Source organism: Amphibalanus amphitrite, unplaced genomic scaffold (genome assembly GCF_019059575.1).
Source record: "Amphibalanus amphitrite isolate SeventyFive unplaced genomic scaffold, NRLGWU_Aamphi_draft 000683F_arrow, whole genome shotgun sequence".
Classification (NCBI taxonomy): domain Eukaryota; kingdom Metazoa; phylum Arthropoda; class Thecostraca; order Balanomorpha; family Balanidae; genus Amphibalanus; species Amphibalanus amphitrite.
In genome coordinates, this window is record NW_024882177.1 from 1 (window position 1) to 72,089 (window position 72,089).

The following is a 72,089-nucleotide window of genomic DNA, read 5'->3' on the forward strand; positions in this document are numbered from 1 at the left end:
CTCTGTCCTGTCTCTCTTCTCTCTCTCTCTCTCTCTCTCTCTCTCTGTGTGTGTCTCTCATATCTCTCTCTCCTCTCTCTCTCTCTCTCTCTCTCTCTCTCTCTCTTCTCTCTCTCTCTCTCTCTCTCTCCATTTCTTCCCTCTCTTTTCTTTTCGTTTGTATGCATCTTGAACAGCGGACCTGTGAAATTTGTATGTAATAATTCACCATTTTCTAGAGAGGCAGCCAAATAAATGCTGAAGCTAATTGCAACATTTTCATCATTTCGATCACTCTCAATTACAATACCCGTGTATAGCTGCACAGTGCACATGAGCGTGAGAGCTGAATGATGGGGCGTGGTGTATATCACTTGCATCTTTACACTTTGCGTAGTTTCGCCTGCTCTAGCGCTGACGGTCAGATAGCGTGGGAGCTAAGCAACACGAAAATGTCGTCTCATTCTGACTTACATATAGTACCCTTTACCTAGCTTCGATTCCGTTACACTTGAATGACGCATGAGTGCCTTAAGGCGCTGCTTGTGCAACTATAAGCTCTATTGACGTCACCGGACAGATTATTCTTGAGGACAGCACATGCCACGATCCACCCATCATCTTTAGCGATGGGGTATCAGCGAAAGTGATGAGGCCGCTTTGCCGGAGGGAGGAAAAATGGTCTAGATGAAGAGGTAAGAGTCTGAAGAAAGGCGGTATTAGCGTCGATGGCAGGGATAAGTGAAGATATGCGCGCCAGCTTTGCAGACAAAAATGCATGGATACAGCCACTGACTGGAAAAAAGACACTCTTGTATTGAAGTATGAGCTGATTGCATCGATTGCTGTCTTACATTCAGTTAGAAAATGCAAGTAGCATAAGCATGAACATTATTAGCATTATTCGGCATTAGGTACAGCAAGCATTTTTCGGCTATTGTCAGTACGAGGTAGTTCATGAGATGCCTTTTGTCCCGCCTTTTGTCCGAAATGCAGCCATTTTGAATAGTTCTGCATTTCAAAACGCAAATTTGTACTTTTGTCATTTTTTATTTACGAAAAGTGCGAGGCATACAGGACATCTCGGACACTGGCCGTCACTTTCCCACCGTCACTAGTGCAGAAAGCGTGCAAAAGCGATTAGCAAACAAACGTTCACAGTGTATCGTAGTCCAATACACGAGCTAATGCCCATCCTCAGTCCATTCTATCAGCCACTTAGCTAATAACACCGTCAATGCCACAAATCCCAGTACATATGAACCCGGCCGTCTTGCCAGATTGGTAGCTTATTGATATGTATTTCTTGGAAAGTTGCCGAAAGCAATGATAAACTACTCATCCCAAAGACGAGAAACTTAACCTGAAAAGCGGGTGACACTTCGCAAAACAAGCAATGCGGGGTGCGCGTTAAAAGATAACTCCGTACAGACTACCCGGGGTACCAAGCCTGGCCAGTGGGAGCGGGGACGGCGACTCTGTTCCCCTGGGCGCTGAGTCCCGAGTCGGGTCCCCACTCCCACCGGGGAAATGACGCCTGCTTCATTGGCAACCCCTTGTAACGGTGGACAGTGACGGCCGGACCGGCGGCAATGGACGCGTGCCGTATCCGTAAATAATAGAGGGCGAAGAGAGGGATTCCTTGTCGGTAGCTCTACAGCTTTGATTATTACAAATCGGACAAATTTCCATAACAAAACGAAATTTGTTCTTACTTCATATTATGTTGCCTTGCGCACACTTATCACTAACTTAGACACCTTTAGGATTCTAGCAGGAACCGGATCACGCGAGCGTTTCATCACAGGGCACCACCGACGGTCAAATGTCTCTGTGGAGTTACACAGCGCGGTGGGTAATGCGTATGAACCTCTAACCTAGCGCGACAGCACGGTGCAGCCGTTTCACTATACAGCGGCCAACACACTCACAGGATGATTTGATTTATCCATCATGCCACATCAATATAGCACTCATGAACTTACTGACTAGGCAATGTCAATGGAATGGCATGCACGAAGAGCATGTTCAGTCAATGTTTCTGCTCTGTCTGCTGTCTCTTTCTGTTCCTCTAGCTCACTCGCCGCATTCTTTACACTCTCTCTTCTCCCAAGCACTGTCTTTCCTCTCCACCATCTCCAATCAAGTACCACCTCGCGGCAGTGGCACGGGGAAGTCATGCTTCGTCGCTCGACCGAAGCGACTGTAGCCTCTGCCGAGGCCCATCTCGCTGGCGCTGTAGCCTTTGCCGATGCCAAGTTCCTGCGGCGTGGCGTAGATAACGTCCTCGGCCGGAGGCTGAACGCTGTTGGGTCGGAGGGCGGCCTGCCAGCGGCGCCGCCTGAGCCGGTAGAACACGATGCCGCCCAGCATAAGACCCAGCTGCGCCAGCGCCAGGGTTACGCAGGCGGCGATCACGGTGGAGCGAGGCGTGCACACCTCGTCCGCCCACGAACGGCCTGAGGGGAAAGGAGAGGTGAGATGTTGCGCGAGGACGACATGGCGAAGAGATGGTAAATGACTCAAGTAGTCAACGACGCTCCATATAGAAACAATTTCTGGGTGCCAGACAAATCAGTGACAGCCGTCTATGGGAACCGACGGTATTCCATGATTCATCATTTCCTAAAATCAGGGAAGCTTGTCATGTGTTTCTTGAAGAGACTTTCCAAAAGGTTCAACTTCCTAATCAAACACCCTGATTATGCCAAGCTCCTGCACCATTTTCATGCAGTCGGTAGTGTACAGTCTGTCTTGAAAGTACCGCAGCATGGGCTGCGGCCGCCCGGCGAACTAAAGGTCGGGAGCTCGGTGGTTTGAGAGCCCCAGATCACGTGACGGCAGTGAGCCAGGAGAGAGTGACCGGGCAGGTCGCGTGGGGTGCCGCTCTCCCTTACTCTTTCCACCCCGCTGCGGCGCCTGTCGCCCGGGGGCACGGGCCGTCCGCGAGCACGAGTGGAGAACTTGACCGGCCCGGCCGATCCCTCGGTGACCGGATCACCCTTGGAACCGTTTTATTCTAGACGAAGTCACGAAAAGACAGACGTAGCCAATCTAAAGGATGAGCGCGACTGCTTGCATTGTTATCAGAACATGACACATATTGAACAATAATTTACGGTCATGGAACGGAACAGAATAAATGTAAAAAACTAAATAATAATGTGAATAACAACATAGAACAATGTCAACGCAGTAGTTTTGTCGAAAATCTCGATGGGTTTAGATCTGATCGATTGATCCATAACTTAGGATAAAGTAATTTGTTGCGTATTTATTTATGCGAGATAAAAAAGAACTCCCATTCTCACCACCCTTGTTGAGATTGAAGCACAATAGTATTTAAGAGAAAGCTAATGGAAGTAAGATGGAATGGTAACCTTTTGCTCATAAACTAAAGGAAGCCAAAGCAAATCCTACACTTGGGTGTTTTTTGTCTTTATTTATGTGCCAAAGATTCCACCTTATTACAAGTATAATCATTATCATGCCAAAAGAAAAGAAAAAACGTTTCAAACCATTCATACTATAGAAGGTCAATGGCTGCTACATAAAAACATCACAAAATAACTAACACATTATACTCCGTTGTTTCCTATCCATATAACTTATAGGCAAATATTTGCATTTTACGATCGACTGGCCAAGCAAATGTTCGTAGCGCCTACTTCCAGGTAGAGGATACGATGACTTTGATAATCGTATACCAAACACGAAGCATGCAAATTTATGCGGAAGGTCACTGAGATTATGGGTATTAACATGTAGCGACATATTAATCTTTCAGTTCCTGAGCGCTCACTGTTCATTGTTCAGTTCAAGATGATAGTTGAGATCATACGAGGCTGTTTGGTGTGAATTTTATTCGTTTAACGATCTATCAAAACTCCTCTCTCTCTCCTCTCTCTCTCTCTCTCTCTCTCTCTCTCTCTCTCTCTCTCTCTCTCTCTCTCTCTCTCTCTCTCTCTCTCTCTCTCTCTCTCTCTCTCTCTCTCTCTCTCTCTCTCTCTCTCTCTCTCTCTCTCTCTCTCTCTCTCTCTCTCTCTCTCTCTCTCTCCCTCCCCCTCCATGATGCTGAAAATGTTAGCAGACTCCAACAAATGTTGCAGAGTCTACTATAATAGCTACCAAAGCAGTCCGGAGGAGTTGCGTCAATCCCCGTGCCTGCAAGTGATACGTTTATGCTTATGGCAGTGCACTGGTCCGGAGCCAGAGTCGGAGTCGGAGCCGATCAGCAGGCCGAAGTCAGATTTGGAGTTGCGGTGGGAACAGCGCCGTGGCGACTCAGAACCCTTTTTCTTTATAGGTACTTTCAGCTTCAAAGTAGATGGCTAGATTTATTACTAAACAAAGCAGGCTCTCTGCACACTGCTGCATTGGGGGGGGGGGGCTGCAACATCCCTCCACCCATACCTGATATTGCATCTTTTTTAAACACTTGTGATGGCGGAATGAATCAGACCCAGATCTTCAAGGTCGGGTCACTTAGGTTACGTTATAGTGTCCTAGCCTCAGGAAAAGTTATAATGCTCGCCGGCACTGAAGAATGCTCGAGAGGTCACCGGTTGACCTGAGCTCTTAACCTTCACACTTACAGGAGGAGGTCGAACCGATGCGTCCCTCACAGCTTTTTCACGAATAACTCGCGTAAAAAGCGACCGACCGACCGACCGACCGACCACGGCAAAACTTTCAACATCCCGGAATTGATCAATGCTTTATCTTTCCTAAAAATATAATGACCCTGAACCCAATAGCCTTTGACCTGTAACCTCTTTCTCGATACCATGTCAGGCCAATATGCCGATTCCATGCATGTCAGCGCATATTATCTACGCGTTTCCAGGCATTTTGTGATTGGCACTATCAGGTCCCTGCAGGCGAAATGATCAGGGCCGACCTGATCATTTCACATGTCCGATCAGGAGCCGCCGACCTGATCATTTCATATGTCAGATCAGGAGCCGAACGGCTGTAAGGCGGGTTGCTACGGAGTACGGACCATTTCCATCAGTAGACGCTACAAAGCGGCCAATACTGGCAATATTAAAATTAGTTACCAGTCAATGTGTTTCGTAACCACGCACACAACTTTCTGGAAGCCCTAGCTTAATCTGAGCGAAACGACGGAGACCGCACACGCTGCCCTCTGGCCGGATTACATGTGAAACACATGTGAGGCTCGAAAGGGAAGCTTCACTTCCCACTTATCAAAACTTCATGTCAGGAAGAGAATTACTACGCTTAGCTGGTGTCTCTGTATAACGTATTCATAAAAGAGCGCCTTGTCTGCCGCACTGGTAGCACCGAGAGCCCGCTTACTCGCGCCCACCCCTCTCCTCCCTCCCTCCCTCCCTTCCCCAAGGGTCAGGCGATTCAGTGGCCCTCAAACCTGACCGCCCTCCGCCGCGCCGGATCACCAGCGCCACCCCGCCATGCTGCGGTACTTTCAAGACAGACTGTACATCCCCACCGTGACTCACCAGTGAAGTAGTCGTGGCGGCCAGTCCAGTTGTGTCCGAACACTGGGTCGTACTCGCGGTGCCTCTCGGCCGCCTCCTGGACCGCCTGGTCTGCGGCCTCCAGTCCGTCCTCCAGCAGCACCCGCACCTTCTCCGAGGAGATGTCCGGGCCCACCATCAGCTGAGGGCAAAAGATTCATCGGTCATGCGATGACACAGGTGACAACTGATAAGTTGGCGGCCCGAATGACTCCCGATGTTCGAACGAATGATTGATTGGGAGAATAACATCAAATTGTCTCAAGTATCCCTAAAAAAATGTTCCACTATAATTGTTCTGCAATTACTTTGTTAAGACATTTACTCGTTAAATGAACATGGGTATTCATCAAGTTGAGCTATTTCATTTCAAGCATTCACAAAATATGGACACAATCCGTGTTTAAGAACTCATTTTCAGAAATTGGTCACGTTATAATCACCACTGTGTACGAGAAGGGATGTCTCACCGAGGCAGTCAGCGGCAGTGCCTGCGGCAGCAGAGGATCGGGCTCCTTCCGTGCGACATCAGACACCTCATTCTCCTGCGGGTCCTCCTCCGGAGCGGGCCGGCGGCGGGTCTTGGAGAGGACCGCCGCCACCCGCGGGCCCACGGGAACCTCCTCATCCTCTTCCTCCGGGAGCTCCTCCCACAGGTTATCTGAGATTTCGTTCTGGTTTTCATCGAGGTCTAGCGAGTTTATCGGACGATCTGCAGGGTTATTGTCCGGCTGTTGCTCGTATGGTTCATCTGCAGGATGGTCAGATGGCTCAGTGTCCGTCTCCTCGGAGCTAGTCCAAACTGGCTCCTCTTCGAAGTTTGATGGATGCTCTGAAGGCGCTTGGGAAGCCATGCTTGTCGAAGAGCCCGCTGAAAAAGTCACGGAAGATTGTAAGTGTGTAAGAAAATTAAAAAAAAAAAAACATATAAAAAGCAGAGGGAACTCTTTCGCTTCCAAAGCAATATCATCATTACGAGATCTGAAAGCCGATATAGACTGCGAAATGGCGCCTGTTCCGTACCTACACACCTAGCTGTAAAAGCTCACCTTCCGAGACCACATCAGCTGCTGGTGATGGAACAGCGGTGGTACTAGTCGATGGGACGGGGGAGAGCGTTAGTGGCAGGTCAGCGGTCAGTCCGATTCTCAGGTCCATGGGTACTTCAGCGGTGGCAGTCATCACTACGCCCTCCTCCGTGTCTGGCTCGGCAGTGTCGTTCAGCGATCGGCGCCGACGACGGCCGTACGAGTTGCCTCCAGGGCAGCGCGCCTGTGCAAACAAAGACACCAGTCAGTAGTAGAAGCTTTGACAGTACACATTTATAGAACACTATGCATCAAAACCACCAGCCAAGTGAGTGAAATTGTAGTCCAAGTGACTGACGCAACAAAAGCAGGGCCCTTCTTTCTCAGACGGCCTAAAAACAGGCCTGCCTCAACGATGTGAGTTTGCGACTGATACCTACCGGAGGACACTCGTCCTGGCAGAACTGCACAGTCGCGAAGAAGTTGACGCGCGCCGTGCTGGGGAAGCGGAAGGCCTTGAAGTTGGCCATCAGGTTCTTTGTCTGCCGATCGAGCTGAAGCGCCGGGAAGATGCTGCTGTCGCGCGGACATCTGAAGAACACAAACATGGATTGTGAGAGTGACAGCAAGACTGTGGTACACAGATGGTAAAATCTTCACGTGACCTTTGTTGCCGTACTAGAGATAGTTTTGTGTCTGGTATGACACGGCTGTCTCGTTTTATGTAATGTGTCGGCTTTTATAATTATTTTACGATCGTTCGCTAATAAGCATCTAGTTTGGCTGCAAACGCGTAAGACTTGCATCTTCATTACACATCTTGACACAACATACGAACTTACACAAGCAGTACCCGGCATCCAGGACTTACCCCTGTTCGTCGATGAGCGGCAGCAGTTCGCCGTTGTCGGTGCGCGCCTCGACGCTCTTTCCGAGGATGCCGAACGCGCTGCCCGGGTCGGCGACGATCATGAAGGTCAGGTCCTCGCCCAGGCTGACCTCGTCCGTGTCGCGTCCAGCGCGGCCGACGATTCGGAGACTAACACTAGGGGTCGGCGCAGTGTTCGTAACCACTGAAGTACCCGCCGGCCGAAAGGGCGCGCTGAAACAAAGAAGAAACATGCAGTGAGATTCATGAAACGTCTAAAGCACAAGTTCAGGTGTGACAGGCTGCAGCAAAGAAGCAGGAAACAAGACATGTAAACTTTTACACGCTACTCAGTGAAATGTACACGTCGAACGAGCTCAGTAACCAACTCCTGACGCATTTCCTGAGTTCTTGGAAGAAATGCCTACTCATCATCTCCGAAAGTCCCCTTTCTTACTTGACGTCGACGCCGCCTCCCTCGGTGAAGCGGTTCCCGGTGGGAGCCAGGGTCACCGTCTGGTCGTTGGCGTCGAAGGTACACTCGACTCGCACCGTCTTATCCGACTCCTGCATGATGGTTGGGTGCTGCTGGATCACCACGTGGTTCACGTACCGGCCGCGACCCTGCACAGAGGTCAAACAAAGGTCAAAGGTCAAAGAGAAGTCATGGAGAGGTCACAAAGACATCATACATAGGTTAAACAGAAGGCATGCGCTATGCAGATGTTACATATTATCGAGGATGCACAGGAGGGCAAATGACAAGTTTTTCCTTCACAGATTGCACGCTGCACAAGTAGTCGTCAATCCAAAACATCTGAAGGTTTACACTAAATAGACAATTGATCAAGGGAGCCACAAAGCACACAGGGCACAAAAGAAGCGCTGTGCCACTAAAAAAAAAGAAAAAAACGGGATCCACGACTCACGGCGCGGCCAAGTCAGAGTAAGCATGTGTTCTCACCTCCTCGACGGTGCCACAGCGGGATCCGAGCGGGATGGACAGCTGGACCACCTGTCTGCCGTTGCCCATGTCGAAGCAGGCCTGGGCGTTACCAGTCGCGTACACCCGGCCCTCGAAGCTCCGGCCGAAACTGAAGGTCACCTGCATGTCGTTCTTCGTGCATTCGACGGTCACTGGAGTGGAGGGGAGGGGTGGAAGGGAGGCGTTAGAATGGGAGGCTGGAAGAAGCGTTAGGTTGTGTGACGTGGTGAGTAGGTTTGGTCTCAGTTGAGCTATGCTACAGCAGAGAAAAGATGTCCACATAAGATGGCTCAAGACTGAGCTCTATGCTCGCAGCTTCTAGAGCACTAGAATCGGTAAGTATTTAAAGTATTTTACAAAAGATTTTAGATAGCTCATCTAACTAGAGAGAAGGAACATAAATAAAAAAGTTCAAGCTAGCATTTACAGCGCAGCACTAATTAAGACAATGGGCGGTAATAGGTACAACGACCCCTTAGACATGCATGCGAAGTACAACCAGGTGCACACGAGATCCCAGCCAGAGGGGAATCAGTCGGCGGAGTACATCATGCGAGAGAGTTACCACTATCAGACCAGTTCACTACAGACGACAGGCTTCTAAGTGTCTCGATAGAAGGCTACCAGGATCAGTCTCATGGAGTCGTCTAGACTACCGGAAATACCGCTTCTGAAGACTGAAGAGCCTCGGAGAGCTTCTCCATCGAGGCAGTTTCTCTACAACTGCTAATGAAAGGCTGGTCAGTTGGTCTACCGAGCCAACCGCACCCGACGAGCGGGGAAAAGAAAGACTGCAACTAATAGGCGCTTAGAAGTCGATGTCAGTGGTATATTCACTGTTCAAGCTCGCGATCATAATCTGTCTTTAGTAGACCACTAGAGCGATTTTCAACATAAAATAATACGATTCATCAACATCAGCTTCAATATTAATTAAACAATTAAAAATGAAACGATGCAATGGTGCCGTCAGACTTATAAAATATAAATGTCAAAACATATAAACGTAAATATGAAAAAATAAATGTCATTGACTTTTAACGATAATTTATTCTTTGGCATTGAAACTGCCCAGTGAGAAAATTGGCATTTCTGCTCCGTATGTCAATTACTCAGTGTCCGTGCCTGTTGAGCCTGGTCCAATGGTGGCTCCCTCTCCGCCGAAGTACTCCGCCTCCGGATGCTCCTCCAGCCGGGAACTGTCGCCTCCAGCTCCAGCGGAGGACTCCAGCGCCGGCGACTGGAGTCCAGAGTCCGCCGGTGACTGTCCGTGAGTCCCGAAGGCTGGGACAGCCCCCTGACCGTGCTCGAAACTGGGAGGAAGGGGAGAAGGGAGCCCTCCCCGCTGCCAAGGGGAGTCAGCGTCTGCAGAGCCACCAGCTAGGCTCCGATGGAGGTCACTCCACTGCAGGAAGCCGTCCTCTATTCTTTCCCCGAACTGATGTTCCTGAGGCGCCAGACCAGGCTGGTCCTGATTGGAATCCGCGTACAGTGACACACCAGATCCCTCGGACAAATCCGGCGGGATCCCTCCGTCACTCCACGGAGTGGGATCGAACCGGTCCCCGCGGCCCAGCGCGGCGAATAAGCCCAGCACGTGACCGGTGACCAAACCAGGCCCCAGCAGGTCCTCAGACGAGTCTATCTCGTCCTCCACCGGCGATCCCAACGGAAGACCATTGGTCGGGTCTAGGTCAAGCTCAGGGCGACCGGCTGTTTCCCATTTAGTCCCAGTCCCGACTTGTCCACCACCGGGTACAGACGGAGCTCCTATTGGAACTCCCGCCGCACCCCTTGACGGCCAGAAGAGACTGGTGAACGGGCGCGGGTCGGCTGCCGGGTCATAGACGCCACCTGACCCGGTGACCTGACCGTGACCTGCCGCCGGTGAATTACCGGTGCGACAGACGCCTCTCTCGCTGAACACGCTATCTGTGTCGGCCACCAGAGCTGACTCCCCCAGACTGGTCGAGTCGTCACTGCTGATGGTGCACTCGCGCTGACGCTCGTTGAAGTTGTAGCTGCGGCACCTGAACGGGAACGGGACAGGAGTTAGATTCTCAAAACTTGTGCAGTGTATGTGAGTTTGTTGGATATATAATATCACAAAGGCAGCTGAATATTCACACAGTAGCATAAATTGACAGTGAATAAATACATAACGAGCATCGACGGAAGTCGCGGTTGTAATGCGCTTTCAATATTTTTATTAACCCGCGCCCCACTGGGGGGGGGACTATTTATAGCCCCCCCTCCCGTTTTTCTGCAATAACTTCCAAACCGCTTGACGTATCGACGTCAAACTTTCAGTACCTTCGGCTGCATCAATTTGACACCTTGTGTTAAAATTTGAACTTCGTAGCTACCATAGGTCGGCCGGAAATGACGTCAGAGTGACGTCATGTTCGTCCGATTTCGACGCAAAACATTGAACCACGGCAATCGCTCCCAAGAGCTCAGTTTTTAAGCTAGATCCAATTTCTTTGCATGAAAGGACTCAGAATTGACCGCGCTATCAAACTGTTATCTCGGATTTTCAAAATTTTGAAAATTTCGAAAATTGTATATAATAATATTCAAAATTTATATTTTTATATTTTTTCGAAAAGTTTTTGACTTTTCGAAAAAAAACCGGAATATATGTGACAGAACGCATGATTATGACTAACTCTAGCAAGTTTTAGCTAAATATCTTAAAAAATGGCCAAGTTATACGCATTATTGCAAAAAAAATTCACAATTATTAATTTTTCAAATCACGTTTTCAGTACGTATTTGACATCGTACACCAATATGAATGGCACCATCGTGTTCCTGAGCTCAAACTGCATCCAATAGACACCTTTTTTGTTGAAAAATTTTAACTTCAAAATTTGACCTTTTTTGACCTGAAAGTGACCTGACCTAAGCTAAATTCGACTCAAAATGACCTCGAATGACACAGACGACATCAAATTCGAAATCTATGGCCTAAATGGACCATAAAACATGTGCCACGTGACCGACGCATGATATAATATTTTCGTGACCTGTGATGACCTGACCCTGACCTGAAAATCAAAGTACAAGTTTGGTACCCTCAAGGTATCTAGAGCATCTGTTCACGAGTGTGGAAACCAAAAATGAGCCTGATCTGACTAGTAAGACGGCGGCCAGAGCCCAAAATGTGAACAAGCCAAAGTGCTAATAATTTTTACTTTGACCTGACCTGTGACGTCATCAGTGACCTCGAGGTCAATGAAATTAGGTTTCGCTCGACAGTTTTTCCGGGGCTATCAGACGCCGTTTGAATTTTGACGATCGGCCCAGTAGTTTCGGAGTTAGAAGGGGGGCTATGAAGAGCCAGCCCCCCCCCCCCCCCATTAGGGCGTGTTATACGCAGACCCCAGTGGGGCGCGGGTTAACTTTTCTTACTTATTTTGTTTATGATTATCTACGCAACGATGCTCAATGTGTGCTAGGCAAAGGGTTACGAGAAATCCACCAATAGATGGCGGGAGTGAATTACCTGAAGTGGTAGGTTGACCCGCAGTGGTAAAGTGTATTGCGGGACAGCCTACCAGCGCAATAGTGAGTTGCTAGCATATCAAAGGAGACTGCAAGGCATTTTCTCACATTATTGTATGTACAGCTTAGGCATCAGGGTGCCAATAACAGTACCTATTGCGACGACTACTCTGGTTTTCACCAAACTTGTGCGTGACCTAAAAACAGTTTACTCACTTGAAGTCGCGCTCGACGTCACAGTTTCTCATGCACTCTTGCTTATTGCGGACTCGGGCAAACATGCGGTCCACGTAAGGCAGGAAACGGCCTTCCACGTCCCGGTACTCGCAGTTTGGTGGATCTGGGGTAGAAAGCAGTGTCAATATACTGAAACTCTGCTGAGCTTTACTCTGCCATTGCTTTTGTTGCTCTCGGGAAGTTTTTTTTTCGGGCTCTACGATTACATAACTTTCGATTACCGAGAACGCTTCTCGAGAATAAGCTTATGCGAATAATAGTTTATCGTAGCCTAAGCCTTATTAAGTATGAGTTGTTTTCATATCTGGACATGAAATAATACCTTTCCTGACATCCTTTACAAGTTACAGTTCACGTATCTGATCTCCTCCAGTATCATCCTTTCCTCACCGGGAGCACACTGGTTCTCGAGATAGTCGACGTCCTCGGCGTAGACAAAGTCACGCGGCTGCATCCTCCGTGTCTGGGTGGACATGGTGCACGTCTGATCCCGGTAGTTGTACTCGGCAGACCTGTGAATGTTGAATTACAGTGTGGTAAGCGTCAAATTTAAGACACACGAATTCATAATGTTTTCTCGGATGTCATTGACAAATCAAAAATATGGGCTATTTCTAACCTGCAAGGCATGCGAATGTTCTGCAGGCAGAGCATCTGACATATCTCCTTGCTGGGTACCCGCCGCTGCACCAGGTCGTCGTGGCCCTCAAGCATGTAGTTGGGGACACGCTCGAACGTCCACCCCTTGCCGCACGTGCGATCTACGGAAAAGGGAATTATATACTCAGGGAGGAGGCAAGCTCCGCGCAATACATATTGGGATTGGACAGGCAAAGAGCGTCGGCCTATATGCGACTCATGTTCCTCAGTTGCAGCAATGTTCATTGTTACGGCATTTAGGTACGCGTGAAGAGATGAAAATCTTTATAAAACATTCCTATTTCCTACTGAAAAATATGAAAGCCTTAAGAAAAGCAGCAGACATACAAAATTCAAACAGTAGGAGCAAATAACTAATAAGTCAACCAAAGCGATGTTGGCACGGTCTCAGCTCAGTTCCATTGATGAATGTTGTCAGCCATCATGATCTAAGCTGTTCCACTCACGTTCGATGCAGACTTTTTCGAAGTAGGCCACGCCGTCGGCGTTGCTGAGGGAGCCGCCGTCCTGGCCGGCCGAGTTCTCCAGGCCGTAGCAGCGCTCTCCCCGCTCTCCGTACTCCAGACTGACGCCGAGACAGCGCGGGTTGCGCTCACACTGCGGGAGGAGGTCAGCGGAGGTCAGATGATGGCGGGAAAATGAAAAGCGGACAAAGTTCAAAACTTCGCAGGAAATGTACGGAAATATTAATAATTAAATAGCATTGGTCATCAACACTTGGAATAATTTATAGGCACAAGATTCAGTTCAATTGGAAGATGTTGCAGACAAAAAAAAAACTAAGCTTTATGCATCGTAATTTATTATCCGGTCTAATCTGCCGCGTCAGAAAAATGGTCGTATAGTGCTAGGCTGAAAATAGTCCTACAAAAATAATTGAGCCCTAATCTGGTCCCATGCCTGCCGGGCTTGGTATCCCATTGACCCGGTACTCAGCTGACCTGTAGGAGGCAGGGCACGGTGACACCTCGTCCACGCGTTCGGCTCTCGATGTCGAACCTCCTGGCTCGCCTGTATTCGACGTTCAGCACCTTCTCGTAAGTGGGCGTCACCCGGCAGCGGCGGATGTCCGGCGACCGACGACCGTCCGTGTCCACCTCGTTCGACCCTGGCGAGTCCGTGGTGGGCTCTTAGAGAGGGGCGAGACGCGGCCGGGTAGGTCAGATGGGTGGTAGGAGAGAAGGGGAACCAGCGGGGTAAAGCGCCGGTGCTGAGTGGTGGTGATGTTCCACCATATCGCTGCTACCATCACCATTCACCACTGTGGTGCCTTCTGGGTTAGATATGCACTGGATCGGCAGCGTCCCAACTGCAATGACCTGCGTAGGATGCTCAGTGTGGGATACTTACAATATCGTGTGAGTAGGGGAGAGTGGGGCAAAGCGGCCACCCGGGGCAAAGCGGCCACCCATCGTTTTAGCCCTTCATGACTGGCGTCAGTTCCAATTTATGGTTTCCAATTATACTTCTCTTCACGGTCGTTCGAATGAGCCAGACCGGGGTTTCAGGCCCATCACCATTGTTCTGTGAAACACGGAAAAGCATTTCTTGCCAGGTTACCAACTATGTTTACAATTTTTAAATGTTATGTTATTCCATAACCGTTTGGAATTTTTATAAGCGTTCTTGTCCCAATGTCCATGCATTGCATGGTTATCGTACATGTATTCTACCAATTTTAATGTTTTTTACCCCACTAATAGCTAAGCTGGAATATTTTTGTCTCGGACGGTATGCGCGGGGCAAAGTGGCCGGGGCAAAGTGGCCACCCCCCTGTAGATTTGGTGAGCGTTTCAAGATTCCATGTTTTTTGCTCATTTTTGCTCGAACATGACCTCAGTTTGACCTCAATAACTCCTGACCTAAGGTGACCTAAGACTTGAAATTTGGTGTGAAGGTGTCAAATTGATGCCCGGAAAGGTACTGAAAATTTGGCGGCGCTGCGCGCCGCCGTTTTCTTGCTATTCAGGAAAAACCACAGGGGGGGGCCAAAATGGCCCCCCCAACGGGGCGAGGGTTAATAGGGATCACATTGGTATAGAAAGAATCTTTCCAAGTTTAAAAATCAAGCGTTGGCATCGTGAGAAGCGTTAGGGTGGCCGCTTTGCCCCACTCTCCCCTACTGTATCAACATGGTACAGTGTATCGTAAAATGCTTAAGTACGTAAGAATACAAACTGCGAGTGTTCATTGTCAGCTGACGCCGCCCACCCAAGCTGTGCATTGAACCAGGCCTCACTTCATTCGGCTTCTTTATACCCATCACTCATCTCACCTCATCTCACACTCATTTCATTTTTTATTCCCCGTTCACCGCACATTCTCTTGTGTGACATAGCCATGATAAGCAATCTCAGCTCCACGGCCCACACCGAAGCGGGGAGTGACCTACCTATGACGTTGGCATTTACACTCGGTGAAATATACAAAATAAGCACACGATGTTTCGAAAATGCTCACTTTGCGAACAATCAAATGTAATTGCAAAAAAAGGTTTGCCATATTCATTAGCAGGCTAAACCTTTTGCAGATAAGCCATGCATTAGGCAACACAGGTTATATAACATGGATATATGAAGATATATTTCACTTCATTAACGCCACGCATTTCTGAATAAATGAGTGCTAATATGCTGCATGAATAAGATTTGGACTTAATTTAAAAAAGTCTCACATTTCATAGTGAATTTAACCCTAGAACGCCTAGGGGGGGTTGTATCAACCCCCCCCCCCCTGAGGTTTTTTCGAAGTGCACGCTAAACGGCTTGTCGTAGCGGGCTGAAATTTTCAATACCCTATGGGGCAACCTTTGCGCATCTTTTGCCGAAAAAAAAAATTGATCGGGTCATGTCAGGTCACGGAGTTATGACGTCATAAGAGGTACAGCCTCCGGCCGGATTTTCACAAACTGAGTGCCAACGCCCGAGGTTTCCTGCCGGTGGTACGGACATCGGTTGATGGATCGTGATGAAACTTCCCATGCATGTTGGGGCAAGTATTGGCTATCATATGGTATAAGACATTTGACCGGGTCAGGTCAGGTCACGGAGCTATGACGTCACAAGAGGAACAGCGTCCGGTACTATTTTTGAAAAGCGCCCGAACCACTATTTTGCTAATTCTTGTCACCTCAATGGGAATATGCAGCAATATTAGCTTCTATAGGGAGCAAATGGACCTCCCAAATCCAAAAATACAATCAGATTTCAAAAATTTAAATTTTGATTTTTCGAATTTCTGCCGCCGACTGTGACCTTGCCGACTTCCGGCGCTCCCAACGCGCCATTTTTAGAGCTAGGGAAACGAAATACATACCAAACGATAGAGAATTGATCAAGGAACACGATAGTGAATGTTTCGAGTCGATATCTCCCACCGTTTTGCCGCAATCGCCGCCGAAAGTTGAAAAAAGTCTATTTTTCCGAAAATTTGACCTTTGACCGGTCAAAAGTAGGTCAAATGTTGACCTAGGACCAAAAAATATACCACCAATCGCGAGATCTCGTTGAGAGCAATCCGTTGGTTTTTTCCGCTAAGCTCTACGACCTTCCGTTTCGAAACGCCAGGGGGGGTCGTAACAACCCCCCCCCCCCCCCTGGTCGTTCGTGTTATGAGAAATGGCCTGGTCGTGCGAGGGTTAACACAAAGGGGAAAAACTAGCCTTTGCAGCACGGAGAGATTTGTCTCCATTCGCAGCCTTACCTGGTCTGTCTGGCCTATCAGGTCTATCCGGTCTGATAGGCTGGTCAGGTCTGTCAGGTCTGTCGGGTCTGTCAGGTCTGCCGGACGCGCGGTCCTGACAGACCCTCTCGGCGTACAGACTGCCCTCCAGGAAACGCACCCCGCTGCGGTCCAGGTCTGCGGCCCGCACTCCCGACAGGAGGCAGGTCATGTCGCGAGCGCGGCTCTGTCCGAGAGAACACCACGAGGCCGTCAGAGTGGTCAGATCAGAACATCCTCATACAAACTTATGAAAGTAGCCCACTAGATTTAGAAAGTAGATCTAAGCTCACTCACAAAATTACTACGAAAGTACGAATTCTGATCATTGAAACATCGATAAAAATTATTCATTCTTCAGCAGTTTCTGTTACAGAGGTGCAGAAAGACAGAGGTAAAAGCAATGGACGTTTCGCTGCACTCTTATCAAATGATTCGTCTTTCTTTAGTGTCCTCTGCTACTGACCGGAGGCAGGAAGGAGTAGGAGGCGCAGTTGAAGTCCCGCTCCCTGTCGCACGCCTCTCGGCAGCGGCCGTCACTGAACGCTGACACCGCTTTGTGCGTATACAACAGGAACGCGTCGCGTGCCTCGTTGCGGTACGAACAGTCCTCGAACTCTGTCGGGTGAGAGAAATGCGTTACATGGAGCAATACAAGCTGGGGAATGGGGCTGGAATGGTATACGTCATATGATATTGGAATTTCGGTGGTTAATGTTTCAACGTGAAATGTGATTCATCTACGGTACACACCACAATATTCCTAACTCAATTGGAACGCAAGACCTTCGGAAAAGGACCTACTGAAAGAGCATATTCGGATCAAAACTAGAAAACTTTTATCAATCTTTCTCCAATACTTTGCATTCAACCAGCCGAGTTACTGAGAAACATTTCAGGGGTGAGCAGGATGTGTGTTTTTAAAATCGCTTCACCAACCATGCGTTTCTGTTCACCCACCTCTGGCGCACTGGTTCTCGAAGTAGTCCTTGCCGTTGGTGCGGCGCAGGGCGCGTGGCGCACTCTGCCGAGTCTCCCGGCTCAGCAGACACAGTCGGTCGCGGTAGTCGTACGTGGCAGAGCGGCACTCAAAGCTGCGCTCACTCAGACACGCGTCCTGACACTCGGTCTTGGAGACGCCGCGCAGGGCCCTGTCTTCTCGCACAGAGAGCTCCGCGTTCACTAGCCGCTCGAACGTGTACAGCTTGGAACAGCCTCGGCCTGGAACGAGGGCACGAAGAACGGGGCTAGACTCATCGGAAACATCAGACTTGCGGGACTGGATATTAAATCACTATTCACTTGCGTTATGTGTCAAGAAGAGATATTGCTCATGTGTCGCGCCTCCATCCCCCTCCGTTAGCCAAGTAACTGCCGATCTCCCTGCTATTTGAGGAGTGCTCAAACTGAACTTACTTCTGAGGCAGATTTTCTGCATGAAGCTGACGCCCGGAGTGTCGGTGAGGTCGCGGGAGTCGACCTCGACGTTCTCTCGGAGTTCGAGCGCCGAGCAGCGCGGCGGCTGGCGAGTGCCCCCTCCGTGCTCGAGGTTAAAGGCGGAACAGCGCCGGTCACGGTCACACCTACCGGGTCACAGAACAAGAAGTCATGGAGGTCAGTGACATGGTATGATGAGGGGCGAATTAAGGCAGAATATTTTCTCCAAAACATAAAACAATAACTTTAAAAAACATAAAGCCCATGAAGCTACAACACTTGTGCCGAAACAGATATTTTTCTGATGATAGTAACACGAGAATTCGAAGTGGTAGATGCTAAATGCAATTATTAGAGCTGTACGTAATAAAAACTGAACCCAACTGAACTAAAGCCTTTCACCAACTCCATCCATGATTTGAGTTGCATTGCGTGAGCAGAACGACTTTCGACGCGGACCAGTGAAGTTATACTCGGTGTCCATTATTGTGTGTGTCTAACCCGGTGTCTAACCCGGCATTCGGTTCTCGGTATTCCACACTCACGCTCGGATGCAGTCGGCCATGATTCCGGCGCCCTGTCTTCCCGAGGTGAGCTCGACGCCGCGTACCTGCCTCATCTCGACCCCAGTGATCAGCTCGTACTGGTCACAGGAGCCTGCGGGGTCGGTGGGTCGACGGAAAAGGGTCAGTTACAGGAGGGAGTGGAGTGGAATGCACCGATGTGGCTGAATGAACGCGCAGCTGACGGTTGATGGCAATGATTATTGAAATGGAAAACTAGTTATGTTGTTAATGATCTTGAAATGCAAATTGAATGTATAGCAGTAGTAAGATTCAGCTTAATTGTCAAAGAATGTGTAACCCTGACGTCAGATATAGAACAACTCAATGCACAATGATCAATTCGCGAAATCGGCGAGGTCGAGATGTCATGCATTTAGATAAGCAGCGGATAGTTTTGTCCGTGAAGTAGGGAAGTAATAGTTGGAAGACATGCAAATGATGTTAACACAAAGAATATGGTAGTTAAAACACGCGTAAGTTGATATCAGTAAGGCATATTTAGAAACACAGACAGCAGCAATTGATACAGACAGTAATGCCTATATAGCAATGCAATTGAAGCAGACGATGAACGGGTCAGCAAAGACAAAACACCGTTTCGGATATAAGTACACGAAACTGTCGTCAACGGATCAAGGAAAAAAGAGAAAAATATGAAAGGATTTGACAACTTGGACTTCTGCTTATTCAAGATTTTCTAAGACATTAGCTTCATCCTCTCATATCACGCAAACCTTGGGCTAAGGAACGGCTTACATGGGAAAGCGCAGGGCAATGCATGTTGCATCTAGGGTGTTTTATATCTTATCATATTTCAGGAGTTGATAAAACGCTGAAAATGTGAAAATTTTAGAACTCCATTCGTTATGCGATCATTGAAAATGGAAATAAGATTCAGTTTTGGTTTTGTAGAGTAGAAAGATCGCATAAGTACCCACAAGTGAAAATGCACAGTAACGTGGAAAGTAAAGCTCCTCAGATCAAAGCTTTGCCATTAACCCGCGCCCCGCTGGGCTATTCAGCCATACGCGCCCTGCTGGGGGGGGGGGGGGCAGATTCTGCCCCCCCTGTCTAACTTCCGAACCGATGGTCGTAGAAAGACGGGGAAAACGGCAATCGAAAGCTCTCAACAAGGTGGATCTAAAGAGCCCAAATTTTTTTGCTCAAGTAGGTCAGAGGTCAGGTCAAGGTCAGGTCAAGGGTACAAAATGTAAGTTTCTACAGTATCGGCCTTATACCGTAGTTGCCGGAGAATGGACTGAGACTGATTGCCCAAAACGTGTTCTTAGACTACCAAGACAATATTCGTTGCATACAATGTCATTCAAAGGTCAAGGTCAAGGTCAGGTCAGGTCAGGTCAGGTCACCAAAAACAAAATATAGAAAAGGGCATGTGCGACACATGTTTTATGGGTCATTTTACTCATAGAATTCAATAGGCACACTCAATAAGTGATATGGACCACCTCTGGATGAATTTCAGGTCAAGGTCAGGTCAAGGTCAGGTCAAGTGAGGTCAAATTTTGAAGTTGGTTGTTAAGGCCTAAAAAGATGTCTATCTGATGCAGTTTTTCACGGCGAATCGAATGGTGCTATTTTTGTTTCCGTACGAGGTCTAGAACTTCCAAAAAAATGACTTTTCAAAATTTTTGTGTGTCGTGACGTCATACAATTTTGAATAACTTCCACATTTTTGAACCGATTCTTCTAAAAATTGGTATATAGGTGCACATAGACTACTTCTCTGACATATATTCTGGTTTTTTCGATACTCTCAAAATTTTGGATTTTATAATAATTTTCCCAAAAAAATCAGTTTTTTGAAAAAAAATTTGGGCCAAAATCCAAAATTTTCAAAAAACCGAGATGGCCATTTGATAGACAAAGTAGAATCACGTATAACCTTTTTTGTTACGTCTTGATTCCTTTAAAAATGAAGATGTTAGCGGCGTTTGAAATTTTGCCGTTTTTGAGGCGAAAATGGCGAACATGACGTCACAAAAACGTCAATTTCTCAAAAGTTTTCCGACGGATTTCGCTCAAATTTTAAGGGAACGTGTCAAATTGATGTATCATAAGGTACTGAAAGTTTGACGTCGCTGGCGTAACGCGTTTAGAAGTTATCGGCGAAAAACGGGAGGGGGGCAGATTCTGCCCCCCCCCCCCAGCGGGGCGCGGGTTAACATAAAACAGCGAAATTGTTAGCGTCGAAAGAAAAGATATCTGTTAAGTGCTCTGCCTCTGGCGTACATTGAAAATCCCAAGCCGTTCAGAGTTCCCATTTAGAATTCAGAAGGCGTTGTTTCAGTTAGCGTCAGTTTCAGAGACCGCTGAAGAGTAGCGGAGTGTCTCGTCTTACTCTGGTTCCGTATGCTCGGCTCGGTGGTTGGCTCCGTGGCCGGTTCACCGCCGGGGTACGGGTCGAGCTCGGGTCCGAACTCACTCCACTCTAAGCCCGCTGTGGTCACTGCTGGGGTCATCAGTACAGGAGGAGACAAAGCAGGGAGGTCTGGGAGGTCCACAACGGTCGGGCGCGGCCCGGGGAGCGGCAGGACGGGCCCGGGCCGTCTCCGGGGCGGCAGGGGCGCCGCTCCGGGGCCGCCCCAGCCCCAGGGAAACACCACTGCTGGGGAGGAGACACGCCGGCCGCGTCGGCCGTCTCCGAACACATACAGCGTCCGCCGGCTCCGGAACAGGGCTGGCCCCGCGTCCGGACGGCGTCGGTGGTCACCTGGTCTGTCCGGCTGGTCAGGGCGGTCCGGGAAGACCGGACGGTCCGGGCGGTCCGGAAACACAGGCCGGTCCGGGTCAGGCCGATCCGGACGGTCCGGGAACACGGGTCGGTCCGGGTCCGGCCTGTCCGGGCGATCCGGGCGGTCCGGGCGATCCGGACGATCCGGACGATCCGGCCGATCCGGCCGATCCGGATCGCGTCGTCGCTCTCGACATTCGCGCTGGTAGAAATCGGTACCGGCCCGAGATGTGTATGCAGTTTCGCCCGCCGATGCTGCAATGTGAAAGTAAGATGTGTTTTTATTTCTTTTAATGTTTTGTGCGTCATGACGGTAGCAGAAATACTCGTAGAATTAATTAAATCTAAAACATCTCAGCAGAGTATATCATTTAGATAAACGGAAGGCGATGGTATGATAGATTTTTAGTCGAATGATTGCCAGTCTTACCAGGATTGTTTCCTGGAAACACTGCACAATAATTTTCCAACGCATTTTTTGAATGTCTAAGACAAAGCTCCACAAACTGCTCTCGGTATCTCCTAGTAACTGCTAAACTCCTGGCATTTTAAACTCCAACTCACCTTCGTCGTCGCCACTGAGCAGACACTGTCCGGCGGTAGTGTAGAGCGAGAACGAGCGACACACGAACTCGCGACTGTTAGTGCACAGGCGCTCACAGTCGCGCACTCGGTCCACGCGAGGGATCGTCTGGTCGATGTAGCGCGGGAACTTGTCCGTGAGCGGAGCGTAGTCACAGCGCGTGTCGGCTGTGGGAGGTGAGAGGGTGGTAAGAGGGGTGCGAGGAATACTTTAGAGGCATCCGCAGCCCCATCGTGCTGCTCCAGTGACGTTTCACTGAGCTTAGTTGAGACCCTTTCTACAGATCATTCGGTAATATAAAGATGAAAAACTTTTCTGAGATCAAGGAACGTCCAAGCAGACATCACAGTTAGCGACGCACCTCTGATGCAAAAGTTAAATGATATAATTAAACGAAACGTGTGAAAAATAATTTGAGTAGCGAATGGTACGTTTTGCTATTGAGATAATTGCCGCAATATCACACTTGGTGACATCCAATATGACGCTCTGACTCGGCAAATACTGACCTCCGATGCACTGGTTCTCCAGGTACTCGACGCCTCGGCTGCTCTCGACATAGTCTTCGGGCATCTGACGGCGGCTGGCGCGGCTCAGCCGACACTCGAGGTTCTCCGAGTCAAACGTCGCTGAGCTGGAACGGGGAGGATAAAATTGCATGAAAAATGCATCATATATCAAACCACAGATAACAGTAGTACATCAAACATATTAACACATGATGCAGTTATATCATACAACTTCGTATGAAAAGTACCTTGCTGGGCTTCCAATGGACTGCAACAAGAAGTCGGAAAACCCATTCATCTGCTATTTGGAGCTAGTTGGTTTATTATATTTCATAATGTCATTTATAATCGGACATATCGTCCCCAGTACCCAACAGGTGAGGGATGGCATCTCCTACCGGCAGCCGTCCTCGAGGCAGGCGTTCTGACAGTCCTTCCTGGTCGGCACCTGGCGCAGGACGCGGTCACCCCTCTGGAAGCGCAGCTGCATTCCTGGCACGCGCTCGAAGGCCCAAGTCTTTGTACGGCACTGGGACCTGGCCGCGCCTGAAAGGACACATAACGTCGTCAGTAGGATAAAGTACAATTAAATTGGTTTATTTCGAGGGACATATGAGCGAGTAGGTATGTGCGCGTTATGAAGGTTGTTATTTTGTTATTTTTCTTATGCTTTCAGCATTGTTGTCTGCCTATACTGCAACACATTAACTCTGCTCGTAGAACCCAGTAAAATGCATCAATTCTGTTACGTGCCATCTTCGCGTTATACAATACTGTAGCTCGTTTCATGAGCAATACAGTAGCAGTGGGTTATGTCCCGCTCGGTGAAACCCCATCCAGGACATACGTTATCGGTGTCTGATATCACGGCCAATATTATGTTATGTAAGCGGGATGATATGCCCCATGCGTAGGTCGTTGGCCATTTGGAGATAATCCCCCAGAGGCCTCCATTATACCTCAATGATGGCCGACGACCAGCCTCCCTGTCAAATTGCTGGGATTTAGTCTCGATTGGGAACGTCGGATGGCAGACAACGGGAGCGAGGTTATATCACCGCGTATTACCAATTACCAGTGTCGGGGTACCGAAACCAGGCCACCGGAGGTGAGCCCAGGTCAGAGGTGCGGTGTATCGTGCTGATGACCGGCAGCGGGCCTATTTACGGGGATAGTTTCACACAGCCATGATACATTTGGTACCTAGACTGCTTAGATAAAGGTAGAAGACGTTCATCTTCACACTTGTCATCCTACATATCCATAATAGTAGCAGATAACTGTGAATGTTACATTTTCAAGAGGTTACCAGTCTGAATGTACATACATGTACAACACGCAGCAGGATACCGAACCTGATGACCTGTTCGTTCACAGTTCGAGTTTTGCAGTGTCATGTGGGCCAAGGCCATTCCACTTTGTTACCTCTTTCTGGTTCGATACATGACCGGTTTTGATGGGTTGACGGCACAAATGATTGAGCCCAAAGCCTGATAGATGGGACCGATAGGAGACTCGAGTAAGTACAAACATATGAACTATGAGCGCTTCCATTTTCATAATGTTTTGAAAATTTACTTTCTTTATAGCTGCATATAGTTCGCTAACGTGACATCAGAATACAAATTTTGTTTCTGGCTGCTGCCGAAGGTAGTTGAATGATGCATTCTACGTTTCTTATTTTATGTCATTGTATGCTAGCAGCCCAGCCAGCCTTCCCAAATGGGGCCCATATGGGCTGAAAGTGGGGCATCTGGGCTTAAGTGGGCATGGGCTACATGTGGGCTATTATCTGGGCTAAATATGGGTCCCATATGGGCTGAGCCCCAGCAAACATGCCCACATGGGTCCCATATGGGGTGAACATGGGCCAGATGGGCCCACGTGGGACATGGGCTACAGATGGGCTACCCACATGGGCCCCATATGGGATAAAAATGGGCCAGGTGGGCCAAACGCATGTGGGCTGGAGATGGGCATCCCATGTGGGTCCCATATGGGGTGAACATGGGCCAGATGGGCCCACGTGGGACATGGGCTACAGATGGGCTACCCATATGGGCCCCATATGGGATAAAAATGGGCCAGGTGGGCCAAACGCATGTGGGCTGGAGATGGGCATCCCATGTGGGTCCCATATGGGGTGAACATGGGCCAGATGGGCTCACGTGGGACATGGGCTACAGATGGGCAACCCATATGGGCCCCATATGGGATAAAAATGGGCCAGGTGGGCCAAAGGCATGTGGGCTGGAGATGGGCATCCCATGTGGGTCCCATATGGGGTAAACATGGGCCAGATGAGCCCAGTGGGACATGGGCTACAGATGGGCTACCAATATGGGCCCCATGTGAGATAAAAATGGGCCAGGTGGGCCAAACGCATGTGGGCTGGAGATGGGCATCCCATGTGGGTCCCAGATGGGCCCACGTGGGACATGGGCTACAGATGGGCTACCCATATGGGCCCCATAAGGGATAAAAAGGAGCCAGGTGGGCCAAACGGATGTGGGCTGGAGATGGGCGTCCCATGTGGGTCCCATATGCGGTGAACATGGGCCAGATGGGCCCACGTGGGACATGGGCTACAGATGGGCTACCCATATGGGCCCCATATGGGATAAAAATGGGCCAGGTGGGCCAAACGCATGTGGGCTGGAGATGGGCATCCCATGTGGGTCCCATATGGGATGAACATGGGCCAGATGGGCTCACGTGGGACATGGGCTACAGATGGGCTACCCATATGGGCCCCATATGGGATAAAAATGGGCCAGGTGGGCCAAACGCATGTGGGCTGGAGATGGGCATCCCATGTGGGTCCCATATGGGGTAAACATGGGCAAGATGGGCCCAGTGGGACATGGGCTACAGATGGGCTACCCAATATGGGCCCCATAAGGGATAACAATGAGCCAGGTGGGCCAAACGCATGTGGGCTGGAGATGGGCATCCCATGTGGGTCCCATATGGGGTAAACATGGGCAAGATGGGCCCAGTGGGACATGGGCTACAGATGGGCTACCCATATGGGCCCCATATGGGATAAAAATGGGCCAGGTGGGCCAAACGCATGTGGGCTAGAGATGGGCATCCCATGTGGGTCCCATATGGGGTAAACATGGGCCAGATGGGCCCAGTGGGACATGGGCTACAGATGGGCTACCCATATGGGCCCCATATGGGATAAAAATGGGCCAGGTGGGCCAATCGCATGTGGGCTGGAGATGGATATCCCATATGGGGTAAACATGGGCCAAATGGGCTCACGTGGGACATGGGCTACAGATGGGCTACCCATATGGGCCCCATATGGGATAAAAATGGGCCAGGTGGGCCAAACGCATGTGGGCTGGAGATGGGCATCCCATGTGGGTCCCATATGGGGTGAACATGGGCCAGATGGGCCCACGTGGGACATGGGCTACAGATGGGCTACCCATATGGGCCCTATATGGGAAAAATGGGCCAGGTGGGCCAAACGCATGTGGGCTGGAGATGGGCATCCCATGTGGGTCCCATATGGATCACCCATGTAGGCCCCATTTAAGTTACTCCAAGAGCATAAAAGCAAAAAAGGTGACTGTTGTTCATGTGAAATAGAAGTTCATACATGATGCCATATGGGGTCAATGTAGGCTGGCCCATATGGGTCCCATGTGGGGGCCGCGTGGGTCTCATATGGGGCCTACGTGGGCTTGCCCATATGGGTCCCATGTGTCACCCACTGCTATTCCCATGTGGGGCCCATATGTAAGAGGTGGGGGGCCATGTGGGCCCCATATGGGAACCATGTGGGCATGTTTGATGGGATATGAACATTTCCTTTACTACAAAATGTTGGTATCTGACCCGACCCCTATCTGGGCTGGATGCGGGCAGCATGTGGGTAAACTGGACATCAACAAGCTGGGCACACCCAGCCGGGGCCCACATGGGGCCCGGCCGCCCACATGGACAAAATTTACTACAAAACTTTGTTAACTGACCCGACACCTATCTGGGCTGGATGCGGGCAGCATGTGGGCAGACTGGGCACCAACAAGCTGGGCACACCCATCCGGGGCCCACATGGGCAAAAGTTACTACAAAACTAATTGTTAACTGACCCGACACCTACACCTATCTATATAAACATTTCCTTTATTACAAAATTTTGTTAACTGACCCGGCACCTATCTGGGCTGGATGCGGGCAGCATGTGGGCAGACTGGGCACCAACAAGCTGGGCACACCCATCCGGGGCCCACATGGGGCCCAAATGGGCAAACTTTACTACACTTTGTTAACTGACCCGACATCTATCTGGGCTGGATGCGGGCAGCATGTGGGCAGACTGGGCACCAACAAGCTGGGCACACCCATCCGGGGCCCACATGGGGCCCAAATGGGCAAACCTTACTACAAAACTTTGTTAACTGACCCGACACCTATCTGGGCTGGATGCGGGCAGCATGTGGGCAGACTGGGCACCAACAAACTGGGCACACCCATCCGGGGCCCACGTGGGGCCCAAATGGGCAAACCCCAGCCAGCATGCCCATGTGGGCCCCACATGGGCAGTTGATGGGCATGGTGGGCTAGGTGGGCCATGGGCTAGAGATGGGCAAATATGTGGGCTGCATGTGGGCCCCACATGGGCTGCCCACATATTTTTTGGCAGGCATAATGCTTGATAATGAGATTGCTTGCACATGTATAGTCGGTCAAATATGTATCTTTCCCGGCCGGCCCTCCCCTCGCTGGGCAGGTCGGTAACTTGGCTGAATCCGTCGGCCGCTGCGAGTACTACCCAGCAAACATGCCCACATGGTTCCCATATGGGGCCCACATGGGCCCCCCACCTCTTCCATATGGGTCCCACATGGGAATGGCAGTGGGTGACACGTGGGACCCATATGGGCCAGCCCACGTAGGCCCCATATGGGACCCACGCGGCGCCCACATGGGACCCATATGGGTAGCCCATCTGTAGTCCATGTCCCACGTGGGCCCATCTGGCCCATGTTCACCCCATATGGGACCCACATGGGATGCCCATCTCCAGCCCACATGCGTTTGGCCCATCTTGATCCCATATGGGGCCCATATGGGTAGCCCATCTGTAGCCCATGTCCCACGTGGGCCCATCTGGCCCATGTTCACCCCATATGGGACCCATGTGGGCATGTTTGCTGGGTACGGAGGGGAGGGGACAGGTTGTGCGGTTGCCGCGTCGGCCAATGAGCGCGGACCTGGCGAGCGGGCTGGGGCCACGGCGTGTTGACCTAATATGGTCAAAGGTTCATGCCCTGCGGGTATGGTCTGCGGCCAGCTGGCCCACTGATTGAGCCACAGCACCGGGTCGCGGAAAGGTTTCGATAGGTATCTGAATTGGAGAGTGGAGACTGTTAGCTTGAACTTGAGTGTAGTCGCTCTAGGTTTGAGATGCCGGGACCAGGGACCTGCAACACCATGATCCTGAATATATTGTGTGGATCGGGTGGCATTCAGATGAAGTTGAAATTTATCCCATTGACTTATAATGGGGAGGTTGTGAGATTGACCTGACCTCAGGTCATAGATAAAAAAATCCGAGACATACATTTTGTGGATATTGTCACCCTTACTAACTCCTGAAAGTTTCATATCGATCGGTCAACAGTTGTAGCTTTGGTGCAAGTTCAAACTTTTTTTGACGTTAGGTCACTCAAACCGACCTGTTGACCTGACCTTAAGTCATATAAGGTCAAAATTCGCACACAGTATGCGCAATAGATGGAAAAACAGGTATGCAAAATTTGGTGGCGCTGCACGCCGCCGTTTTTCGGCTATCTGCGAAAAACCTGGGGGGGGCGCAAATCGCCCCCCCCCCCGGCCCGGCGCAGGTTAAGATTTTCAGTAGATATGGCTTAACGCTTTCCTGTTAATGCCAAAAAAAAAATGAAAAAAGTTTTTGCTTTATCAAAAAATAACCGGTCATAATTCGATTAAATATTTCCCTTGTGCTAATCATCATATCACCAAGCATTCGATCGTATCAAGAGCAACCATCTTAATTTTTAGGTCAGCGACCCCTGTTGAAACACCAGATAATCCTTTGATAGCTCATAGCACTCAGTCTACAATTTACACGGCGCATGAAAGCACAGCCATCATTAGACCATCGCGCTGCCCTCACATTCGTTAGATTCCTAACGCATCCGCTTGCTCGCCTCTCCCGGCCAGACCCGCCGGAGCACCCGGCGGCGAGGCCGTCCAGTGCTGGTCTGCGGTCACTCTCCAGCCGGCCGCTGTGTAGCTCCGCCCCCCGCGCGTGACGTCACAGGGCCGCCAGAGCCGCCAGGGCAGCTGGGGTGTGGGCTCAGCCAACTATCGAATCCAGACCGTAGCGCCACTTGGCGGCCGGGAAAGATACATATTTGACCGACTATACGAGGGCATATCCAGGAATTTTGGTGAACACAGGCATTCACGCGGTGTTCCTGTATGGTGGGCTTAACATGGGCACTGCGTGGGCAGCCATACGCCACACTTTTCTGGACATGATCCATTCAAGAAACCCTGCCCCAACCTGCCCCCCGGCCTTTGGCTCAGCTTTGAACGTATCGGGTTGGCCCGCCCGGGGAGGTCCGGCTACAGGGTGGGCGCGGCGGCGGCTCCGTAACGTTACGCGGATGGCTCAACCGCTGTATTTCTGACTTGTTTTATTGCAGAATACGGTCGCCAATGAATAAATCTTGACAATTTTTAACCCTCGCCCATATAGGGGGTGAGGGTGGGGGTCGAAAGGACCCCTCTCGGTTTTTCGCAAAAAGCTCATGTAAAAAGCGGCCGATCGCGACGAAACTTTCAGTGCCCTCAAGTTTATCAGCTTAACACCTACCCTTTAAATTTCACGACCCTGACCCCAGTGACCTTTGACCTGTAACCTATTTCTCGAGACCATGTTTGGCCGGAAGCGCGATTGGGCGTATGTTTGCTTGCATTAGCCGCGCGTTTGCAGTCTTTCCGTGGTTTCAAGCGTCTAAACATGTGATGTTATGATGTTGGTCCCATGCATTATGGTCGGTGTCAAGATCACTTGAAGGTCAGGTCAGTTCAATGACCTTTGATGACCTCGGTTCACCTTTTTTAGTTTTACATGCTTCCAGGCTAGTTTTTGGAGCTGATTTCGAATTTAGTAACCATTTGAACATTTAGGAAGAAGTTTTGGTGCCTTCGTAACATGCAACGAAGCTGTCACTGGCGGTTGACACCTATTAATTATGAATACCCGGCAGGACTGGTTGGCCTGACCTGACCTGACCCGACCTACGTTCGCGGCTAGCAAAACACCAATACGGGCGAGGGTTAATCACATGAAGGTGCTTATAGTGTAAGTCTTTGTTTTTACTCCCATTGCTGAGGTTCAGTCCTATCGGTGCGTATATTTCAGCAACCATCTACCGATTCATGTGCTTCACCAGGAACATTCACACAGAAACATAATTAGATGTTGATTTTTTTCAAGCAAACTTTGGACAATCATAAGAATTTACCAGAGAAATGATGGGAATTTCGTAAACGATTCCTCCTCCTAACATGCCCATCATTGCTGGGACCCACAATTTTATGCCTCTCATTTGCGGTTAAATTCTAGGATTTCGTAATCAGAGTCGGAGTCGTTCGGAGTCAACAGTTCTGACCCTGCAGTCAGAGTCGGAATCGGAATCGATTTTGAAATCCGGACCAAGACTCATAGTCTGAGTCACCGAAAATCCATCGACTGCGTGGACTTGTCATGGCCGCGGAGTCAGAGTCCGAGTCGATCGTATAAGTCGACAGTTTTGCCCGGAGTCAGAGTTGAAATTGACTTTTGAAAGCCGTACTCGGAGTCGGAGTAGGTAACTCCATCGACTTCACAGCCCTGGCCTGGTAAGCACATCACCCGTCGTAAGCTAGTTCTCCTTACTTTTAGAGGCGGAACTATGCCATTATATGTCAGCAAGCATTTATAATGCATCGTAAAAGGTCTCACATAGGTTTAAGTGTCAATTTTGAAACCAGGGAACCATTTTCAACGGATCCGAGCAGCGCTGGGATTTAATTCGCGCTAAACTGGTGTTTGGCCACACTGTGCGCCGGCGGAGCTCGGCCCACCGGACGGGGCCTGGGGCCGCCTCTGCACCGCCCGGGGCGGTGACCGGCCGACCGGCTGGCGGGGCTGCGGCGTCTGGGCGGGCCAGTTGGCGTTGAGACTCTGAGTGGTGTGCGTGTCCAATAAAGCCTTAATTCGGGCGGAACCGACACATGGCGCGGTCGGTATTAGCTCGAACCCGCCCATAGTGAGTACAAAGTGCGATGAACGAAAGTGAAAGGAAGCAGGAATGCGTAGCCGTGGCGGCCGCGCCGCAACCACGACCGCGTTCGAGTCTCTTCGGAGAGGCGCGCCCGCAGCGACGCCAGTTGTATCGCTAGTTGGTCGAGTCGCAGCTGTGACATCAGGACGTATTCGTCCCATCTCTCCTTCCAGAGGTAGAAGGCGTCACTGCGGTCGGTGGAGATGTCCAGTCGGTCAGGGCGGATCGGCTGCAGGCTCGTCAAACCACAGCGATTACGAAGGACTGTTCTAGAAGCCCTCCACGCCAGCCACCTGGGGAAGGAGAAGACGAAGGCCCGCGCAAGACAGATCGTCTACTGGCCCGGGATCTATCGGGATGTGGAAAATGTCACCCGCTGCTGTACCAGCTGCCAGAGAGATCTACCCGCTCAGCAGCAAGAGACCATGATGAGGAGACCGCCAGCGGAAAGGCCGTTCGAACTACACATCGACTTTGCCGATCACGCCGGCAGGAAGTACCTCGTGGCAGTGGACAGATACTCCGGGTGGCTGTTTGTGGCCGACCTCGGTGTAAGCGCCCCCGCTTACACCGGTCCGAAGGACGATAGCAGGCGTCATGACGAGCGCACTCGCTACGCGACTAAGCGTAAATGGACGGCACGGGAAAAGGGCTTTCGGCGGTACCCGGCTTTTTGATGTCGTGTTCAGTAAGTAATGGTTTTATCTCTTTATCAGGTGCCCAACTCCCTTGGACACCTGATAGCGGATGTCAGAATAACAGCAGCACTCCCATTCATATGTTATTTCAGGTGTCGTCAATTACTGTCCGATTAGCGAATTCCAAGCAGCCGACTTATAAAGCACTAATGTCCTTTGTGTCCATCATAATCGGACCTTGTATGTTTATTCTGCATCAGATTATTTCCTGCAAAAAAAAATCTAAAGTTCATTTCTCAATTATTCAAGTCAAATCAGATGATGTTACTTTTAATGCAGGTAATACAGAATCATGGTAGAACACAGCACGGGCAATACACAATTCGCTTATGTGTCTGCACCTTTTACATTGCTAGTGCTTATTTTACAGGAGCCGTGCGGCGGAACGGGCTTACCCAGGACACCAACAACGGCCAGCTGGAGGTGGCGCCACGAAAGTGGTTTACGGGTGCCAGGAACCGCGACGGAGGCCGCCAGGAAAGGAGACCAGCTGGAGTTTAAGCGGAGGAGCAGATGAGAGAAGAAGTCTAGAGATGAACAGAAGAGAGGAGAGAGTTTAAACAGCATTTTTGTGTTTATCGATAATATAAATATTGATCACTGACAGTTTGTTTTGTTGCGGTGGCGAACGTTCAGCAATGATCAGGGGGAGTGATTGAAATAGCAGACATCGATTATATTATAATCATATTGAAATTAATTGTAGGTTCTGGTGGGAACTAAGATGGGCTTTGGTGAATATTTATTGATTAATACAAACGATGCTAGGGAGGTGTGACCCAGCATGGGGCCCACCTAGGGCCCACATCTGCTGGCCCACGTGGACCCCATATGGTACCCACCTTGAGCCCATGTGGGCCAGCCCAGGTGGGCCACATATGGTACCCATCTTGAGCCCATGTGGGCCAGCCCAGGTGGGCCCCATATGGTACCCACCTTGAGCCCACGTGGGCCAGCCCAGGTGGGCCCCATCATTTACCCAGGGACAAATTTATGTGGGCCCCACATGGGCTACCCACATGGGTCCCACCAAGTGGCCCACCTGGGCCCCATGTGGGGCCAAGGTAATAATGTTGGCTGGGTATGGGTCCCAGCTGGGTCCCATTTCGAACCCACATGGGCTCCAGGTGGGATTTTTCGCTTATACCCATTTGGGTCCCGGCTGGGAAAGCCCATATGGGACCCGGCTGGGCCCCATATGGGTCCCATGTCGAACCCACATGGGCCCCATGTGGGATTTTTCGCTTATACCCATGTGGGTCCCGGCTGGGAAAGCCCATGTGGGACCCATATGTGCCCCGGCTGGGCCCCATTTGGGTCCCATTTCGAACCCACATGGGCCCCATGTGGGATTTTTCGCTTATATCCATGTGGGTCCCGGCTGGGAAAGCCCATGTGGGACCCATATGTGCCCCGGCTGGGCCCCATATGGGTCCCATTTCGAACCCACATGAGCCCCATGTGGGATTTTTCGCTTATACCCATGTGGGTCCCGGCTGGGAAAGCCCATGTGGGACCCATAAATGCCCCGGCTGGGCCCCATATGAATCCCATTTCGAACGCACATGGGCCCCATGTGGGATTTTTCAATTATACCCATGTGGGTCCCGGCTGGGAAAGCCCATGTGGGACCCATATGTGCCCCGGCTGGGCCCCATATGGGTCCCATTTCGAACCCACATGGGCCCCATGTGGGATTCTTCAATTATACGTTAGGCGGCACGGGCGGACATCGATAGCAGCGCCTCTATCGGTCACTAGGGAAAGCTGGGCTGTAGGCGACGAAATACCGGCTGAGTTGTCACACGTTGAATAGGTTTATAGCCATTCGTCTTGTGAAAAAGTTGAACTTTTGCCTTTAATATTTCTACAGGCAATTTTAGAAGTGTCTTCACATGGATTACAAAACCGTTTAGATTATTGTATTCACTTCTAGCCTTCCCTATTGTTCTTGATGATGCGGGAACTATTTCTAATTAGTGTTTCTAGCTTAGTAAAAGAACATACTGTGCAAACGATGAAAAGAGCATAGATGGAAGATTTTAAATGCAATTTTCTCTAACAATTAATGGTAAATTCTCAACATATCAAGGAAAAGGTGCATGCTAACTGATAATTTAAAGTTCTTGGGGCCAGTTGTTTTCTTCTTTTCTTACGTCGCCCCAATGGCCGCGAATACCCTTGTGATAACGCCTATCGACCCATGTGGGTCCCGGCTGGGAAAGCCCATGTGGGACCCATATTTGCCCCGGCTGGGCCCCATATGGGGCCATCTGGGCTGCCCATATGGGACCCAGTTGGACGCCCATGACAAACACATCTGGGCCCCAAGTGGGCAGCCCAGATGGGCCCCAGTTTGCTGCCCACTTGGGGCCCATATGGGCCCCATTTGGGAAGGCTGGCTGGGAGTCTTCGTTTATTTTAAAATAATAGATGAATGGTACCTAAGTGCAAAAAGCGAGTATGAGATCGCTGCAGTCTAGCAATTACGTAACAGAACACAATGACTTCCACTCGCGGTCAAACCCTGTAACATTATGCTCCTCGAACAGTCGAGACCGGTCTCGGCGCACTGTGCGGCCTCCAGCCGTCCGGAATTCGCCGCTACTTCCGGCCCGGGGCCCGTGCCGGTACGAGCTGGCCGGATTTACATGGGTAATGGCCAGCGGGTGGCGCGGCGCCCCGCACTGCCAATTGGCCCCGCTAACTGCCGGGTGTGGCTCCATACAGCACGGACGCCCGGCCGCCGCCCATGGGGTGAGGGACCCACCGCCGCGCCGCGAAGCCGGGACACCGCGATGCCACGACGGGGAGCGGCTGAGAATGGCCCACGGCACATGCTCTTGTCAAGTTTGATGGTTTCGATTGATTTTCGGCAAGGACAGGGCCGGGTACTTTACATAGAAATATGACGATACCGTCTATATCTGTCTTAGGGAATGAACTTATACTATATCGCTTATGTATTATTGTTTACTGAGTATTTGATCATTAGCCTCATGGACAAATAAAAATTGATGGAGTGTGTTGATTTGCACAGTACCTATTGAAACATCACAGCTAATGACCTTCGTGCCGTTTATAGCCAGTTCATTAATTAAGTGAACCTTTTTATGCATTTTACTGTCGGGACTCTGGGTCAATCTGTAAAATTCGTCAATCTGAGTCAATGCAAACACTTTGGTTACTGTGTATCCTGAGGCATGAAACAGGTCACTGCACTTTAGCTGGGCCCGGCTGTAACTACTCGGAATTCGCGATCCGCTATGCTAGTTTGTCGTCAGCGACAACGGCACAGAACTAATCTCATGGGGCTGTCATTATGGCTCGATGATGGCTAGCCGCCATTTTCACTGCCAAATAGCCCGGACTAAGCTCTGATTGGGGACACCGGGTTATTGCTACTGTTGGCGAGGTTATTGCGCATTTGCATTGGCATAGAGGGGTGGTACAGCAGAAGACTAGTAAAAACGGCAAATGTCACCTGAGGCTGACTCTCCCTTGACCTTGTCAGCTGGTGGGCCAAGGTGTGTTGCTCCAAGCTGGAAGCTATTACAGTCTTTTAAAATTCTTCTCGAGTTGGTTATTGTGCAATAATTAGCTAGCAGTTATCCCGGCTTTTTAGTTGATAACGTTGGAAACAACCTATACTAAACACATTTCTCGACACATTTCAGCTGTGGGTGAACCGAGAAAACCATCGATGTTGATATGCATCTTTTTAGGAACATAATAAGCGTACGAGCAGCTTTCACTGAAACAGCTCGGTATGAAGGGCAATGACAGACCCCCCACTCCCTCCAATTCGCAGACATGCCGCACAAAGCATTTCAGGGAGTGGCTCCCTCCCCATTCCTACGAGCCATTCACCAGTGCGCACCCTCGCCGGCGCCATGACACCCGCGACCGATCAGCCAATCAGACTCAACCACAGTGCGCGGCAGCTGGCTCTGACCAATCAGAGGCCATGACACATCGGCGGGCGCTGTTACTGCCGCTGACCGGCGGCCGCGGGCGGTGCTCCCTCCCCTCCCCCTCCCCAGTCTGCGGTTCCGGGTGGGGTGGGGTGGGGCTCCGACTGCTCCCTGCACCCGTGCTCGGGGGAGGGGGCGGGGCCAACCGGACGTGTGGCTAGTGGTTAGTGACCCTCTGTGTACACAAACCGATTGGTGATTGAATCGATCGGTGCCCGTCTGCCTCCGCCCCCCCCCCCTCTCTCTCTCTCTCTCTCTCTCTCTCTCTCTCTCTCTCTCTCTCTCTCTCTCTCTCTCGCGCACTTCCTCTCCCCTTGGGTGAATAAAACCGCGGTTGTTTTGCACTCACGCCCGAGGCAGATTTTCTCGAAGTAGTTATAGTCCTCCCTCGGCTGGAGGTCGCGGGTGCGGCCCTGTGTGTTGCGGTCCAGGCGGTAGCAGCGCTGGTTGGAGTAGTCAATCACCAGTGCAGGACACTCGGAGCCCGCCTGAGTAAAGGAGATAGACCAAAGTCAGAGTCGCGGTAGATTCGGCCGAGTCACATCGTAAGATGTGTCATGATCAAGATATCAGAATGTTCCGACAGAATATCGAGATCTGAGTGACTTTCCAGTAAAAAGAAACACTTGCACGAGCATTACATCAAAGTGCTGAAATCGTCACCTGGGCGGTAACTCTGGAGGCAACAGAGTTTCAACTTGTATGCACAATGGCGTTCAGACTGAGGTGAAGATATGGTCGCACACAACTCACCTCTTCGCACTGTTCTGTGCAGGCGGTGGTGACTCCCTGCAGGGTGGACGAGGGGACGTCGAAAGGCTCCTGGTCGGCGCCACGCAGAATGTGGCCGGTGATCTTCTCGTAGGTCAGAAGACCGTCGTCACACGATTCTGTCGACGAATAGATGGAGAGCGTGATGATACAATGGGCGAGCGGATGGTGAATTGGAAGAGCATGATAAGTTAGAAGTTGCGTTATTTTGTAAGAAGTTGTCAATAATTATTCAGCTTAAACTTTTTGTGTCTGGCTCGGCAACTGTGGTTGTTGGTGCACTGCTATCACTTCACCGGAAACGGCAGCGATTCATACAACTCCATCCAGTGTCCGGTTTGTCAGCTCTGTAAACCGTCCCGTTACCGTTACCCACCCCTCCCCTTTCCCTTCTCCCTCCAGTTGCTGACCGAGAGTGCAGACTCGCTGGCTGGTGACGGCATCAGCCAGCGGCGGCAGCGTCACCCGTCCCAGGCTGACGGCGTCGTCACCGCTCAGGTAGCACCTGTTCCGCTCGCGGTCGAACGTGTACGAGCGGCAGACGAAGCGCCGCTCGTTGGTACAGGCGGTCTCGCAGGAGGTCGCGGAGCTGGCAAAGTCCAGTGAGTCGGGGGTGAGAACGCTCACACCGCGCTCCGGAGGGTCGTACCGGCAGTCGGGCAGCTCTGAGAAAAGGAGGGCGCATCGTCAGTGGGAGAAATGCCAAAGCAGTGTTGACATTTTTGTTTTTGTTGTTGAAATGGCAAAACATCCAGCATCTTCCACTATGTAGATGGGTGAGGGTGAGCCAAGACGAATCACATTTACCTCTAAACTCAGGAAAAACATCACGACCGTTGTATGTTGCACCAAGACCCCTCAGTTCAGGACACGGATCGGATTATTTAGCTATGACGTTATGTAGCGCACTGGCTCTCTGTTTCAACTCACGTCTGGCGCACTGGTTCTCTATTCCAACTCACGTTTGGCGCACTGGTTCTCGAGGTACTCGGTGGTCCCTCGGCCTGGTCGGAAGGCGTCCGGCTGAGTGCGCCGGTCCTCCCTGCTCAAACTACACGTGCGAGCCACGCTGTCGTAGTCGGCTGACCTGGGAAGGGCATGATGGGTTAACAGGTCAGAGCGGTGGGTCAGGTCAACGGGAAATAGAAATATACGTGAGATATGTGGAAGCATCCGATTTCCAAGATTGTTACTAGTGTAATGCTCATATTCCTTCAGTTCATTTTATTTTGATGTCAGGTATCAATTTTGTTCATATAAATCATGCATGCCTCTCAGATGATTTGCAAATAAAAGGAGAGCAGTGTTATCCCATGCGTAATGACGTTATGAGTACGTCACGAGCTCCCTCTGCCGCCAGGATGATGTTTTTCACGCGTCGTCCCCGCGCACTGACCTGCAGTTGAACTCTGTCTCCATGAGGCAGGCACGCTCGCAGTCGACCCGATTCTGAACGGATCGCACCTCTTTGGTGTCAAAGCCCTCGAGTGAGGCGCCGAGCACGCGCTCAAACACCCAGAGCCGGTCGTCACCACACATATCCGAGAACTCCTCGGCAACTGTCGCCGAGAAACATTAGGTTAAGGGTTAGCTGTTGGAACCCTTAACAGGAAAACATTAGCTGTTGCGTCAGGGGTCAAAGCAACGGACAAAGCTAGGCCTTTTGTGGCTATTACAGTGGGCAGAAAACTTTATCGTAAGAAAAAATCTTAAAATGCACCTATTTATCCCGTAACCAAATAAAAACGCAATCATTCTGTAACTGCTAAATAATTCACCATGGAATGCTTATAGATATCGCGCGTGGTTTCATGATAGAGTAGAGCTGCCCGTCAGACTCACCTCCCCGGAGACATATCTCCTCGTAGTAGCTGCTGCCTTGTCTCTCTACCAGGTCGACCTCGCGGCCGCTGGTCTCCAGGTCATACGACGTGCACCGTCCGGACGGGTAGTCTGTGTGAGAGACGATGTGAACGATGTCAGGATTTTTGAAGTTTTGTGACGTAAATATATCCCGCAAGAATCTATGCACATCTCTAAAGTTGCGCACCCAATTCACCACGTCAACTTTTATCATAATGCCCTAAGAGCCTCGGTGCCACGGGCTGACGCGAGCTCATGACGCCGGGGCCAGCGCTATCGTCTTGAATGGCGCAGCAGCCGCCTGCCGGAGATGATGATACTGTACCGCAGAGCAGCAGTGTCGTGCGGCACAGCATACCTACCAGTCACGCCGCCTGACGCGCTCAGCCGGTTCCAAAAAATATTGGTGAAGAAACGCTACAGAGTAATGTCAGCGGAGTGAAGTCCCCCCCCCCTCCCCATCAACCCACCCCACCCAAAAAAAGTCAGCAAATAACATATGCTGTCTGGATGAACTACGGGTCCGATGAGACTCACCGAGTACGAAGCCGCGGCAGTAGTCTGCCTGGCTGCAGAGCGCCGTGCAGTCCCGTACCACCGGCGAGTTGGGGTTCACCAGCAGGTCCTGAGTCTCGGCACCTCGAGGCTGGAACGTGCGCCCCACGGTCTTCTCGTAGGTCAGCGTGCCTCCAAAACATTGTCCTGCAAGGGAGGAAGGGTCACAGGTCATACGCAGCAGTCAAACGGTGACTTGTTAGTGTGCCTTGTAAGATTTGATGTTGATATTTTGTAGACGGTTGTTTTCTAAATCATGGACTGATGGGAAGATATGCTAACGGATGCTAACGGATGCCCATGCTAACGGATGCAGAGCTAGGGCGCGTTATCACAGGCTTGGGTTTGGTTGATTAAAAGATAAGATTAACGAACCTTGAGTGAAGGTTTTTTTTTACTCCACTTCTAATGGATTCATCTATTTTGTGTGCGTCTTCATAATCTTGATACGTGAGGAACTCCTATTCGAGGGTCGTGTCGATGCGTTCCTTCTCTTGAAGTCCGTGTCCTACTTCATCGCTAGTTCACCCCTTGCGGACCACCCCCGCGCTGACTGGCTGTGTACCACTGTCCGCGCCCTGGCCCGCTGCTGCCACCCCGCCGCACAGTGGCCTTGGTGACAGTGAGCTCATGTCGCACGGATAACGGGCCTGCACCCCGCGCCACGGGAGTGGCCTCTTTGTCCTGCTGTCAATGCCATGCGTGCGTCATGTGAGCCGGCGCTTACGGCAGCCGCCGTGAGCCGCGACCGATAGAAGCTCGGGGATCGGCGTGAATTGAACACTGTGGCTATTGTTGTCGGTTTGTTCGGTGCACATGATTAAATGGACTATATCATTTGTTGCATTAGAAGTCAACAATCAAAGCATGTGTGTGTTGCTTACGTTATATTTATGATGAAATGTGTACTTGTCTGCAGGCGCGTTTTTGCGAATGAGATAGACGTTTGTGTAAAACGATCATGCTTCGATTCACACTCACCTTCTGAGAGACTGACGGATGAAAGTAAAACTGCCAAAGCCGCTGTTGCCTTCCATTTCATATCCTTCTTCCGACGCCCATCCTGAAACAGGAGCAGACCTTGGTTATGAGCACATCACCGAACTAACCAGCCAGCTATCGTCCCTGAATCCCCACTTGTAAGCGATAATCGCCCATGACCCGGTCAATCACCCATGCTGATCATCATTACCCAAAATATCACCCAAAACTCGGGATTCGCTGAAAAAATCATCGGCCAGTGACCGGCTGTGCCCTCGGCAGCTCGGGGCCGACGGCTATGACGGGGCCGGGAGGGGGGGGGGCGCTGACGGGGGCGGGGGCGGGCTCGTCACGGCTGTGTAGGTCCAGCGGGGGACACGCCCCTCGTAATGACGCGGGACTGCGGCGGCGGCTCTGGTGCCGGCTCTGCCACTGGCGGGCAGAGACCGGACAGGGAGAGGGCAGGGACACGGGCTCACAGACATCAAGGACACGTGGGAAATAGAGACGAATGGACTGGGGGACAAATGGGTGTGTGTAATAATAGTGCAATAATTCCTTACGGTTGCAGCAAAAAGAGAACAGTGTTTTATTAGCTTATACCCGCAGAAGTAGCATATAAAGGGTTAGCAAAAAGTAAGGACATAATCACTAGTCTATAACGAAGTATGTAGAATAGCTTCTTCACAGATCTCGATTATCTCTAAAAATAATGCGGTGCCAGGCCAGTATGCCACCTTTACCGGCCACGCTACGACCCAGTCCTCTCTGGCCTGGGCTCGCCCTTTGTTCTACCCTGCACTCTCCAAACTCGGCCGCAGCACCACGGGATGGACCCGCCATCCGGATACAGCTCTCTAATAGGGGCCATTGTTGCAGCGCTGACTGGGTGTTCACCGTTATCACACTGGTCAGACACACTGACGGCTGGTCTGGCTACGGGGCAACCACGCCAGGCAGGGCACGCACGCCGAGTGTCACTTGGCTGGTGGGCATGTTGGACAGGTCCTAGATCTCGATTGTGAGCAGATGCAGGGTTTCGGGTATTTATAACGTTCTAGTGTCCAGTAGAGTTCTGCACGGCTGCAATTTTCCACAGCCTAGCCGCCCCGCAGCCGTGGCTCCACAGCCACAGCCGCCCACAGCCGTGGCAAACTGTGGGCAGCCAGCCGTCAGCCGGCCGTGGATACTTTCAATGAAATGCAACCAAATAGTATATAATAAGTTGTTTTTAGTTTAAACATATAGCCAAAAGCACATTGCAATGGGCTATAGATTCTCAAACTCATGAAGCATCATAGGTTAAGTGGTTGTGTATCTGGCTTTAGGCCGAAGGCCTGAAGCCTGATGCGCATCGCATGCCTACACAAGCCCTTGCAAGGGGCTAAGAAAGATGGGTAGGTAGGTACCTACATCAACAGAAAACATAAACAACGAACCAGAATAGACGCACTAGCAGTGTAGACATCTAATGCCAAATCCTGAAGCATGTTTGTGGGACAGAACAACAGACCCTGATGCTTTTCATTACCAATGTTAGGTATGGAAAATGAAACTGAAGTTGATGGACTGTCAAACAGTGATTGTCTAGTCAAAACTCTTGCTTCTTTCTTACCTTGCATATTTTCTGGGGTGTGATATGCCAGGCTTGAAGCAGCCTTCTGAGCAAGTCTCAAACAAATTTGATATGCAAGGCATCAAAACACTAATGAGCATCCAAGAAAGAAAAACATTTATCTATTTTGATTTTTCCAAATAATGATCTTCGCTCAAATCCCCAAGGACGTGCGAGCCACAATTGCCTCTTTCAATCAAAAATTATACTTGAGTTTTTAATGACGTCAATAGCAAAGAAGTGGCAACAAATTGTTTTGTGTCACTACAAACAGCCATACAAATTATAATTGATATATAATAGTAATATACAGTTGAAAACTTGCTCTCAAACAAAGATTAATCATCAAATTTTTACATTTTCAGAAGAAGACGTCATTTTATTAGTAAAGTCAACAGCTCGCGTAAGAAATATTGTGTTCAGGGATCTCACCGTCATGTGAATTACGTGTTCAGGGTTTTCACCATCATGTGAATCAACCGTAAGTAAGGTTCATGCTCACTTATAATCTAATTTCATTGGCTTCGTTGATCAGCATTTTCTGTAAGCGGTCACTCACACACCAGTTAGAACATAAAGCGCCAGTTTTATATTATGTAATTGGACTTGCCGAAAATCCAGAAATACATCTACGAGTTATTTTAGATATTTTAGATAATATTTTATGAAGCCTTTACCTGCACCTTTACCTAGGCGTGATTTCATTTTCTATTAACTGAAAGCATTACTGAACGCTCGTGTTCAATAGCTGTAAGGTGCTCTCCTAATGACCAGGTGAGATTGATTTGAGAGGGATGTGACAATGCAACATGTTGCATTTTCTGAAACTGTCAAGCTCTTGAGTCTTGATGATGAAGGAACAATTGGTACCTATAGGTAATTAGTATTCTATACCAGAGTGCAAACTTTCCTACAGCAAATGGTAAAACCATTACAGGTTTTCAAAGGCTTCACCAGTTTCAATGTTGCTGGGCATCCTTTGCATGATTTTTACAGGCTAGACTGCTTATAAGAATGTAAGATTAAGGATTTAAAATCTTATTTTTGAGTACTTAAGATTGAGCTTGAAATCTCACAGCCGTGGCCACAACCGTAGCCGTGTTCTTGGAGATATTTGCAGCCGCCTCGGCCCACAGCCGTGGGGCTGCAGCCAGCCGCGGCTGCAGCCGGCCGGTGCAGACCTCTAGTGTCCAGAGTTCAAGTTCATTATTAAATCGTTGAGCGGGTGATGCATGCAGAATTGCGGAGGGTAATTGTGCAATATGCAATGTGCATGAAGTGCCCTAAATATGTATTTAGCACAGTAATTGATATTGGGTACTTGCTAATTATGCCGTTAGGACGAGAAGTGCTGGGGCAGCAGAACGCCAGCAATGCCTTCCATCGTGGCAACGGCTTCCTGTCTTTAAAAAATTACCTACGAGACTTTCGCATGGTTTACCATGTTGCAAAGGGCACCGCTATTTATTTACTGGAAAATAATTAAATGCTGTTGAATACGTTCGCGATGGGCCATGGTCGTCCTGGATCCTGGATCTTGTTACTTTACAAGGTAACGTCTGAATGACAAAGTCAAGTGTTGGGCATTATAAGCACGAATCATAGCCTTTTTCGGTCTGTTTCATTTCCGGTGTGTTAATCTCAATGGCGATGAATTCTCGTGAGTAATTGTCATACTCTAAGCCTGTTGATTGCCAAATTAGCGCATTGAGCCGCCTGTCGCCACAGCATGAGCCTGGTCAGGCGGCACCCTCCTTGCTCCTTTCCTATCCAGCATCGCAGTCTCTGGGTAGACGTACGTACTCGATACACAGGTTCACTCGGTTGGCAGGTGAAAAAACGCTGACTTTGGGACTGCCAATAAAATCTGGAAAAGCAATGGCTTGCAGCTAGACGAATGAATGAATTTGATTTGCATAAAATGAAACAATGAATGCGGCAGATAAGAGTGCCAAACCAGTGCCGTTCTAATTGCCCTGTCGAGCTGGAGGTGGCCGTAGTGACATGACTCAGATCTATCTTCAATATAGTGCTGTAAGCAGAGTTTGACATTTTCAATGCGATGCCAATTAAACTACATGACGAATTTCGTCATGTGTAGTGGCTCGTAGACATAATCTTCACCAACAAAGTAGACATAATAGTAGGAAGACATTTGAGAGCGATGAGTCTTCATTTTTGTGTATATTTCGCCTTTAAAGTCTTTGTAGACTTTTCATTTACATGTTATTAAAAAATGTGGCATGAGAGGCTGTGGCCCACCAATCACGTTGACGGTTGTCATAATATAAATATTTCTTATAGCATCCGTAAGGCCTGTTGAAAGTTGATCACTGACGCATAACATGCGTCTAACTCTTCCCATGCCTTTGAATAATAATGAACTTCGATTCGCTGGGGTTCACGTTCACATTGCCACACAATGCCTATGTAGAAAGTGATGTAATCTTGTATAGTTTTAAATGACACGTAACCGGTATGTAGCTACTTTGCATGAGGTCTCTTGAAGCTCTTCGCTTATACTCCTTACAACCTTGAACGCTTGACATACGTCTCGGTAGGATGGGTGAAAGTGATGATGTTGATTGCTGTTATATATGTTGGAAATGCTTATTGCTGTCAGGCATCGATGACTGACTTGATGGTAGTGCGTAAACAATGAGTAATCACTCAATCACATAAAGGAAGCTATTTTTCGCCTCGAGAAGCAGAATGAATGTCAACTGCGCGATGGGTTTTCCACTTCAGTGCTATTGAAGCCTACGCAGCTGGAACCTCTCAAGCTGACAAGGACGATTTCTCAAGGGCAGCTTTGTGACAAACATAGAAGAAGCAGAAGTAATGAAATTATTCAGCTCTGCATAGCGAATGCATTCCTTTTATACGAGCTGCAAAAAAAAAAAAAGATGGATGAGCCTTCGTTGAGGTAGTTATTATTGAATAAAAATATATTTTGATTTCAGCCTCAGCCGAGGCCGACAGTGTTTGTGGATAGTTGGTTGTGGACCAGAGGAGCCTTGAGGAAGAGTCCGGCGGGCCGGAAAACATGCCACAAACAGTTACAATCCACCATGCTGGCAATCATTTCCAATATTTGATACTATGGTACGAAATTTATTATCTACAGAGTTGTGACTGCTAAAATGTGATGTTCTGTTTTAAAGTGAAACATGTGCTCTTAGACAAACTGGCAGCGATAAGCAAGAAAGAGCCGTGGTTTCGAATTTTCGCCGGTAGCAGCCGTGGACCGAACATCAGACATCTCGGATCCGATCTGTGGGTCGGTCTACCCTATTTCTGCTCTACAACCTCAGATTCGCTCCCGACAGAACAGTTCCGCCATTCCATCCATCCGCTCACACCGAACCATTTCCGTGTTTACCGTTACCCCACTGGCCACGGTTTCCGAACAAACGGTAAAAGTTCCACGGGTGGGGCTGGACGAGTGGGTGCGGCTGGGCGGGGTGCGTTGGGGAACAGTGTGGCACGTGACAGGTCAAACGGTCCACCCCTGGGAGGCAGCAGTGGTCAGTGAACCGAACCGAACCGGACCGGACACTGGGCAATGCCGGAGATAGTGGACCGTTGCCTACCTGCTCAAATGTGAAAGCCTTCAAATCGACCACAAAATAAGTCGGCTGTTGGTTTTGTAGCGACAAGTGGTGTAAGACATTCGAGATCTCATTACTAAAAAGATCGTCGGAAGAAATCAGTCACAAAACTGTATTACTCTGGAGAAATGGCATGAAACATTTAATGACTGACCATTGAAGAAAATAGAAATGTCCTCAATCACTTCGGTCAAACGCCCTAACTACTGAAACAGTTTTTAGTCGGCGTTGCGTGAAAGTGCATTTTAGAGTACATAAACAAGAAAGATAGCTTTGCACTCAGTATCTAGGTTGTATTTGCACGAATACAAAACTTGCAAATAGTTTTAATTGCTCAATTCAAAGTTCGGAATGACAAAATTTCGAAAAATGACACATGTACGGTGGAATCATACATACGACACAGACGGTGTCCTGACTGTCTAGCGTCACACACCGAGGGTATTTGTTCTTAGACCGCCCGCACACCGGACCCGCAGCTTGGCGAGCCCCGCGGCCCCGACCCCACCGCTTACTTCCGGTGCCCGGAGTGTCACCGCCGGAAGGTAGTGACGTCATCTGTGACGTCACGGTCACGGCGCGTGAAGACGGGAGCGTCGTCACGCTACCACGCACGGCCGACAAGGCCGCGGCCGAGGAGGATGAGCGATGTGGGCGCACTGGTGTGTGTAATGTGTTTTTATGGGGGCTTCTCTGAAAGGGAAAGAAAGAAAGAGAGAGAGAGAGAGAGAGAGAGAGAGAGAGAGGGAGAGAGAGAGATGGGGGAGGGAGAGAGGGAGTGGAGGGAGATTAAGAAAGGGAGAAAGAAAGAAAGAAAGAAAGAAAGAAAGAAAGAAAGAAAGAAAGAAAGAAAGAAAGAAAGAAAGAAAGAAAGAAAGAAAGAAAGAAAGACGAATAGAGATGGAAAGGACAGAGGGGGAAGAAAGCGAGAGAGAGAGAGTAGGGGCGGAAAGGGGTAGAGATAAATAAAAAGAGACAGGAATGGGCAATGCGAAACAAAGAGAGACAGGGAGGGAATAAGAGAGAAACGAATTGTGGTAGGGAAAGGCAGACAGAAACGCATAGTGGTAGGGAAAGGCAAAGAGAAACGCAGAGGGCTGGGGGAGATGCAGGGAGAGAGAAAGACAGACAGACAGGGATGATAGGTACGATGCAGGGTCATGATGAGAGTAAGACCGCTCCGAGCAAAACAAGAAGCGTTCGACACAGTGGTCTAACTACAAAAGGTGGAGTTGGAGTGGTCTTTGCACCACACAGGGTGTATCACGGCAATGACAGCTCATGTAAGGCCCACGTCAGAGAGGTAAGCGAGGTCGACCATATAGGGTAGGGTTGTTCAAAAAAACCGAATTTTGGAAAAGTATATGGGCTCATGGCTCATGTGGTGCGGTATTCTTTTCTGAGTCCAATGATACCCTTTTTTCCGAAAAGTATTACTGCTAGGCGCTGCTCAAACGGCTTAAAGAGGACCATGTTACGCCCGCCGACCGGCCGGTGTCAATAAGGGCGAGAATTCGAAGCCGCACGGCGGCGGCAGCGCCTTATCGGCACCGCGCGCCACGACATCTGCCGGGCGGCCGGCTGGGCGGTGGGAAGTTATAAGTGCGTGGTCTTATTGCACACGATCGGGGTGAGCTATCCCATGTTTTCGGGGCGGAAAGTTTCAGTGCAGCATCGGTGCGTCTGCCACGGTGGTCTGTGTCGATGGTATAGAAAATAACTCAAGCAGAGCTCAGAAAAGAATGAATGATTCCGGGTAGTTGCCTCGAAATAATCCGTTTCAAGAATACAGCTGCCTTCTTAACGTACTGTATCACTTGTTAATTCTTCAAAAAGCAAGCTCTGAGCAATAACAGACTTCTTTGCATTGCTGTTGACAATTTAAGTTGCTTTTGGACGGTGGCTCGCAGCCCCAATATGCTGCCGTGTAACTCTATTCCAACGACGAAACGGCAACTTAGCGAGAATCGAAAATTTAACGAAGTAGGTACAACAGGAGCTGGCAAGGCTCCTGCATTGGTCTATCCGTCATGAGTGACACACCGGAGTAATGTGTCACGTCAGGGCAGAGCTGTGTTCTATGCCGGGTCTGGATTCGGGTCTTGATCGGCATCGGTGGGCACGGCCGCCCTGGCCGGACTGCCGGCGTCGCTTATGCTCGAAGGATTGGATAAACGGCGCTTGATTTATATGAGTAGGTACTCCGGCTAATGTCTCTACTCATGTCTCACTTCGTCACACTGTCAGGGTGGCCACTCTGTCATTTCCAGACATGTTATGTTTTCTTTCGACCCGCTAATCTAAGTTACACCTGGCGTCGATTCTGTTGCCCCAGCATCTGACATCAACGTATCTGAATAATGACATTGGTGACGCATATGCTCGTCAAAGCCACCCCCAAACTTGGGCCGATGACTGTCGGGTCTCCTCCATATTCTGTCCTTGTGCGTACTGCATTGCCAGCCCCTGCTGTACGTATATCGTGAATTTTCGATTCTCGCAAAGTTGCCGTTTCGCCGTTGGAATAAAGTTGCGCGGCAGCATATTGGGGGTGCGAGCCACCGTCAAAAACTAACGTAAATTGTCAACAGCAATGCAAAGAGGTGTGTTATTGCTCAGAGTTTGCTTTTTGAAGAATTAACAAGTGATACGGTACGTTAAGAAGGCAGCTGTATTCTTGAAACGGATTGTTTCGAGGCAACTACCCGGAATCATTCGTTCTTTTCTGAGCTCTGCTTGAGTTATTTTCTATACCATCGACACAGACCACCGTGGCAGACGCACCGATGCTGCACTGAAACGTTCCACCCCGAAAACATGGGATAGCTCACCCCGATCGTGTGCAATAAGACCACGCACTTATAACTTCCCACCGCCCAGCCGGCCGCCCGGCAGATGTCGTGGCGCGCGGTGCCGATAAGGCGCTGCCGCCGCCGTGCGGCGTCCAACTCTCGCCCTTATTGACACCGGCCGGTCGGCGGGCGTAACATGGTCCTCTTTAAGCCGTTTGAGGAGCCCCTAACAGTTAATACTTTTCAGTAAAAAGGGCATCATTGGTCTCAGAAAAGAATACCGCACCACATGAGCCATGAGCCCATATACTTTTCCAAAATTCGGTTTTTTTGAACAACCCTAATATAGGGGAATGACAGTGAGAGGGCTTAGTGTTGGGCCTGGTAAGTACGACGTGAGCCCCATGATGTGTGATAGCTGGAACTGCAAAGCATCCGGGATCCGGAATCAGCATCCGGAACCGGGATTTCGTCAAATAAAAATGATTTATTTGTAATTAAAAGACTTTAACTAAAGTCTAAAAGAAGGGTAGCGATGTAGATGGTGTGCGAATTGTCATATCAACATGAGGAGCAGCGACATTCGAGCATACAAGATCTGTTTTCGCCGGCTAGATAACAAATTTACAAACGGCTGCTACATTTCATACCAAATCGTCATCAGCGAGAGCTACAAGAACCCTATCTCATAAAAGCCCACGGGCCTCAAAGACTACAGTCAAGCCCCATAAGATGATGATTGTAGCGAAGCAGTCTGTGGCTTATCAAATCACCGGATACCCCATAGGCTCGATCACAAATCACCGCGGCGTTTTTTTCCTCGAAAGTGCACACCAAGTTCACCGCCTCACAGCACCAGTAGGCACCAACCCGCCCTCTGTCCCAGCCGCGCCGCCGGAGTCCAGTCGTCGGTGACGGTGACCAGACCAACCCACCTCTATTCCAGGCGTCATCTCGGTGTGGGCTCGAGCCGCATCCCTCGCCGGTGGTGCCGCTCCGTTCCGCGGGAGTCACAGGGCCACACTGACACAGCCGCCGGCACCGCTGACGGCACGGTCAGCCCGGCCCCAGGGCGGGGGCGGGGGCGGCGGCGGGGGCGGCGCGCACCTGGTGGCGACCCGTGTGCCGACCCGCCGGCGCCGCCATTTGGGTCACTGCTCTCGGTGCGGCGCCGCCCGGCCCGCTACGCTCCCCCGCGCACCCACTTCCGGTCTGTGGGACCACGCCTCTGGCGGGGAGGGGGAGGCGACGGGAGGACTCCCACGGACACGGGCTCCGGTCGTATATCTGTGGTCATTGAACATCAGGCATGTTTGTTATATCCTGTCAATCCGTGGACACTGCCCCCTAGACGTCTACCGCCGCCATCCCCCGGTCTCTGTGGTGCACTTGTCCCAGACGGATCTGCCCTTCTGTCGCTCCATGACCAGTCCTCCAGCTTTCCTTTCCAACATTGGATCCCAGACAGGACTGACGGGGCTGTAACTAGCTCATAGCCATGGACTCAGACCTTTTTATAGCAGCCATGATGATGAGTGATTGTAGAGTTGTGTTAGCGACTGATGCCGCATTTCGTATGTTATAGTGATATACTGCGAGTATATAGTATATACTGCGAGTATGTACCACGAGTAAAGAATGCTTGACGAGCAACTGGTAAACCCTTATGCCCACTCGAGTCGGCACTTAAACCTCGCCGGTATAGGGGGTGGGGGGAGGGGGGTCGAACAGACCCCCCCTCTCGGTTTTTCGCGAATAACTCGCGTAAAAAGCGGCCGATTGCAATCAAACTTTCAGTACCCTCGCGTTCATCAATTTTGCACCTAACTTGAAAATTTAATGACCCTGACCCTAATGACCTTGACCTGTGACCTACTTTTTGAGGCCATGTTTGGCCGGAATCGCGATTCGGCGTATGTCGGCTCGCATTAGCCGCGCGATTGCAGTCTTTTTGTGGTTTTAAGCGTTCAAACATGGGATATAATGTTGCTTCCATGCATTAGGGTGGGTTTCAAGGTCACCAGAAGGTCAGGTCAGGTCATTGACCTTTGATGAACTCGGTTCACTTTTTCGAGTTTTACATGTTTCTAGGCTGGTTTTTGGAGCTGAATTCGAATTTAGCAACCATTTTAACATTTACGATGTAGTTTTGGTGCCTTCGTAACATGTTACGAAGCTGTCAGAGAGAGGCGGCTGCCACCTACTACGAATACCCTTACTTGTTGACCTGACCTGACCTGACCCGACCTGGCCTAAATGCATGAAGACATCATCTGTGATCAAAACTAGCATGATATTCGTGATCAGCACCTCGAAAAATCCCGTAGCAGCTACGCTTTACGACTTTCTAACAGGTCCCGATTTTCCCGACTTTTGGGTCATTGACCTGACCTGGAAGGTCAACCGATGACCTAGGACCTTAAAAATTGGGTATAATCGGCTTCCTCTCGTCACGGGCAACACGCTCGTTTTTTCCGCGAAGCTCTAGCTCGATCAGGGGCGAAACGGCAAGGGGGTCCAACGGACCACCCCCCCCCCCCCTTATACGTTCGCGGCTGGAAAAACACCAATACGGGCGAGGGTTAACCAGTGTTCATACTCTATAGTCCTGTACACATACACGAAAGCTAAACTGTCCTATGATATGGTCAGTTTTCACGCGATTATTATTTATTCCTTTTTTGAGCTAACATTTAATATAGGGCTTCAGTCATCAAACTACAGATGATGGATGTAGATATAGTTTTTATCGTTGTTCGTCTTGGTTTGTCTAGCATTCTGGGAGTACGGCGTCATTGCCCTGGTGGACTTGGGGACAGGTAGCGGGCTCTCGGCGTCGGAGTTCAGCAACTATCCCGCCACATTAGCTACCAAAGCTGAACGGATAACGCAATTAAGGGAAGCTACATATGCTGCTTCGTTGTTTTTTTTTATTCTGCGAAATGAGCTGGTTGATACCTTTTTGATCGCTGGACGAGAGAGATAGGGGGTTTTCTGGTGCATTGGCTACCACTGGAACATCATTTAGTGGTCGGGGTGGGCAGTGGTGTATACTGCAGTGTACACTGTACATTCATTGCATAGTGTAAGCGCTGGGGTATGTGCGTATATTACGAGTGTGTGTGTGTGTGGGGGGGGTTGTCTCGTCACCCCAGCGCACCATCCGTCACAGACACATTACCAGCGGCGGGAGGCGGAACTGGTGACGGTTCCGATTGATTCCGGTCCACAAGTACCGTGTCCGGTACTGAGCGTCCCCCCGCGCCCACATTCCGAGCCCCACCCCACCCCGCCCCGCCCCGCGCGGGGCAGCGGCCGGCCGCGCCTCATTACAGGGGAGCGGTGAAGGACAGGGGACTTTGAACTGCTAATGGGACGCGCGGTCCTCTGTGAGGTCTGAGAGGTCATGGATTACTTATGGATGTTAGTTATCCATGGAGGGGTCGTAGGGATAGGGAACCAGCATACAATCAGGTGATCGACTCCTTCCTACTAGCTGATGATGCCCCGAGCCCCCAAGATCAACTGTTTCAAAGTCTATCTGAGTCAATCTAACCCGCGCCCCGTATGGCTATTGTCGAGCCCTACCGCCGTTTCGCTCCCTTCCCCCCCCCCCCTCCTAAGATGTTGAAAAAGTTACCGACCAATATTCAAAATTCAAACGGTGCTCGATAGCCCCACCAGGGAACTACCTTGTGAACACATTTCATTGACCTAGGTGCTGCCGATGACGTCATAGGATATGTCAAGCTTCACTTGACCTGACCTTGGCCTGACTTTGACCTGAAGCTCATCCTGATATGGTCCATGCCACTATCGAGTGTGCCCATTGAATTATATAAATTAAATGAAGCATAAACCATGTGTCGCACATGTCTTATAATGTTATGTTTTTGTTGACCTGATTTGACCTTGACCTTGACCTGTGCATGCCATCATATGCAGTTCATCTTGTCTTGGCAGCATAAGAACACGATTTGGGTAATCAATAACCCTATTCCTGGCGGGGGGGGGGCCTCAGGAGCCCCCCCCCCCTGAGGTTTTTTGGTTATTTCTCCCAAACGCGTTGAGCTAGGAAGCTCAAATTTTCTGACTTTTCCTAAAAGGCTTCTACGCAACATGTCTGAAAATTTTGAGTTGATCTGACCTCAGGTCAGGTCACCAGAGGCGGTTTGGTGACCCTACCTCAGAAAAGTTTGCAATCACGCCAGAGCTAGAGTTTTTGACCGATCAATTTCTTCTCTTCAGGGTTTAGTTAGGGTACCAGTATGTGCAATTTGTATATCTCGGAATTTTGATATCGGTGACCTAAGGTCAGGTCAATTTCGCGACCTCCCCATTATAAGTCAATGGGGGAAAAATCAACTCCCTGTTTTTACCACTAAAACGGGTCGGAATGGCCCCATATACCATACATGACTTCATATACGATCAACCTTCACTACCTTGAGGTCTGTTTTGCTGTTGGGCAGCTGTGAGGTCATGTGACGTCATCAAAGGTCACCAAAGGTTTTTGGCCAATAACTCCGTACAGGAACAAGATACATACGCGTGGATGGTCTCATTGTGTTCAGCTCGTCAAGACGCATCGAATGATATACATGATGACCTCGAGGTCACGTGACCTGAGGTCAACCTTTGACCTTGACCTTTCGAGGTCAACTTATATATCATTCGATGCGGATTGACGAGAGGATCACGATGATGCCCTTAGTTTGTTCCTATCTTGACTAATTCGAAAGTTATTCGAGAAAAACTCTCTCCATATCTAGCGCCGCCATTTTGACTTTTTCGACCCCTGTGACGTCATCTTTGACCTGACCTGAAAATGACCTTAGTAAAAATTGTAGATCTTGACCGTGCGTATCCGATGCCGTTTACCGCTTGTCGCTATCTTGCTTCGTTCTCGAGATCTCAGGGGGGGCCGAATCGGCCCCCCCCCCCCCCCCGCCAGTTTCTTGTCCCGGCGGAGCCCGCCAGGAATAGGGATAAAGTATGTAGTACCTAATCGAGGGTATTCATTATTCATTCTGCCCATTCTTTGCCAACTGCGCTCCAAAGCTGATAATGTAGAAACTAGGATTTTGTACCCTGGACCTGACCTTCTTAGCAAAAAAAAATGGCTCTAAAGGTCCGTCTTGTTAATAGCTTTCGATTACCGTTTTTTTCAGTCTTTCTGTGACCATCAACTCGGAAGTTTGACAGGGGGTCAGAAATAGAATCTCCCCCTCCCCCCCCCCCCAGCAGGGCGCATATGCCTGAATAGCCCAGCGGGTGCGTGAGTTAATAAAAGTGTTGAACTCGGGTCAAGGTCAGGTCAGAGCCCCTCTGCTCTCAGGTCACGAAGTTGGTCGGAGGAGGTCATACCACATATTTTCAATAGAATCAAGGGTTTATATTGACGAAAGAAGGTCAGCAATGCAAAAGCTAAGCATCAGACCTTGCAAAAAGTGCATGAAATCATGATTCCGTCTGCTTGAGATAGTTGTAGACATAGACCACTATATATCTGGACTGTGCACGGATTTTGCCGACTGCTATTAGGGCCCTGCTGGGAAATTCGACGTAGCACGCGGAATTGTGTATTGACGCTCTAGTAAGCCCATTTAAATGAAAGTAACTTCTTAAATGTGATGTATATTTCAATAAATGTATATTTTATAGCATGATTTTTAACACGATAAATAAATAAAAAGCACTTATAGACAGGTATATCACACTGTATTAAGTTCAAAGCATCAATAGACAGGAACAATCCGTGATCGGTCGTTTTTGACAAGAGACAGTCTGATGACATATTGGACACACTGCAGATTAATTTGCCTGTCTAAATCAGACACGCACCCGGCTCGATGCTTTGAAAGCCCACATGATCTGCGCCACGGAATTACGAAGATTCCTATGGGTAAATAACAAAGCTGCCGGTGCTGCGTTTTTAGCGAGACCGTCCGAGGTGACCTGCTGGGCCACAACTGTTCCCTGCTTCCACTGAGGCCGATTTCATGCTCAGCATAGGGACAGACGGGTTCTGTCATCTGTCCCTCTCGAGAGAAGGGGACTTTTGAACACCGTTGTCAGTGACGGTGGCCGCATTTTGCAGCGGGTGATGGCGATCGAGATTCGAGATTTAGACGGAGTCACGAGATCTCGGTTCACTGGACACTGCAGCAGAGCTTCGCACTTAGGAATGCACTTTCTTATAGTTCTTGTGCTACATTTGCCTTTAGTTACTATTCGAATTGTAAATCCACATCTGAAATTCTCAGCCATGTAGGTATCTTACACATCGACGAATAGGATCGTAGTTATTGATTGCATAGACAAACTGATCCCAGGAATGTTGCATTGTGTTTACGTCCTACGGCTCAACCTTTCTCATTTTCATGAAGCTTTCTTATTTCATGAAGCTCTGTTCGCGCATCGCTGGTGTTGAGTGACGGTATACTGTCCATATTGACTCCATGAATTGCAATGTTTGTTTTTCGCTCAACTATACACATCAATGTGTTGAAGGAATGCAGGTCGTAGCGTTGTAACTTGAGGTGCTTCTCGACAGTGTGACTCCCTCAGCGAGCAATGTGAAGAAAGTTATCGTTTTCCTTTACAATGGTAGTCGCGCTGTCTTGAAACACACGTTTGAAGCTATACGTGTGCCGAAGAGAGAGCGACTCGGCAGCTGTTACCAGAGCAGGACCCATTGCTTGCATGCAGGAGCGGAACACAGATTGCTGATGTGGGCACGCCAGCTCTCCGCAAGCCATAACATATGTGACCATCACTTGACCAAATTGCAAGACTTTAGCTAGTTTTGGGCTTCACTTGTGACTGATATTATAGAAGCCGCCAGTCTGGAAACGGATCCGCCACCTCTCCTTACAGTTGTCTTCTGCTCAATTTTTCGGTCTCGGCCAGCGTCACAGCATGTAATAAAACTCACAGGGAGCCCAGTGGTCAGAATTCCAAGACATTTTCAGCTTTAGGGCATATAGAAATTGACTTCATATTGATGCCTTAGCCAGGAACCGGAAAACTGACATTGTTGCATGCACTGTCTTGGCTCTTTGAATATGCTCACTCCCCGTTCTGTTCATAGGATATTCTGAAGTGATTATCACTAGCGGCACATTTTACTGTATTTCAGTGGCATGTATGCATTTAAAGGTTTCATTTTATTTAAAGACAAAAGAGAACTATCCCGCATGTCAATGATAAACAACAAACAACAATAATCTTGCAAAAATCTTCGCTACATGTCTGTGAAAATTTGCTAATTCTCGTGAAAATTAGCTGGGAACCATCATCCACACCATGTTAAATCATGGAAGAAATGGGCAGAAAATGCCCTTCTTTTTTCGATGATTGCGCTAATATTATATATTTTTTGCTCAATGTAAGATATAACTCAGATTACAAATTGACTAGTGGTGATGTTTCCCAAAGCACATCATCATATGGCGAATAAGTTGGCTGTGACGACCTTCGAAAGTTAGGGCCCTAATGGCAGGGCCCTAATTTCCGTGCACAGTCCAGATATATAGTGGTCTATGTTGTAGATCATTCTCGGTGCCAAAACAGCGGTGTGCATGCACATTTTCCTCTATCCGTCATTTCCTTTATATTTCCATCCATGACGTGAGGTCACATGACCGACCTGTCACCTGTCACCTGACCTCATGTGACATTAACCTGCGTCGTGCTGATGGGTGTTTGAACACACACGCCCACTGGTTTTTCGCGAAAATCCATATAAAAAAACAGCGGCGCCCAAAAACGGCTGCGCTGAGCACCACCGTTTCCGGCACACCTTATCGTACTGCACCTTTTTACACATGTTGTGAAAATTTCAGAACAATGTCACTCAAGGTCAGGTCGCCAGGTCAAGTCAAGTGACCTCACCTCATAAAAGGTTTCAATGTATGCCATACACCTAGTGACTGATCGCTTTGAAACCTCAGCGTTAGAGCAACATTACCTAGGTACGTACAAGACGTATATCCCGGAATTTTGATCTCGGTGACCAAAGGTCAGGTCAATTTTGCGACCTCTCCATTATTTGTAAGTAAGTCAATGGGAGAAAAGTGAAGGTCGCCTCTTTTGGACGAACGTCATTCAAAACACTCAAATATCGAATTACAAGTAAAAATGACACTGAACTGGAAAATGGCACCCGTGACCCCTGTTTAGTGTTTATGTCTGTGCGAGATCATCTCAGGTCACGAATGATGTCTAACAATTTTTCGCGAATAACTTTTGAAAAAGGCATGCTACAGCATTGCAAATGCCTTAGATGTGTTCAGCGATACGGATCGGCTGATATATAACATGACCTCTTCCGATCATGACCTAGACCTGAGGTCAAATCACCTTTCAAGGTCATATTGTAGTTTATTCGATGCGTCTTGACGAAAGAACCAAGATGCCGGTACAAGTTAGTTCATGGCGCGGGTAGTTCCAACGGGCGTAAAAAATCCGAGACATACAAGTTTTGAGACTTTTTTTAGGATACTAGGGCCTGTAGGGAATGAGTGGGGTAAGATGCCCAGGGTGGGAAAGACGCCCCACCCCCTCTAGCGGTGAAACAAAGAATCGGATCTGGAAATTAATGTTCTTAGCGTAAAGCGGAAGCCTGCCTTGTTAACTGCACAAAAAAATGCGAAGCTCAGTTGGGCAACGGCTGGCTGATGATTGCATGTTTTTTATTTGCTGCTTTCAAAAAATATTTTGGTGTCAGAACATTGTAAATATCAAAGAAGGTAAATAATTTTTGCGTCCCTTGCTATAGTCGTGATACATTAGCATGCGTGTACTGTGTCCCAAACAGTTTGTTTCAGGGTGTAGTTTTATGGCTAACAAATTGTACTGATTTAATGTTACTTCGGTACCTTGGGGTAAGATTCCCCCTGTAGTCCTGATGGGGAAATCCCTAAATCCGTAGGCTGTCCTTCAAACAGCCCGTCAAATCATTTATTACATACTTGTGATGTAGACAAAAGCCGATCTGGGACTATTGAGAGTCCAGTACGGTCGGGTGCTCCCCATGCCGGTCTCTCGGCCCACATAGCGACTTTTTGGGCGGCATCTGACTCTGAGAGCCCTCACGACGGCCTCTGTGGGCCCCATTATTGGCTTCAGGGCCCCTCACGACATCCTTTGAGGGCTCCCACGTTGGCCCCACGGGCCGCGCTGGCATCGGAGGACCCCACGATGGGCTCGAGGGCCCTCAAGGATCATGAAGACCTATAAGAGCCCCACAGTGGTCTCCGAACGCCACCACGGAGGCTTGTTTGGCCACGCTGGACTATGATCAGGGCCTCGGCTAACATGTTAACTGGTGGGCCAAATGGCCCACCAGTGACCCGAAATGGCCCACCAGCCTCAAAGATTTGGCCCACCAGTAATTTTCCGAAAAATCTAAGTTTTCACATTTTTCACATTTCAAATTGAATTAGCATGAGATCTTATCGTAAATTTTCAGGCTGTAAAGTACCCATCGCTGAAACATATTCTTGTGAAAAACTTCAACCGATTGTTTGCAATATCCTCTTGGGGTAAAAAGTGGACTATAGTACCCACAACTTGAAAAAAATCCACCACTTACGTCTTTGCTGTATGATTTTTACTACGTACTACGGCGTAGGTAACATTGTGATACAGACAGAGACAGAGGCTACATTGTTGCATTTATTAACCCGCGCACCGACGGGGGGGGCGGATATCCGCCCCCCCCCCTGAGGTATTTCGCGAATAGCGGGAAAACCGCGGCGCGTAGCGCCGCTAAATTTGGTATGACTATTCCCTCATCAATTTTACACATGGTGTGCAAGTTTGAACCTCCTACCTTTTAAGGTCAGGTCACCAGGTCACTTTGAATGACCCAACCTCAAGTCACTTTTTTGCAACTTTGTCACCGTGCCAGAGCTACAGTAGATGTCGGAGGTCTTTGAAAGTCGCAGGATGTTATTAGGTCATTAGTAGCTACAATTTGTATATCTCGGAATTTTGATATCGGTGACCTAAGGTCAGGTCATTTTCGCGACCTCCCCATTATAAGTCAAAGGGGGAAAAATCAACTCCCTGTTTTTACCACTAAAACGGGTCGGAATGGCCCCATATACCATACATGACTTCATATACGATCAACCTTCACTACCTTGAGGTCAGTTTTGCTCTTGGGCAGCTGTAAGGTCATGTGACGTCATCAAAGGTCACCAAAGGTTTTTTGCCAATAACTCCGTACAGGAACAAGATACAGCCGCGCGGATGGTCTCATTGTGTTCAGCTCAAGACGCATCGAATGATATACATGATGACCTCGAGGTCACGTGACCTGAGGTCAACCTTTGACCTTGACCTTTCGAGGTCAACATATATATCATTCGATGCGGATTGACGAGAGGATTACGATGATGCCCTTAGTTTGTTCCTATCTTGACTAATTCGAAAGTTATTCGAGAAAAACTCTCTCCATATCTAGCGCCGCCATTTTGACTTTTTCGACCCCTGTGACGTCATCTTTGACCTGACATGAAAATGACCTTTTTAAAAATTGTAGATCTTGACCGTGCGTATCCGATGCCGTTTACCGTTTGTCGCTATCTTGCTTCGTTCTCGAGATCTCAGGGGGGGGCGGTCATCCGCCCCCCCCCCCCGTCGGTGCGAAGTTGGCGCAGACCCCCGTCGGTGCGCGGGTTAAGAAGTAAGAACTTGATCGTCGTTGCCGCCTAATACCATCACCATTCCCGGTTTCTTGAGACAGCCGTAGGTTAACCCTCGCATGTGTAGGGGGGTCGGATGGACCCCCCCCCCATAGTTTTTCGCGAATAACTCGCGTAAAAAGCGGCCGATCGCGACGAAACTTCCAGTACCCTCGCATTGATCAATTTTACACCTACCCTGAAAATTTCATGACCCTGACCCAAATGACCTTTGACCTGTGACCTCTTTTCCGAGACCATGTTTGGCCGGAATCGCGATTCCGCGTATGTCGGCTAGCATTAGCCGCGCGTTTGCAAGCTTTTCGTGGTTTCAAACGTTCAAACATGTGATTTGATGTTGCTCCCATGCATTAGGGTGGGTGTCAAGGTCATCTGAAGTTCAGGTCAGGTCATTGACCTTTGGTGACCTCGGGTGACCTCGGTTCACTTTTTCGAGTTTTACATGTTTCTAGGCTAGTTTTTGGAGCTGAATTCGAATTTAGCAATCATTTGAACATTTACGAAGTAGTTTTGGTGCTTTCGTAACATGTTACGAAGCTGTCAGAGGCGGTTGACACGTACTACGAATACCCGTCACGACGCCTACTGGTTGACCTGACCTGACCTGACCCGACCTGGTCTAAAAGCTTCAAGACATCATCTGTGATAAAAAAAACACGATATTCGTGATCAGCACCCCGAAAAACCCCTTAGCAGCCACACTTTACACGACTTTCTAATAGGCATAGGCGGCGGAACGGGGGGGGGGCACCGGGGCACCGTGCCCCCCCTTGAATTCTGCAAGGGGGGCACCAATAGCAAGGTGCCCCCCCTTAAATTTGATGTATTAGTACCAGTGGCGGATTCGGGAAAACTCCAAGGGGAGGGTCATCAGAATCGAAGTGGTGCCCTTACCTATTCCCAAAATTAAAACCTCAACGGATTTCGGCCACTTAATGTTGGTGGTGCCCTATTTTCAGTTTTTTTTTATTTTCCTTATTTTTGGTTAGTCATGTGATGACTGGTGCCCCTGCTAGGCCGCTGGTGCCCCTGGAAAGACTGTGGTACCTACCTACACTGCCCCCTGACAAGCCTACGGTGGGCCCTGACGTGACTTAGGTGCCCATGGTCCCTGACCGGCCCGTGGTGCCCCTGACAGGCCTGTGGTGTCCTTGCTAGGCCTGTGATGTCCCTGGGCCTTGGCAGGTCTGTGGTGCCCCTGGCGAGCCTGTGGTGCCCCTGTTAGAACGCAGGTGCCCTTGACAGGTTTGTGGTGCCCCTGACAATCCTAAAGTGTCAACGACAGGCTTGTGGTGCCCTTGACAGGTCCATGGTGCCCTTGCGAGGCCGGTGGTTCCCCTGCGAAGCCAATAGTGCCCCTGGCAGGCCTCTGGTGCCCCTGGTAGGTCTGTGGTGCCCCCGGAAGACCTGTAGTGCTTTTGCTAGGCCGATGGTGCTCTTGACATGCCTGTGGTGCCACTGACAGGCCCGTGATGCCCCTGCTAGGCCTGTGATACCCCTGGCGGGCCTGTGGTGCCCCTGTCGGCTGTCAGGCCTGTGGTGCTCCTGGCAGGCATGTGGTGACCCCAGGCCCTAAGTCATGACCCATGTGACCTCCCCCTGGGATTCATGGGATTCGCCACTGATTAGTACTGCGATGGCTTCAAGGGAATTTGATACATGTAGGATAAATGGAATTTATCAAACGACAATAAGGAAGAGACAAACACATAGGTACTTGAGGATCAGCTTAACCCTCGCCGGCACAGGCCATTTTGAGTCCTTCGACGGCACAAGGGGGGGGGGGTTGGTACGACCCCCCCCCTCGCGTTTGGCCCCTGATGGAGCTAGAGCTTCGCGGAAAAAAACGAGCGTGTTGCCCGTCACAAAAGGAAGCCAATGATACCCAATTTTAAGATCCTAGGTCATCGGCTGACCTTCCAGGTCAGGTCAATGACCCATAAATCAGGAATATCGGGACCTGTTAGAAAGTCGTAAAGTGTGGTAGCTAAGGGGTTTTCCGGGGTGCTGATCACGAATATCGTGTTAGTTTTGATCATAGATGATGTCGTGAAGCGTTTAGACCAGGTCGGGTCAGATCAGGTCAGGTCAACCGGTAGGGGTCGTGACGGGTATTCGTAGTACCTGTCATCCGCCTCGGACAGCTTCGATAACATGTTACGAAGGCACCAAAACTACTTCGTAAATGTTCCAATGGTTGCTAAACTCGAATTCAGCTCCAAAAACTAGCCTGGAAACATGTAAAACTCGAAAAAGTGAACCGAGGTCACCAAAGGTCAATGACCTGACCTGACCTTCTGGTGACCTTGACATCCACCCTAATGCATGGGCGCAACATCAAATCACATGTTTGAACGTTTGAAACCACGAAAAGCTTGCAAACGCGCGGCTAATGCGAGCCGACATACGCCGAATCGCGATTCCGGCCAAACATGGTCTCAGAAAAGAGGTCACAGGTCAAGGTCATTTGGGTCAGGGTCATGACATTTTCAGGGTAGGTGTAAAATTGATCAATGCGAGGGTACTGAAAGTTTCGTCGCGATCGGCCGCTTTTTACGCGAGTTATTCGCGAAAAACCTTAGGGGGTACATCAACCCCCCCCCCTGTGCCGGCGAGGGTTAAAGTTAACCACACATACGGGGGTGAACTGCCATTTTCGTTTTGTAAATAAAAAATAAAATAATAAAAAATCATCGTGTCAGGGCTGTGACGAAAAATAAGTGGCCTAAATCCGATAAGAAAACAGGATTTGGGGGTACCCTAGGTTTGGCTCCTTGAGCTGGTGCCCCCCCTTGTCTCAAATCGTTCCGCCGCCTATGCTAATAGGTCCCGATTTTCCCGACTTTGGGTCATTGGCCTGACCTGGAAGGTCAACCAATGACCTAAGACCTTAAAATTGGGTATCATCGGCTTCCTCTCGTCACGGGCAACACGCTCGTTTTTTCCGCGAAGCTCTAGCTCGATCAGGGGCCAAACGGCAAGGGGGGGTCCAACCGACCCCCCCCCCCCCCTACACATTAGAAGCTGGCAAACGCCGCACACATGCGAAGGTTAAGCCTCGGTCACACTTCATCGGATTGGACCAATGGACGAGAAACGGACGGCGTCCGGTGATGTCCGGGGGATGTCCGTTCGTTTCCGTTGGACGTCCGTTTCTCATCCGTTAATATCCGTTCCATGTCCGATGGTGTCCGGTGTGCTCAACCGGACACCACCGGACATGGAACGGATATTAACGGATGACAAACGGACGTCCAACGGAAACAAACGGACATCACCGGACGCTGACAGTTCTCGTCCGTTTCTCGTCCGTTGGTCCAATCCGGTGAAGTGTGACCGAGGCCTTAAATTTTATGCAATAATCGTGAATTAGCATGAGATCTTATCGTAAATTTTCAGACTGTAAAGTACCCATCGCTGAAACATATTCTTGTGAAAAACTTCAACCTATTGTTTGCAATATCCTCTTGGGGTAAAAAGTGGACTATAGTACCCACAACTTGAAAAAATCCACCACCTACGTCTTTGCTGTATGATTTTCACTACGTACTACGGCGTAGGTAACATTGTGATACAGACAGAGACAGAGGCCCTACTACATTGTTGCATTTATTAAGAAGTAAGAACTTGATCGTCGTTGCCGCCTAATACCATCACCATTCCCGGTTTCTTGAGACAGCCGTAGGTTAACCCTCGCATGTGTAGGGGGGGTCGGATGGACCCCCCATAGTTATTCGCGAATAACTCGCGTAAAAAGCGGCCGATCGCGACGAAACTTTCAGTACCCTCGCATTGATCAATTTTACACCTACCCTGAAAATTTCATGACCCTGACCCAAATGACCTTTGACCTGTGACCTCTTTTCCGAGACCATGTTTGGCCGGAATCGCGATTCCGCGTATGTCGGCTAGCATTAGCCGCGCGTTTGCAAGCTTTTCGTGGTTTCAAACGTTCAAACATGTGATTTGATGTTGCTCCCATGCATTAGGGTGGGTGTAAAGGTCATCTGAAGGTCAGGTCAGGTCATTGACCTTTGGTGACCTCGGGTGACCTCGGTTCACTTTTTCGAGTTTTACATGTTTCTAGGCTAGTTTTTGGAGCTGAATTCGAATTTAGCAATCATTTGAACATTTACCAAGTAGTTTTGGTGCTTTCGTAACATGTTACGAAGCTGTCAGAGGCGGTTGACACGTACTACGAATACCCGTCACGACGCCTATTGGTTGACCTGACCTGACCTGACCCGACCTGGTCTAAATGCTTCAAGACATCATCTGTGATCAAAACTAACACGATATTCGTGATCAGCACCCCGAAAAACCCCTTAGCAGCCACACTTTACGACTTTCTAATAGGTCCCGATTTTCCCGACTTTGGGTCATTGACCTGGCCTGGAAGGTCAACCAATGACCTAGGACCTTAACCCTCGCCCGCACATGCCATTTTCCCATCCTAGAACGCACATGGGGGGGTGGTTGCCACACCCCCCCCCCCCGCGCCATTTCGTTCCTGTTGGAGATAGAGCTTAGCGGTAAAGACCAAAAAGATTCTTTGGGAAGAGACGAATCCAATGATACCCAGTTTTACCTTCTCAGGTCAGTCATTGACCTTCCAGGTCAGGTCAAACTAAAAAATGTTGCTGTTTTGGGTCACCGTTGGATATCAAGTGCGCTGCTAATCAAATACCGATGACGATGCTGTTTTCTGGTGCCAAGCCAGCTAGAACCTCTTTGTCACACTACCCGACCAGAATTTTGCTGCTGAGGTCATTTCAGGTCAAGTTAGGTCAAGGTCAATTATATGTGTTTGTATGTCTGTGTGTGTCTGTGTGTATACTGATGTGTGCACCGGTTGTTTTTGGGTCCATATTACATGAAATCATGATCTGAGAAGCTTTTACCAAAAATGCAGTCAAAAAACTCCACAAAAAGTAAATTCAGCTTGCCTAAAACGCAATTATCTTAGATGACCTAGGTTGACCTTGACCCTGACCTTGACCCCTGTACATCGTCGAACAACATGTTCCATGATAGGTGGGAGGTAAGACTGGCAAAAAAGGCCGAAATCAGGGTGTCAAAAGCTCACAAGGCCTATGGCAAACGCAAGATGTTGATAATTGGCCATTTGGGTCATGACATGACCTGAAAAACAAGGTCATATCTCCGAAACCAAACATCACATAAACTTGAAATTTTCAGTGGACATCAAGAAAGGATGGACGAGCAGCTATACGAAAAATCAGCCTTCTAGCTCTAAAAATGTTGAGTGCAGAGCAGAAAGACTACCTGGGGGGGGGGGGGGGTGGCAACCACCCCCCATGTGCGGGCGAGGGTTAACCCGCGCCCCACTGGGATGGCTATTTATAGCCCCCTCCTCCCGTTTTTCTGCAATAACTTCCAAACCGCTTGACGTATCGACGCCAAACTTGCAGTACCTTTGGCTGCATCAATTTGACACCTTGTGTCAAAATTTGAACTTCGTACCTACCATAGGTCGGCCGAAAATGACGTCAGAGTGACGTCATATACGGCCGATTTCGACGCAAAACATTGAACCACGGCAATCGCTCCCAAGAGCTCAGTTTTTAAGCTAGATCCAATTTCTTTGCATGAGAGGACTTAGAATAGACTGCGCTATCAAACTGCTATCTCGGATTTTCGAATTTTCAAAAAATTCGGAAATTTTATATAATAAAACTGAAAATTTATATTTTTACATTTTTTTCAAAAAATTTTTGATTTTTCGAAAAAACCGGAATATATGTGATAGAACGCATTATTATGACTAACTCCAGCAAGTTTTAGCTAAATATCATCAAAAATGGCCAAGTTATACGCATTATTGCAAAAAATTAACAATTATTACTTTTTCAAATCAATTTTTCAGCATGAATTTGACATCGTACGCCAATATAAATAGCACCATCGTGCTCCTGAGCTCAAACTGCATCCAATTGACACCTTTTGTGTTCAAAAATTTTAACTTCAAAATTTGACCTTTTTTGACCTGAAAGTGACCTGACCTGAGCTAAATTTGACTCCAAATGACCTCGAATGACACAGACGACATCAAATTCGAAATCTCTGACCTAAATGGACCATAAAACATGTGTCACGTGACCGACGGATGATATAATATTTTCGTGACCTGTGATGACCAGACCTTGACCTGAAAATCAAAGTACAAGTTTGGTACCCTCAGAGTATCTAGAGCATCTGTTCACGAGTGTGTGAAGCAAAAATGAGCCTGATCTGACTTGTAAGACGGCGGCCAGAGCCCAAAACGTGAAGAAGCCAAAATGCTAATAATTTTTACTTTGACCTGACCTGTGACGTCATCGGTGACCTCGAGGTCAATGAAATTAGGTTTCGCTCGACAGTTTGTCCGGGGCTATCAGACGCCGTTTGAATTTTGACGATCAGCCCAGTAGTTTCGGAGTTAGGAGGGGGGCTATGAATAGCCCCCCCCCCCAGTAGGGCGTGTTATACGCAGACCCCAGTGGGGAGCGGGTTAAAATTGGGTATCATCGGCTTCCTCTCGTCACTGGCAACACGCTCGTTTTTTCCGCGAAGCTCTAGCTCGATCAGGGGCCAAACGGCAAGGGGGGTCCAACCGACCCCCCCCCCCCCCTACACATTAGAAGCTGGCAAACGCCGCACACATGCGAGGGTTAAGCCTCGGTCACACTTCATCGGATTGGACCAATGGACGAGAAACGGACGGCGTCCGGTGATGTCCGGGGGATGTCCGTTCGTTTCCGTTGGACGTCCGTTTCTCATCCGCTAATATCCGTTCCATGTCCGATGCTGTCCGGTGTGCTCAACCGGACACCACCGGACATGGAACGGATATTAACGGATGACAAACGGACGTCCAACGGAAACAAACGGACATCACCGGACGCTGACAGTTCTCGTCCGTTTCTCGTCCGTTGTTCCAATCCGGTGAAGTGTGACCGAGGCCTTAAATTTTATGCAATAATCGTGAAAGACGTCTGCCTCCGTCAATTACAGATAGTGTTCGCGGCTTCCAGCCAATCGAGGTCTGCGAGAGTTCTTGCAAGCTTTCCGATCGATCGAGTGGTTGCAGGCACATAAGCATCTGCCGCAGACCAGTCGGTTACAAGAAAAACTACGAATAAAGAACAGACCAGTTCAGACGGTCGAATATAAGCCTGCGAGCGATCTCAGACGGCTCGCCGATAGACACGATATAAGCCAGAGTCAAACTAGAGGTAGTGTCGGCGACTTCCAGGCGATTTAAGTCTGCAAGCGATATTATGCGTCTTCACGACCGGTATGATGCTTGCAGTCACACATCTGACCAGTAGGGCGAATTTCGAAGTTCGAACCGTTCACAGTCAGCGTTCCAAAAATTTCCCATTTGGGCTGAAGATGACACTCAAGAGAATGGATAATTTTCCACTCTCACATTTTGGGTGCCTAGAATTTTCCACTCAGACACCCAAGAGAAATCTGAAGTTTGAGACACTGTTCACCAGAAGTGTACATAACTTTTTTTTAGAAAATATCAGGGTTGCGCAGCGCGCTTGGGCTTTTGATTCAATCCTTTGCCATGCGACACTAATAGGCTTAATGATCATTTTCAGCGATGTTGGGGTTGCTGCTACAACCCCCTTTTGGGGTTCCTGCTACAACCCACTTTATATATAAAGTTGCACTCATGCTGTTCACAATTCCTCCCGATCCACCCGTGACCCGACAACGCCCGATCCCGTCCGACCGCTTCCGAATATCCGACTAGTCGGCGAGCGATCCACTCAGGGCTCGCTGATTTTTAACCCTCGCATGTGTAGGGGGGGGGGGGGTCGGATGGACCCCCCCATGGTTTTTTTGCGAATAACTCGCGTAAAAAGCGGCCGATCGCGACGACACTTTCAGTACTCTCACATTGATCACTTTTACACCTACCCTGAAAATTTCATGACTCTGACCCAAATGACCTTTGACCTGTGACCTCTTTTCCGAGACCATGTTTGGCCGGAATCGCGATTCTGCGTATATCGGCTCGCATTAGCCGCGCGTTTGCAAGCTTTTCGTGGTTTCAAACGTTCAAACATGTGATTTGATATTGCTTCCATGCATTAGGGTGGGTGTCAAAGTCACCTGAAGGTCAGGTCAGGTCATTGACCTTTGATGACCTCGGGTGACCTCGGTTCACTTTTTCGAACTGTACATGTTTCTAGGCTAGTTTTTGGAGCTGAATTCGAATTTAGCAACCATTTGAACATTTACGAAGTAGTTTTGGTGCCTTCGTAACATGTTACGAAGCTGTCAGAGGCGGTTGACACGTACTACGAATACCCGTCACGACGCCTACTGGTTGACCTGACCTGACCTGACCTGACCTGGTCTAAATGCTAAAAGACATCATCTGTGATCAAAACTAACACGATATTCGTGATCAGCACCCCGAAAAACCTCTTAGCAGCCACACTTTTACGACTTTCTAACAGGTCCCGATTTTCCCGACTTTGGGTCATTGACCTGACCTGGAAGGTCAACCAATGACCTAGGACCTTAAAATTGGGCATCATCGGCTTCCTCTCGTCACGGGCAACACGCTCGTTTTTTTCCGCGAAGCTCTAGGTCGATCAGGGGCCAAACGGCAAGGGGGGTGGTCCAACCGACCCCCCCCCCCCCCCCCTACACATTAGAAGCTGGCAAACGACGCACACATGCGAGGGTTAACATCCGACCGGCCGTAAGTTATCGTCCAAAGTTTTATAATCTGCGTCAATATTTTGTGCATACTTGTGCGATTTTATGTGCACCGCCGGAGTCTCACCACTGAGAGGGTTGTGGGAAGGGTTGTGGGTCCCTACTCTCTCCTCTCTGTGAAGAGTTGGGGGGGATCGAGCCCTTTTTTTACCTTTTTTAATGCCATCCTGACGTTTTTTGCAGGATAAAGTGGCCGAAATCTGGGAAGAAATCGAAAATTGGGGGGGGGGGGGCATGGCTACGAAGGTCAGTCCATGTCGCTGCCCAAGTGGCCCACCAGTCAAAATTCCTTAGCCGAGGCCCTGACTATGATGGCCCTAACGATGACCTATGAAGCCCCTTGGCCTTGCGACTACTTTTGAGGGCCCTTATGATGACGTTTGGTGTCTGCTGCAGGCTCGAAGGGACCACTGATTCGTTCAGGCGATTCACGTGCCCATTTAGGGGAGAGCGGGGCCAGTTGAACCACTTTTTATATATTGACATGCACAGCGAGATCTAGTTGTCATATCGAAAAATGCCCAATACCATGAAAAAATATGCTCTTTTGGCTTTATTTTAAGATATGTAAAATTATGTTTCAAACATATTTTGCTGCCAAACGCATGCTTATAAAACAGCTCTACGCCCGTTTCAAATGACCCCGATGCGAGGGTCAATTGAACCAGCCCAAGGGGTCAATTGCACCTATCCTTAACAATGGGATGTTTTCCTCTTCAAGGCCACTTTCTTAAGGAGATATTTTGTCCGGTTTACTTTTCCAAATGCTACATTCAATAGGTCGTTGGAAAGCTAAAAGTGCAAAGTTCCTCATAATAGGTGACATAAAGTACATAGACTATGGTAAAATGGGCGGATGAAGAAAATGAGAAATATCTCAGGCTATAGTGTGCTTTCAAGCAAAAGGCTGGAGAAAAGGGGTCAAAAATTGAGCTCAACTACTATTTCAGTTTAAAAGCTCATTTCAAAGGTGGACTATTTCCTTTAATGTTTACAGCCCCTGAACAATAACCATTGCAAAGGTCACCGGGGTCCATTGAAACGGCCTGTGGCCCTGTTTCAACTGACCCTCAGAGAAGCGTTTCAATTGACCCCATCCGCTCCCGCCATCTCGCACGCGCCGTAAACACATGTCAAACGAGCTGGAGGGACGGCATCATGCTGAATGAAGGGCCAAATAAGGTGTTATTTCGGAGTCAGGAGTTCTTCTTTCAGCAAACAAAGGTATATGAGATATCACAAAATATTCATAAAAACGATTTCTCCCAAACGCCCCTCAAAAACACAAAAACAAGTGTCAAATCAAAATTACCATCCGTCTGCCGCCCAAACGCCGTTGACAAAGGAAGTGGTCGAGCGCGGATGCGCAGTGGTGTCGGCAACGCCATATGTTGCATGCTGTTGAAAATAAAGCCATGTTTCATCTGACCCCGTGTTTCAACTGGCCCCGCTCTCCCCTATGTCACTTATAGTGCAGGGGGCATCTTTCCCAACGTCAGGGGGCGTCTTTCCCACCCTGTGGGGTAAGATGCCCCCTTTCACTTCTTCAGGAAAATGCTTAATAGCAAAAAAGTTATAATATTTCAGGCATGAAAGTGTGATATTTTTGGAGAAAAATGATGTCGGCTTCCGTTGAAACTCCAAGTTTTTGCTTTCCCATCGTCATTTTCGAACAATAGGTATATCACATAGCAAAACCCTGGGCATCTTTCCCCACTCTCCCCTAAGTTTCATCTCCCTGCGAAACCTCTCCTGGCAACTGAGGGTGCTGCGAAGCTGCGACATTTCAGGACCGTTTACTTAATTATTGACGTCATAGGCTTGACGCAAGGTTTAGGTAAGTATGCCAGCCCAGGTTTCAGATTCCCATCCCCGGTGTGTTCCGAACTATCTGCTTATCGCGAAAAACCCCTATGGGGACACGTCTCCTCGGCCGGCGCCTCCTGGGTAGGTAGGTATCAATTCATCGGCTTTCTCTCGTGCTGGCGTTCGTTTTTCGGCGAGGGGCTCTAGCTTTATCAGGATTCCAGGGGCCTATACGTTACTAAGCTGTAAAAAGGCCAAACCGGGCGAGTACCTACGTCCTACACAGAAGCGTCTCGTCGCTTTTTTTGTCGCCTCCGGCCTCGCCTGTTTCGCTTCGCTTATGCCTTATACGCAACCGAAGTGTGACGTCATGACTACTGGCTGGGGCATAATCAGCTGACGGCCCTGTGTTAAAGCAATGGGACGAAATTTTATCAGCATTTTTAGAACAAACTGGACCTAGTTAGATAGTTTGGGGGCCAGTTTCTAGGTAAACTGAGTATATTCTATTTTTCTACGCCCAAAAAATGCTATGTTTCAAAGCGGGAAGGACCGAATTTCGCGAAATTGTTACGGGCGGCGAACTTGACGCACCAAATACATGACCTTGAGATGCGAAGTGTGACCGCGTCGGGAGAATTTTGATGCGTAAGGTTTGACATATTTGAGTTTGAGCTGGATAAGTATTTTTTGTTTGTAAAAAGCAAAGGAAAAAATTCACCATATAAGTTCTTTTGAAAATCTTTTTTATTTTAAATCCATTATTTTAAACCTCTTGATCTAAAATGTTTTGTATTTCTGCGTCAACTTCGCCGCCAATTAGGTTTTCACGAAATTGTGTGCTTTGCGTTGTTAGATTTTGCAATATTTTTTCATAGAAAAATAGATCATACATCGTTGTCCTAAATTCAGCTACTAAAACTATCTAACTAGGTCCAGTTTTCTTGGGAAAGATCGGCAAAATATTGCCCCATTGCTTTAGCACGGGGCCGTCAGCTGATTATGCCCCAGCCACTTATTATCGTGACGTCACGACTTCGGTTGCGTATTGGTTCTTGAGTTATCGGCTGGGCTGGGAGCGTTTAACGCCCCCCCCCCCCCCCCCCCAGCAAGTGGTGGGTGGCGAAATGCCCCAGCAATTGCCGTTGAAACTCTCGATAAGTGATGAAACTTGGATTGGATTCCTTGGATTGGAATTGGATTGGAAGCCTTGAATTCCGTGGATTGCCTTAGTTGGCTTCTAACGAATTGAGAGTAAAATCAGAATTGAAGTTTCCCTTTATATGGCAGGAAAAACTTGTGCATTCTTTTGTGACGCAGCTGATGCAAAAGTGGCATAACATAAAGCGCGAAAGTGTGGCTCTCTCTATCGTCTGGATAAAAATAGGCCCCGCCCATCCCAATCAGCTGCTGCATGACGAGTTGATGACGACAACCACTACTTACCAGCAACCAATCTAGGGATAGCGTACGTGACAGTAATGGTGCAGCGGTTGCAAAATATTGCATTGTTATTCAAACGGTTTTTGCTTTTTGATTGTGATTGTATTGAGATATGTGATTAGATGAGGTGTTGTTGAAGGCAGGTATTTTTTTAAATATTTTTTGACAATTTTTTGCCCCCTTGTGCTGAACCCGGGACCACCTGAAGTCTAAACCTCATTTTATATAACATGTCAATGCTGATGCTGTCCAGCTCAGAGTTTTTTTTTTGGGGGGGGGGGGGCAAACCAAAACAATTTATCGATTCTTTCCATGCATCGTCCATAGGCGTAATGTTAAAATTATGCCGTTTGGGGGGGCAAATGCCTATTTTGCCCCCCCCTGGATCCGCCACTGACTGCTCCGATCCTGGTCATGCAACCAACGTTCATGGGTGGTGTTTCACGGCAGAGCACTGCAGTGCGCTGCGTGTGTCAGAGCATTGGGTTGCCATGGCAGTGTCAACAAAGTTCACTGTGACGCTAAGCTATATGACAGCATCCCAGAACGCTAGCACGCTGCGGTACCAGCACCAGCAGCATGCTAGCAGTATTTGAACTCAAACCTCTGTTCTTGGTACGTTTTTTCAGAACATCTCACTCTGTTCCAAACGCGATTCATCATAAACTAAGAGATCACATGCAACGTCATTTGAGTGATGCTATGGTATGCCGTAGCTACCAGTGCACACAGTGTCTGGATGGTGAAACAGGGCCATTATTAATCACATTTGCTTTGCTTTGTTTCAGCAGAAACCTGTCTGCACATGGGAGGAGCGCAACAAAAGCCCATCAAGTTCATGCATGGCAGTGGATCTCAACAGCAGAAAACCAGAAAGAACATGGATGCTTGTAGATTGCAGTTGTACACTGCTGTTATCACGTGATGTGTGTGGCTGGCATTGCTCCTGGCAAGAACCACCTGCAAGTGATGAGATGGTGCCTCAGTCGTTGAGTGTGCTGCAGTGTGAGAGGCGCCCTGATCTCTACTTTGTGATGGGTTTCCATTGGAAGTTCAACTGAGAAGTGAGAAGTGACTGTGACCATGCTCGAGCATGCCAGTGGAGCTTTACATGCTTAGGGCAGCTTTTGAACAGATGCTGACCATGGCATGTCCCATCCAGTTATCACGTGCATAGAATGGTGGGGGGAGGGCAACTCTGGTTGAGTCAGCCCTACTGCGCTGGGGGTACAGATGGCCGCTTACGTTTGGTGTGTCCTGCACTGCATTATCAAGCCCAGTCTGCTGCCACAGGCAATGGATCGGGCTGCACTATATTAAAGGCAGACTATCTTGCAAAGGAGGCTGGCATCCTCTCCCATAATGACACACCAATTGGCAATCATCGCTGCGATGATCACGAGGGTGTCCGCTTATCTAACATGGTGAGGTGGAGAGCCAGCTCAAGCTGGCCTGAGGGATGGTTTTACTTCATCTGAGGCCCCCTTTCTCCGCCTGCCAGGTCCGGTCAAACGACCGCTTCACAGTGAACGACTTGCAGTGGATGCCGTCCCACAGCGCAACGAGCGCGCCGACCAGAGGCGGCGGCCAAGAGGCGGCCGCGCTCCCCCAGTCGACGGTCCCGGTGGACGTCGGCAACGCCCACCGCGCGACCATCAGATCGGCTCGCGACCGCGCCGTCGCCGACTGACCGCATGACTGGTATCTGTTCTTGATGTGGGACCGACTGCCACCGCCGGTCGCGGAAGGGCATCGCTCATCGGCCATCGACGTTCACCAGCTTCGCGTGGGTCACTGTTCGGGCTGCCACCAATACACCGAATCGGATGGAACCCTGTCGGCGAATGCCGGCGGTGCCCCGACATCGACT

The 72,089-nt window shown here is 49.3% G+C and overlaps 1 protein-coding gene across 1 annotated transcript; it reads right to left on the reverse strand.

The window, feature by feature from the left end:
- Positions 1-1,013: 1,013 nt before the first annotated feature.
- On the reverse strand, positions 1,014-48,536 carry LOC122364568. Its single transcript, XM_043335080.1, has 32 exons — positions 48,449-48,536; positions 39,496-39,577; positions 38,497-38,661; positions 37,939-38,049; positions 37,493-37,655; positions 37,059-37,183; positions 36,507-36,761; positions 36,079-36,215; positions 35,675-35,813; positions 22,731-22,878; positions 22,333-22,457; positions 21,805-21,990; positions 20,848-20,958; positions 18,468-18,579; positions 17,902-18,068; positions 17,446-17,706; positions 16,952-17,103; positions 16,567-16,672; positions 13,742-13,873; positions 13,212-13,427; positions 12,725-12,866; positions 12,496-12,617; positions 12,085-12,208; positions 10,258-10,391; positions 8,341-8,513; positions 7,834-8,000; positions 7,380-7,610; positions 6,949-7,099; positions 6,530-6,752; positions 5,951-6,351; positions 5,463-5,622; positions 1,014-2,438 (listed from the first exon to the last, which is right to left on the reverse strand). The coding sequence occupies exons 1-32, from the start codon at positions 48,464-48,466 to the stop codon at positions 2,122-2,124; spliced, it is 5,256 nt and encodes a 1,751-aa protein (XP_043191015.1). The 5' UTR covers positions 48,467-48,536; the 3' UTR covers positions 1,014-2,121.
- Between the last annotated feature and the right edge of the window lie 23,553 nt (positions 48,537-72,089).

Bases quoted from the DNA above. Each gene is read 5' to 3' on its own strand.
- LOC122364568 (XM_043335080.1), bottom strand. The intron at 38,050-38,496 runs GTGAGTCTCATC...TCTCTCACACAG, and splicing joins CTGCCGCGGCTTCGTACTCG to ACTACCCGTCCGGACGGTGC. The intron at 7,611-7,833 runs GTAAGAAAGGGG...TCTTTGTTTCAG, and splicing joins GGAGGCGGCGTCGACGTCAA to CGCGCCCTTTCGGCCGGCGG.